The 71,820-nt window shown below is 36.8% G+C and overlaps 6 protein-coding genes, 1 long non-coding RNA gene and 2 pseudogenes across 11 annotated transcripts; 5 read left to right on the top strand and 4 right to left on the bottom strand.

The window, feature by feature from the left end:
• Nucleotides 1-22,567: 22,567 nt before the first annotated feature.
• On the bottom strand, nt 22,568-23,476 carry LOC147493204 (putative pentatricopeptide repeat-containing protein At1g17630). The gene has a single exon (XM_086567779.1). It carries the CDS (start codon nt 23,474-23,476, stop codon nt 22,568-22,570), a length of 909 nt encoding a protein of 302 aa, XP_086423905.1.
• Nucleotides 23,477-23,505: 29 nt separating this feature from the next.
• On the bottom strand, nt 23,506-24,135 carry LOC147493203 (pentatricopeptide repeat-containing protein At2g34400-like). Its single transcript, XM_086567778.1, has 2 exons — nt 23,955-24,135; nt 23,506-23,888 (listed from the first exon to the last, which is right to left on the bottom strand). The coding sequence occupies exons 1-2, from the start codon at nt 24,133-24,135 to the stop codon at nt 23,506-23,508; spliced, it is 564 nt and encodes a 187-aa protein (XP_086423904.1).
• On the top strand, nt 23,587-29,643 carry LOC147493202 (uncharacterized protein At2g39910-like; annotated as a pseudogene). Its single transcript, XR_015199983.1, has 8 exons — nt 23,587-24,709; nt 24,750-24,838; nt 24,933-25,123; nt 26,506-26,701; nt 27,799-27,863; nt 28,608-28,709; nt 28,838-28,937; nt 29,276-29,643. The product of XR_015199983.1 is annotated as an uncharacterized protein At2g39910-like (transcript).
• A 1,252-nt stretch (nt 29,644-30,895) lies between these two features.
• LOC147493201 (uncharacterized) lies at nt 30,896-32,714 on the top strand. The gene is made up of 5 exons (XM_086566544.1): nt 30,896-31,902; nt 31,972-32,067; nt 32,145-32,197; nt 32,369-32,403; nt 32,488-32,714. The coding sequence occupies exons 1-5, from the start codon at nt 31,789-31,791 to the stop codon at nt 32,559-32,561; spliced, it is 372 nt and encodes a 123-aa protein (XP_086422670.1). The 5' UTR covers nt 30,896-31,788; the 3' UTR covers nt 32,562-32,714.
• Nucleotides 32,715-34,212: 1,498 nt separating this feature from the next.
• LOC147493200 (uncharacterized) lies at nt 34,213-37,801 on the top strand (annotated as a pseudogene).
• On the bottom strand, nt 35,165-44,796 carry LOC147493198 (uncharacterized). 4 transcript variants are annotated; one of them, XR_015199763.1, is made up of 3 exons: nt 44,333-44,796; nt 43,955-44,062; nt 35,165-35,780 (listed from the first exon to the last, which is right to left on the bottom strand). XR_015199763.1 is itself a non-coding variant. In XM_086568759.1 (3 exons), the coding sequence occupies exons 1-3, from the start codon at nt 44,382-44,384 to the stop codon at nt 39,178-39,180; spliced, it is 351 nt and encodes a 116-aa protein (XP_086424885.1). In that variant the 5' UTR covers nt 44,385-44,796; the 3' UTR covers nt 38,978-39,177. The 4 variants fall into 4 exon arrangements, 1 of the variants encoding a protein (XP_086424885.1); XR_015199761.1 differs by having other exon boundaries at nt 35,165-35,777; XM_086568759.1 differs by lacking the exon at nt 35,165-35,780 and adding an exon at nt 38,978-39,368.
• On the bottom strand, nt 38,978-40,329 carry LOC147493199 (uncharacterized). Its single transcript, XM_086568758.1, has 2 exons — nt 40,162-40,329; nt 38,978-40,069 (listed from the first exon to the last, which is right to left on the bottom strand). Exons 1-2 carry the CDS (start codon nt 40,241-40,243, stop codon nt 39,591-39,593), a joined length of 561 nt encoding a protein of 186 aa, XP_086424884.1. The 5' UTR covers nt 40,244-40,329; the 3' UTR covers nt 38,978-39,590.
• A 3,875-nt stretch (nt 44,797-48,671) lies between the features above and the next one.
• Nucleotides 48,672-49,211, top strand: LOC147493197 (uncharacterized). Its single transcript, XM_086567777.1, has one exon. The coding sequence runs from the start codon at nt 48,672-48,674 to the stop codon at nt 49,209-49,211; it is 540 nt and encodes a 179-aa protein (XP_086423903.1).
• A 6,419-nt stretch (nt 49,212-55,630) lies between these two features.
• Nucleotides 55,631-56,626, top strand: LOC147493196 (uncharacterized). The gene is made up of 3 exons (XR_015200150.1): nt 55,631-55,933; nt 56,014-56,229; nt 56,531-56,626. It is a non-coding gene; the product is annotated as an uncharacterized LOC147493196 (long non-coding RNA).
• Nucleotides 56,627-71,820: the final 15,194 nt, after the last annotated feature.

Here is a 71,820-nt window from a genome sequence, read left to right as displayed (position 1 = left end):
ACGACCGAAGTCTGAGGTTTTAATATATGTTATGAAAGTATATTATTTGATTTTCAGGTTATGACAGGATTTATGTCTATAAAATGTTGAAAATACAGAGGAGATTATGCCGAAATTTTATGTTTTTCGTCAAGGTGTCTGATAAGGTTATAGGGTTTTGGGGCGGTACATAAATTTTCGTGTCTATACTATGCTTCTATTGCTACTAGTCTGCTACCACTCTCTTTTTTGAATTCTGAAGTTTGAGTGTAAGGAGCTACTACTTAAGAATAAGATATATATAAGTATATATCTATACATATTTGTTTTCTACTGCCTGACTCTCTTTTATTTATTTCTATTGGTGTATACGATGAAAGAAACTTTTTTGATGATACCATCCCAAAGTCATCCCCTGATGCTTGCAACTATTGAAGGTGGGAGTTCTGTACAAATGATGTGAGAGCTTGAGTTTAAGGACAAGTCTCATTGATTTGGAAAACAATGTGTATTTCATTCGTGGCAAGTCTTATTTATGAAAAGACTTTTTTGTGATATTATTTTAATAAAAGATTATGTGATTGGATGTATTTGTGAGATTTCTTGTTTATGTTATGGACGATTGTAGAATACCTAATAAGTGGGTGCATCTTTATGCACGCTCAGTAGTCTCCCAGAAAGGGTGGTTTTGGGGGAAATTATTATTTTTTATATATGAAATAGTTTTGTAACGGTGGAAAACCGTAACTAAGCTTTGTAATATGTAACACTTACGAAGCAACAAAACCGTTACCAAAACGTTACAAATTCTATAAATTAGTAACACAAAAAAAACGTTACTAACTTTATAAAACCGTTACTGTTGTTAGAAAAAAGTAACACAAAAAAGTGTTACTAATTTTATAAAACCGTTACTGTTGTTAGAAAAGAGTAACGGTCAAAAAACGTTACTAACTCTATAAAAACCGTTACTATTGTTAGAAAAGAGTAACACAATTAAGCAAAGAAAACCGTTAGCAAATATTTTTAGTTACAGAAAAAACCGTTACAATAAATAATTATGTAACGGTTTAAAACCGTTACGAATATTAATAACGAATTAGAAACGCCAAAACTGTGTTGCAAATAAACCGTTACAAATTTTTTAGTAACGGTTTCTGACCGTTAAGAATGTCCTGTTTTGGTACGCACTAGCGTTGCATTATTTGTGTTTCACATGTCAAATATCGAACACCCAATGGCGGGCCCGTGGGTCACTCGTATTGATTTGGAGAAGTGCGTGGCCACTCTTAACTCTCAACTCTTGGGCAAATGGGGTGGGTTGACGAGCCTTTAAGTTTTCGGGCTAGGATTCTTAAATATAACCCATGTGGGTCTGCTTTAACCCCAAAAAAAAAAAAAAAAATCATCTTTTAAGGAGAGTTGTCTGTCTCTAATTCTTACATGATGGCTAGATAGCTAGGAGCAAAAAATCCCTATATTTATATATTTTGCACCCGAAATGTTGAAGATACTGTGTTTCTCAAACTACTGCACTAGTAGTGTACGTAGTTGTAGTTTCGGTTTCCAATCGTTCAAATTATGCAAGGTATAGAAAATGTGAAAATTGTTAATAAGTAGTTGATTGTGTTATTAACTAAACCAAGCTTAAAATTAAGTGCAAAACAAGCAACATGCATATATGATCTTAGGCTCTTAGGGGCTTCATAACCTATCATGCATGATTATACAGTCTGTGAGAGCTATAATGAGGTTTTGTTGCTTAATTGTTTAACAGGCAATGAAGTGTCCAAGTAGACTAGCTTATTTGTCTCCACATCCACAAAACTTCAAGAGTACTTACTATACCCGATACCACATTACCAGGCCACTTACCAGCTTGTGGTTAATTAACGACCTTAATACTCTAATGTCACCCGTGATGAAGGTTCATTGTCCACTAAAGAAAAACCAACTCTGGAGAAACCAGGCACGCATAACTGCATAAGGACAATCTTCACCAGCTAGCTAGGTTAGGTTACTTTTTTTCTTTTTCTTTTTCTTTTTTTATCATGCCAGGTTAGGTTACAAAGAATAAGTAGATAATGCGAAATATGTATAGAAAATCCCAAATATATTGTACCATATCTACTACTGTCAAGTTTATCGATACTACTGTCAAGAGTCAACACTCAGCAATAATGATAGAAGTTTTTAGATCGGAGCATATTCCCGGGTTCCTTTTAGAATATTACGTTTAGAAAAACAGTTAGAACAACACCAATTGTTCACCTTCGAAGGCTTCGATGATCAAGACTCTCTCAAGTTGCGCTCTTTTATTACGGCCACCTTCACCACTTCATATTGCTATCATGATGTGTACCAGTTTTAATAAGTGGGCGCTTGAACGACTTCGTTGATGAGATATGTCTACATAGTAGGGGTGGGCAATGGGCTGGGTCGGGCTAGTCCGGCCCTAAATATTTAAAAGCCTTTTAGATATTAAGGCCGGGTTGGCCCGGCTCTAAAGTCAGCATAGAATCGGATCGGGTCGGGCCAGGTCACAAGTCTAAATCTCAAGCCCTGACCCTACCATAAGCCCTCTTTAAAGGCTTTAGGGCCGGGTTTTAGGGCCGGGCCTTTATATTTTATTCGTTTTACAAATGTCATTTTTCAGACAAAGGTTTTTTTTTTGGTTTCCTGTGTTACAAATTTCTGCTCTGTATTTCGCTTTAATGGTGTGGACGGAAACCTTTAGTTCTAGACTTGGCTTGGATAATAAGTTCTAGACTTTGATTTGATGATCAAAGGAATAAAGTCTTATTTTTTTATTAGGCTAGTACTCATTGTTCTTCATGGCTGCTAGATAGGTTGACAAATTTTTGTTATATAAGACAAGTTATTGAAAGTACCTTTGGGTGTAAGTGATAAATTACAAAGGACAATGTTATTTTAATTTAAAATATTTAACAAAGTGTTGGACAATTATGGTACGTGTATTTATAGTGAAAATGTGAAACTATAACTAGGGCTTGGTTAGAAATTTGAATTAAGGTCGGGCCTATGTTTCAGAACATTAGCCCTAGCCCTGCCCTAGAAGACCTTAGGGTTGGGTCGGCCCTGCCCTAAACTCTGTGAGGGCTTTAGTTGTGAGGGTTTTATAGGGCTTAGGGTCGGGTCGGTCAGGGCCGGGTTAGGGTCCTTAGGGCCAAATTCCCACCCCTACTACATAAATTGTACTCACAATAAGATTAATTGTCAAATACTTAACTGATCCCAGGCCCATGTAAATAGGCCTTCCACAGTTCCACATCTAAAATCCATATATTGCCGTGGGTTGACACTTGACACCAAAAACTGGCCCAATTTCCTTTTCTAGTGGCTTCATAGACATGGACCAAGTCCAAACCAGAACCCCAAGAGATATGAGATGTCTCTTTGCAATCTGTGTATTGTGTAGTTTATCGTCATTGCAATCTCCAACAATCTCCAATCCCAAAAGATATGAGTTCAAAGTTCAAACTGGTTGTGCAATCAATTAAACATATGAATTTTGAATTGATTACAAAAAGAGATAATACCTTAAGATCTTGCATTTATCATAATAAAGTTGAACAGATAAAAGTTGGGTGCTAATAATTAATTAATTAATTCACCAACTCCAAAAACAATCAAATAGAATACAAAGTCAATAATAATAATAATGAAAACACCTAAAATGGGTTAGAGCATCTCTAGGTGGTGGTAGCATACTCTTCATATTTGAAGAATGCGACTACAGAAACTGGTCGCAAATTTTGACCAACTCTAGGTGGTCGCAAATTTCGCCCGCAAATTTGATCGTAGGGGCCACCAACCTCGTCATTAGTTATCTTGGCGTGCCAATGCGATGTCCGTCACGCTATTGATCTTGTCGTCGTGCAAGATTACTAATGGCGCGTGCTATCGAAAGTGCCGATTACCGATGTCATCACGCCGCTAGTACTAATAATAGCGTGCTATCGAGTACAAACTCAGGCATTTTAAGAAATTTCTTCATTCTCACCCAACACTCCAAAACTATCTCCACAACTATGGCTTCTTCTTCATCATTGCAAAAAACTAGCCAACACACCGACGTTGCCGAATCAACTCAACAATCATGTTATTTTTATACACTCGATCAAGAGAGGTGCCAAATTTGCACCTCAAGAAAACACCTTGCATTATCATGCAAGTATCTGAACAAAAAGTGTCCTGAAGCACCACATTGTCAAGGTTATTTGCTCATACATAGAAGTTGTAACGAAGATGGAGAAGAAGTAAGATTTTTGAAATGTCCAAATGGTATATGTCCTGGTATGGAATATATATATATATATATATATATATATATATATATATATATATATGGAGACAGTTTGTTGATATGCACGTGTTTTGGCGAGGATGATCATTGGTATAGGTATTGCCCCTATGCGCAGATAGCATGCCCAAATGGTTGTGATGGTGTTAGAGAGCTGAAAAAGTTTGCGAACCTTGAAGGAAAAGGTCTTGATCTATTGAAGTGTTTGGTGTGTGGAAAATGTGAGTGGTTAGGTGTTTGTAATGGAAAAGGTTAAGAGTGGTTAGAGTGTTGTAATATGAGTGGTTAATGTTAATCATTTTATTTTCTATGACTATGTAAAATAACTTTTTTTTAATATGAATAAACTTTAATTTTATATAAATATATATTAGTTTAAATTAAAATAAAATAGAAATTGATTAACATTGTTTATTGATGATTAAAAATAAATATGCATATACGAAATTAAATTACAGCAATCAATGTCGGTCACCCCTAATGATCCATTGATGCTCGACAAGGTCGCTTTTAAGTCTATCATGCATGGTCTTTGATTGAACTCGTCGAGTCCCCTCAATGTAGTGTTCCCGAGTAGGTGGAATCTATGGTTGCCCTTCTGGATCAGGAATGTACCTCCTCATTTCATAATTTTTATTCTTAGCTCTGATTACCATATTGTGCAATATGATACATGCTCTCATAACAGTACCCATTGTCTCCACATGCCATAATTTGCAAGCTTTCTTCAAAATCCCAAATTTAGCTTGCAAAACCCCAAAAGCTCTTTCAATATCTTTTCTTGCAGCTTCTTGCATCGTTGCGAACCACTTCGTCTTTAGAGCATTAGGGTTTGAAATTATTTGTATAAATGCCGCATAGTCAGGATAGATACCATCAGCTAAATAATAACCCATATTATAGTTATGTTGATTTACATCAAAATAAACAGGTGAAGAAGTACCATTGATCACGTGCTCAAATATCGGCGAGTTGTCCAACACGTTGATGCCATTGTGTGACCCTGGCATCCCAAAGAAAGAATGCCATATCCACAGGTCTTCGGTTGCAACAGCTTCGAGAATAACAGATGGTTTTCCAGAACGACCACTGTAAGCACCTTGCCATCCAGTTGGACAATTATGTCATTCCCAATGCATACAATCAATGCTTCCCAACATACCTGGCCATCCACGTGTGGCGCGTTCTATATCTGCAATATTTGGCCTTCGCAAGTAGACTGAACCATACAATTTGATAATTGTATCAGAGAAATGCCTCAACGCCTAGTTTTCACTTTGCTCGGAAATGTATAATTGATCAGACACCGTGCCATAACCAAGAATACGCAAAGCTGCAGCCACCTTGACCAGAGGATCTATACCAGGTTTACCAGCATTGTTAACTTTAGGCTGAAAAAACTTAAAATGAGTCCGAATATCATTGAAGATGTGAAGAAATAAAGATTTTTTCATACGAAAGCGTCATTTGAAATCCTCTTTCGGAAAGACAGGACGATCGACGAAGTAGTTGTTCTTCAAGATTTCCAAAGTCAGAGCATACTTTCTATGTTTAATTTTTCGACCCTTCTTTGAACCACCATGTGGTGCCTTCGGAGCATGGACTTGTGCTTGTGCAAGTACAGCCAAAGTGTGCTTCATAAGGGGCATGACGTTAACAAATTTCATTATCCATTTTTTCCCAATGTGTGTGTTGTTTGTTAAGGATTGATGTGAAATGGTTGAGTTGTTTGATACAAATATTTGAGTTGAGTGTGTGTAAAATGAAGAAGGAGATGAGTGTAGATATAGGATGTAGAAATCCGGCCGTTTTTTTCCCGTTGGAGCACGCGACATTAGATTAGCGCTACGACAAGCACAACCGGGCATAGTGGTCTTTAGTCAAAGTCAAAAAAGATGTGGGGCGAAATTTGCAATGGCGCGCGACAGTACCAATGTCGCTCCGCATCCGCATCCAAATTGCCAAATTTGCGAACAAGAATGCGAACAAACAGGTGATGCGACCACCTAGAGATGGTATTTCGGGAAATTCCGACGCATTCCTTCAAATTTGAAGGATGTGACCATGAATACGTCCACCTAGAGATGTTCTTATCTTACAGTTTTATTCTCAAATTAGGTTATCACTCTCCATTAAGAATCGGAGGTTGCAAACTAAGGGGAAATCAGATAGCAATGGAGATTGAAATGGAGCCAAAGTGGATCCTACCAAAAAGGCTGAAATAGGAAAAATACAAAAGAGAAAATGCTTATTTTACCGAGTTTAACTAGGGGTGTCACTTTTTTCTGAAATTCCGATTTTTCCTAATTCCGATCCGAAATTTTTTTGGATTCGGCATCAATATTACTCGTCCGATTTCCGAAAATCCAATTTAAATTCGGATCGGTTTCAGATAATTTTTAAAATTTCGATTTTCCAATTTTTTCCGATCCGAATCCGCCGATGCATATTCGATCCGATTTTGCCGAATTATTATTTGGAATTACATACAATATATCTAAAATTCTAATGTAATTAAAATTGTTTTAATATAATGCAACTTTTTTTTGCTAATTTATAGTGGATTAACTTGCATTAATCAATATAAAGTATAAACAAACTAAAAACCTTAGAATTAGTATTTATTATACAAGTTATAAAATAGATTTAATATTAAAATATTTGAATTTTCAATAAATTTTTATCTGAATTATCTGATTTTTCATCCGAATTCCATTCGAAAAAATCTGATTGCCAAATTTTCCGAATTTAGTTGAAATTTCTGAATTTCTGATTTTGAAAAAAAATAATAGAATTCCGAAAAAAAATTGGATCGGATCAGCATGGCATAATGACATTCCAAAAAAAATTGGATCGGCAAGGCCTAATCCGATCCGGTCCGGCCGAAACACACCCCTAAGTTTAACTGAAGAGTTGGAAGTTTGCTGGTTTCTTTTACGTCATGCGTTTTATGCGTTTTATTGAGTCCTTTTAATTGAAGCCCATGAAATTTTATTGAAAGTCCAAAGCCCAAGTCACAGTTAAAATGATCTCGACCACTAATTCGGTTTTAGTCGGGTGTTTTCCATGATCCTCTCACTAACGTTTTTTCCCATCAATGATCCTCTCACTGACGTTTTTTCCCATCATTTAAGAGGTTCCAAAGGCGTGGTATTAATTATAATTAATTATTTAATTAATTCAAAATGAATCTAGAGCATACTAATGTCCCCTATTAAACACAAATCACAACCACTCTAGATGCCAATCCACACCGCGCACTAACACCTCTCTCCAAAAACCGTTCTGTCTTATTATATAGACTAGGTATAACCCGTGTCCTTGGCACGGAGGTCATAGTATTATTATTATTATTATTATTATTATTTATGATTTAAATTAACATCTGGAAAAGAAAATTAAAAGTTGAATAACTATGAAGTGGTATGTAGGAAATTGATACTTGATTGCTTTATAAAAAATCAAGTGAAGAAGAAGTTGTAGTAATATGAGTGATTGAAGGTTAATTTAGTAGAAACGGAAATAAAGCAACAAACACAATACATAATTCAAATGGTATAGTAGCAAAATGAGTTACATATATAGGTATAATACAGAAATAAAAATAAAATAAATGAATAGAGATACTGTCTTTATTTCTATTTCTAGACATTCCTCTTTTACATTAGTTCAAAATATGCCCTCATGTTCCATCTTGTATAGGATTTCAGGTCTGCCCTCCCACCATTGTTTTTTTTTTCACCATTGTTTTGTTCCCTTAGCTTGGCCACGGATACTCCCAACTCAAGCACATAAGTTAGCTCAACAATTCGATCACTTCTCTCCATGATGGTATATATATATATATATAGCCAATGATTCATTGCTTATAATATATGTATATTTTGTTTGAAGGGTTTATGTTTTTCTAATTTTTTTTTTGTAGGGTTTTATTTCTAGTTTTGGGTTATTATTGTTCTTGTTGCAATAAGTTGTCAGGTTGCCGATGAAGGAGTATGGGACCTAGCAGCACCTTCTGGTGAATGCTCTAGACCTAAATATTAGGAGTTGCATTGATCCCATCAATTATTGTCCAAATGTTGCTGGTTCTAGCAACATGATATTCTGGCCAGAACCTATTCCAGAGGATTCAACGATAGATACATTTACCAAGTCCACAAATTCACCAAGGTTTAAAGCATTAAGCTCAAAATCAGATGACCATCAAACAATATGCAACATTGGCTAAAAGGTTGAGCTTCAACAACCAAGTTAAGCAAGCTACTCAAGAATCGATAAATCATCTTGAAAGAAAACACAGAAGAAATATGAGACAATGGACTGAACACAATCAATTCAAAGAATATAGGTAAAATAACACTACTGTAAGAATGTTTCTATAACCACCATGGAAATATAGCCAACATATAATATGATATGTTCGTTGAACAACCGACTAAAAGACTCCAGTGAAATTGACTACCAACATATGTTGCATATTGGAAAGACAATTAACAAAGTATGTTTGTTGTAGTAAGTTTCATCACAAATAGTTTAAATGAAAGACAATGACCGAAGAGTTAGTTTAATGTAGGTATATTATCCCTTGGATAACAAAAATATTATAAAAGTAACTTTCAACATATAACTTGAGCATTTTTTTTGTATGTCTACAACGTAAATTTTTTGGCACATTTCGTTGTATATAGCAGGAGTCCATTGATGAGTCAATCTCAATCTGTCCTGCAATAAGAATAATTTTAAGCGCCAATTATTTATTATTTAAATATTTTATTTATGACTATTATTGAATGAGTAAATTACCTGAATTCCTAGACATTATTTCTTGGCATTTGGTTCTTCATCTTCTTGTTTGATTTTAATGCGTTGTTTTTCAAGATAGTAATAGAATATATGAGATGTATACCAAAACGTAACAAAAAGATTTTACAGGCAAAACTAAGATAAACCTATGCAAATGTTCCCTGATAGATACATATATTAATATAAAAGAATAATACTATAATCTTAACACAACAATATCAAGAGGCGAGTACCAATTTAAACTAACTAAAATAAGAATGTTTTCTACTATGTATTTTATTTTTCCCAAGCAATGTGTTAATTCCACTTCTTTCTTTATAGTTGAATGTGTTCCGCAGTTGTTGGCTTGTTGGCTTCAGTATTGCCAAAGAAACTTGAAGTTTCCTTCAATGTCATGCTTGCAGCAATCAGTGGCCAATACCACCCGTATCAGGTTTCAACTTCTCTCCATTTTGAAGGGAAATTGGTCAATTACAGAGTATCTCCAACATGCCAAGTCCTTTGGTGATTCCCACTTCGAACCAACCAACCAAAGCAATTGACTTTGAAAAAAGACAACTACGATAAAATCCCCCACATTAAAATTTTCTTCAAATAACGACTTAGATCATTGACTATAAGATGAGATTGTCGAGCTTACTACATTAATAGTGGATGATCTTATGATTAAGCTAGTTTAGTGCTGTCTGAGCTATATTCAGTTGATTCTGTGCTGCATCTTTAATTGTCATAGCTGCATCTTTAGTTTGCTTTAGTGCATCAAGTTCTCAGATTGGTGATTTCATGAACATTTCATGTTGGGCCTTCACAATAATCAGCACATTGCTTGACTAGGCCACATTGAAATTCACATTTTCAGCGGACATTAAAGACTGCTCCCATTTCCTCCAACAACAATCGAGACCCTACCTACCGATTGGTTCATCTCCACTATTATGCGCAACAACCTCTTCATTCATATGCCTCTCGCAGAATGGATCTACTAAAGTCAATCGGGAAGCCATCAAACCATGTTTCTCCCGAACACGGTTTATATAGTGGCGATACTCTTTGGACACTAAAACCCATCAATCTCAACCTTCTCCTTGTCGGTTGACAAAGGCGTAAGTGCTCAAAAAGTCCTTCTTTCTCCTCAATCGCCCCAAAGATCAACAACTCGGTTGGCAATCCAATATTATCACCTACCTCCATTAAAGGCATTTTATGCCCTGCCTTGTCTCTAACAACCTGTTATTAGCTCTCTGCTAGTTATTCCTGCATCATTCCCACTCGTCGCCTCGCTTATTAGCACCCATATCTTGCTCACCACCAACGGCCGGAGTATTTGTTTAACCTTTGAAGGCTAACAAACTCACATCCTGCATAAATACCATTATACAACGAAGTAATGAGTTTGATACCTCGTAGTTCTACAACCGCAAGCTCTAGTGAGGTATATTAGTTTCTATTATGAGATTAAATAAAAGACGGAGAACTGAACAATGTGAGTGCAATTGCATACTTATATAAGCAAAGAATATGAGCTTAAATAAAATACAAACGCGTTTTTGTGTCTATTTACCCCTTGTCGGAATCTTAAACCTCGCGTGCTCGTTGATATGATTTTTTGTGCCTCTACATCAACATAAAGTTCTTGTTAACTGACATAGCAGTAGATCATAAGAGGACACTACTTCAAGTCTCGGTCAAGTGTTAGGGCTGAAGGAAGTGTTGGCATGTGTATTTCGCCCATGGCTAAACCGATTTTGACTTCGATAAAAATCAATTATCATTGTGACTCATCAGCTTGGGCTATGGGAATACAGTGCTTTTTAAAATAAAGCATCTAAGCAAGAGACCACTTCAGTTAATATTAGTGCTAGTCATCAATACTTACAACTATATCTCAACGTTTATCCTTTGTATATGAGTGAAATTTCGGCATGCACTTTCTATTGGTCACTGGTCACCCTCCCCCTACCTAAACAGGCGATTCTGCAATTAGCATTTTCATCAGTTAAAAAGTGTACCTTACATGAAAGAATTCAGTAAATGTTTCTCCATGTTGGTTTGAGGTTTAGCAAACTTAATCATTGAGAGTATTCTCTGCATCCACAATATTGAGAATGAAACCAGACACAAAGTGTTGAAATAACAGTTCTGGACATGGAATGCAATGAAGATAGTTTTTATCATGTTTTTACTGAGATATTGGCCAGAAATGACACCTTAGTGTAAATCCACGACATGATAAGGAACCAATAAGATGAATAAAGAGAAAATATTGTCTCCCTCAAAGCAGTACTCCATGGTTTTTGAGTCTGATCAATCGATAATGCATACCTTATGCTTACAGTAGAGCCTGCTGCCACACCTCATGTTGTACAGAAAAGAAACTACAGTTTTTTCCCACAGCAACATAAATTTTCTTCTTAACAAAGCCTAAATCCATAAATATGTCGTTCTTTATAATGAAAGGAGTGAGTAGTGCGACTGCAGACAAACTTAGATAATTGTATAGCTCATGTGTAGGTTACCATCTGGCATTACCTTCAATCTAGTGACATGAGACTGGTATTTGAGGTACTACAATGAATCAATCACTTGAAGCAGATCAATCTGCCCTTGTATTTTTTTCATCACCAAAACAAAATTTCCTTAGTTTTTCATTGATTTCCGAATGGGTCAATTGGACCATTGGGATTAACCAAGTCCGCATACTTATTAGGCAACGTTACGTTGGTCTTTCTTTTCTTCTCCTTCTCGAGTTCAAGTTTATCCATCAGGGACTGACTTTAGTATTTGATTTGTCAACTCCTTTGAGACTAACCAATGATCTCCTTACAGAGATACACTAACGTTAGGCATACAAAGAAAAATCTCCTTTCTAAACAATATGCTTGATCCAACATATATGATACCGCCCCTTCTAGAATGGGACATAAGAATAAGTAGTAGAAGAACTGCTAAGTGTAGACTGTGAAAGAGCTCCTTCCACCATTTTAAAGGCACATAGCCTTTTACAACTCAACCCCGCTTCAACCTTTCCCATCCAATCTAAGTAAACTTAATAAACATGGATAAAATATTGACCAATAAATCATTAACAACTTTATAAACCAACACAGTTGGACATTCTCACTCAGTTATTAACCCATAGTTTAAACCTAAGCGTGATTAGGAGATATTTAGGATACCTAAGCCTGCTAAGACACTTGTACCTAAAGCTCGGATACCACTTTGTAACGCCCCAAATCTAAAACAATTATATACCTAAGATACATGACTTTTCTGGAAAAATTTCGACAGAGTCTCCTCTATATTTTCGACATTTCATAAATATAAAACCTGTAATAACCTGAAAATTTAATAAGAATACATCCAAACCAAATATAAAACCTCATACCTTAGTCATAAATTCAACTACTAAAAGATATACTGATTCGTAGAATCAGCTACTTAACCATCTCGACCAATGCCAGTTAAGTCAAGTAACCAATCATCGAATAAAAAGAAAACTATAAATATACAAACCACATTCCAGAAACCCTAATACATGACTTATACAATGCAACTAACATACATACATCTCCTACGTTACCAGAACAACCTCAACAAAACCATCTAACCCTACATATTCATGTAGCAATTGCTCATAGTTCATACATAATATCAAACCAACTGTTTTACCTTTAAGAAGTTAACATCACCGTATATTAAATATGATCTCAATAACAAATAAGAAGTGTTTAACAAAGACCAATCCGCAGCATAAATTTCTTCAACAACCACAATTTAGACTGTTAATATATCGTTCTTTAAAATAAAAGGAGTGAGTAGTGCGACCGCAGATAAACTTAGATAATTGTATAGCTCATGTACGTGTAGGTTACCATCTAGTATTACCTTCAATCTAGTGACATGATGAGATTGTACTTATTGATGGAGTTAGTGCAGCGCAACTACATTTCCCTCTTGAAGTGGAAGAATTTCAACTGAACCTTTTGTTCGTACTTTGTACTTCAACTGACCATACCTACATACTCTCTACCTGGACTTCCAAGTCCTTTGACAATCTCCTTTTCAAGGGTTTGTTTAATAGCTTCATTTTTATGTGTGCCCTGAAACAAAATTTATTTAAAAATATAAGAGACTTTTAAAAAGTTTGAAGCTTGCATTTCAACCATTATCTCACTCATTCTTAAAAAAAAACTACAAAATGCTACTTCCACTTAAACCCAACCTCAGTTAAGTAGTTGTAAGCAAAACTTATAATTACCAACGGAAAAATTCTAACACAGCTTGTTCCGAATTTATTGTTATAGAGTCTCTAGTTGCTAATGTTTTAATAGTGCAAAAACGGTCAAATCAAGTGTGAAACACACTCACTGAAATAATGAAATGATAATAGAAATCAAAAAATAAAAACCATACTAAATTATCGATATGATCAAAATATAACCTAATAATTACATAATTTCAGGTATAAAGTATAAACACATGCATGAACATAACCATACTCTCAACATTCTGATCAAACAACTCCCCACCTTTGCACGATTCCATCACAATATAAACTGCAATATGGTCTCAAACTTTTGGGTGCGTCTCCTGATTTTCAGTTCTCTACACACAATCAATATTCTCAACTTGGTTATCCTGATTTGCAAGCATAGACCTCTCCTCTGAAGATGAAAAGCAAATAACTTCATTAACCGTCACTTACCAAAAAATAATTTATGAGCAAGTACTATCATGCATATGCCAATATTAATAAAGGAGCAATAGCTCATGCCGATACTCATCTCTGCCACTAACTTTGCAAAATATATATTACCTTTGCAACAACTTTGCATTGTTCCATGAGTAGTAATTGAAGACTACATCATTAGTAGATTAATAAAATGGCGCACATGATTTTAAATGTATGATATTGTCATGGACAATGGCAGCTGATTTATCTCTGCATGTTCTCGAATTGCTTGAGAAGATACAATTATGCCTCAAACTCTAATGGACGTCTAATGGTGAGAACCCAATACCTCAAAATATAATGTTTAGAACACAATGCAATGGCAATAGGTTGAACACAACGCCTAAGTTTATTGTGTTTTGGAGGGAATTTTTAATGAACTTAAGTTTAATCAATTGCTAGAATTTTAGTAGTCTATTTTTATAGTTTCGTCTAAATCGACCGTTTCATCTAACTTAGTGCTTCATCGAACCAAAAGGAAATAATCAATAAAAATCTGATCGAGAAGATAAAATTGCCTACATAAAACTGATAATTATAACAAAAAAATATGATAGATCAGTAGAGAATACAAAAGTTTTATTTATTAAAGTACTTGAAAATAATAATATACAACACCAACCGTAAAACCATACAAAAAAATAGGTGCATGAAGCAAGATCATATCACCTTCAAGGTTATCAAATGGTTAATTTGAAGCATCCAATAAAAAAAAAACACTCATCACAATTCTAACATTTTAGCTTGTTTAGGATCAAGTGTCCATAACTCAATATCATGAACACCTAACCGAACTCGACCCATCAACTGAATCGCAATACTCATGTCAAAGCCTTACCATAACCTTCCATTGGCTTCACTACTACACCCAACTTCTTTATATTCACCCAAAAAAAATAACCACTCATTCTTGATGTGCTTGAAAAAATTCATCATAATTTATTGATATGCAAAATTTTGCAAAAATTAATCTTTGTTTGACTGTTTACATTGCCCATTTAAATTGTTTGATAAGAAGCTTCTTATATCTATTTCTTTTCAAACAATTTAAATGCAATATATAATAACAATTCCGAACTGTAAATTTTCATTTGTGCCTCTCCCTTTTATTTTTCACAACTTCAAGGTAATGATTTAAAATAATAACCCCAGAAGCAGATTCCAACTCTTAAAATTGTACATAAATAAAAATCTAAGAATCTTCTAAACAATCAAGAACAATATGTTATAACAGTACCTTAAAAGAAGAAGACGTTTTATGAAGTCTTGAGGAAGATTCACTACTAAAAGAATAGGGAAACAAAAATGTCGTAGATCAAATAAGATGTGGTCGTGGAGACATACTGCTGGTACTTGAATTCAAGAAATTGAAGTTGATGTTGCGTTAGAAGTCTGAAGTTGACGTTGTAGAAGCTTTACACAGCAAGAGCAATATGTTTATAAAAATGCCACTAGTATTCCCATAGGTAAAGGCCAACTCCTATTCAAATAGGCATAAATATTAGGTGTTGGGGGATATGAGGCAGTTTGCCCATCACATTTGGAAGCCAATGACAAAGAAAGATCATAGATAATATTTCTCACATTCTTGCCAAAGGCATGCATCGACACGTTGAGTAAATATTAAGAAGGCATGCACAACTAATATTTCTTAATATTCAAGCAAGACCAATCCCTGATGGCTGGGTAGTTCTTGTTTGTAGTTACATTAATGCTGCAAACTAATTTAATTTCTATTAATTATATATGAAAAGAAATGTGAAGTTATTGCCAGCATGGGGGAAGCCCACAAAGTCACATTCGCTTAGCTACAAAAATACTACGATCTCCTCATTGAAATAGATAAGTTCAAGCTCCCCTTGGGCATCCCTCACTATATGGTACGTATCTTTATTAAGAGTGGTAGGTCCCCTTTCCCTGCTTATCTCTATCTCTCCTTAGCTCTTCGATAGCATCCAAACTGCCTTATTCCAGTCAACTACGATAAGGGATTAAAAAAAATAGTAATGCTTTTACACATCGAGATTGGCTTTTCACTTTTCAATTCCCTAGGGCTACTCATCTTCCTATTTAGATGACTAAGAGTCTCCATCTTATGAGTGAAAAAGCCATTTTAATAAAAAAAAAATCTCGGGTTTTTTACAATTAGTTGTGCATCAGGGTCTTCAGGCAAACAACCACCATTTCCTTCCACCCCGGGAAATTTGGCACTTGGTGATTTCCGCCCGTAGCGCAGGTTGGAAACTAACCTAGAGATTTACCCGTTATTTAATCCAGCATTATATCAAAAGACAAACCTGTTTCCTAGATATGATATGAGGATCGACAGTAAAGTGAATTTCATTCATAAGCCTTCCAAGCTTCAATGATGCTAATGATATGTGAATGTTTAGTCTCGGGATTGATGGTGTTCTGCATTTGTTGCAATACTCCCACACCTTCAATTCCATGTAGCAAACAAAAGAAATTTAGATATGGAATGGAATAATGAATATATAGGCATATATTTATACATCTTTGCTTTTGATTACATCCCGCTAATCTTACCTCAAACTGAAAGCAAAGTTCCAAGGCAGTGTTTTGACAGACCGTAGCCATTCATAGACTTAGAGTCGATTCAATAATCCAAGAGTCGATTCGATAGTCGATTACAGTTGGAACTATAACCTAGAAGAGGGTAGAGAGAGAAGCTTTTGATTTGCTACTTCCCGATTGTTGCCCGGTATCAGTCGCCAGATAAATTGAAATTGAAGACTTTCATTGTACTCTTTGTTCTATTAAAGAGTTTATTTGATTGCGGGGAGAATTCTCAGGGGTGAATCACAATTTGAGCCAACAAAAGCAAACTCATTAAATTTACATAGAAAATCGGTCTTATTTCTGGCATTGATGATGCATTGTGACGACTCCTTGTAACCTTCTAATATATAAAAGTCGGAGTTACGATTTATGAGGAAAATAAGATTGGATGTAGTCTTACCTTGAACTGTTCTAGCAAGATGGATGTCAGCAAAGTGAGAGCAAGAACCCCTCTAGAATCTTTCTCATCCAGCATCGCAATTGTTAAATCAGTCAAAGCCTTCTTAGCCCTGCGAAACTGGCCTTCCCCAAGTGTCCTCTGACTTGAATCCAAAGTAGTAAGAACAATTTCCAAATATCTCTGCCACTATCTAATCAATTCCACCCCATCTCTAATAATATTACAAACATCCAAAGCTTTCGCACTCCTTTCAAAATACTCAGCAATAAATCGATCCATAGGCTGTCTACACAAATGCCCCTTGTTATTAAACAAAATACCCCTAAACTCCTCTTGACAACAAATGAATTCATCAAGAAGATGCCTTATCCGCCCCAACGAAAGCAGATCTTCGTTCGAAACTGCAGAAAGATCATTGAACCGATCAGCTACCTATTTCTGAAATGATTCAAGTTCCGCTTCTTGAGCTGAAGCCTCATTATTTCCATCCATGTTATGAACCTGATCACGCCTTATACTCAAAATTGAACGCCCTAATGATGCAATTGAACCCTGGTATTCCGTAGCAGGCATCTTCACATCAGCGCCTCCCCTAAATTACTAAAAACCCACAAACAATCCTCAATTTTCTTGAAAAATGCCAACAAAAAAAGTTGGGTACTCAATGTAACATAAATTATACCTTAAAAAAGATTAAAGGCTGTTGAAAAAACAAACCATTTCAGTTTGGTAGTGAAATCAAAATTTTAGTTGCACTTTGAGACGTCTTGAGAGATTTGAGAGATGTTAACAGAATGGCAGCCATTGCATTTTTTGGGAGAAAGAGAGAGTTTGGGGAGGATTGGCTTTCTTTTTTCTTTCTTCAGTTTTTTTGTTCGTTCGTTTGTTTGTTTATGCGTATAAAAGAGCGTGTATTTCAATTTTTTTCTGTAAATGCTGAGGTTTGGACGCTGAGGTGTCCAAACCTCAGCTTATTTTGCTTGAAGGGTTTATGTTTTTCTAATTTTTTTTGAAGGGTTTTGACAAAAGGTTTTATTTCTATTTTTGGGTTATTATTGTCCTAGATAACAATTCTTATCATCCTCACCTATATAAATTATATCAAAATATAACGCAACAATCAAAGAATATAACACGTACTTAAAATATACTATATGTTTAAGTGATAACCAAATTATATTTCATCTCCTTCAATTAAAGTTGCAACTTCATTGCCAGTTAGCAGGTTGTATTGTCTTCCATCACTCTGCCGAGAATTAATAAGTCTTAGACGGACATCAATCATTTCATCTTCTTTAAATTTGTCTTTAGCCATCTTAAAAGACTGTACAACTTTACTGTGTTGATCAAACATTTTGATCAATCCATCAACAATTACAAGATCGGCAACTTCATTATCTTCTTCATTAATTATTTGCATCCTATTCTTCAGTTCATTTTGAGTATCGTATACATATAACTAGGCAAATTGAGGAGGCTTATTTTCAAATGGAAAAAGAGACCCGATTTTATGATGATTTTGCCCACTTATTCTGAAAACGAAAGGACCTCCTCTATTATTGATAGTCTTATCTATCTTGCCTCCTGCAGAAATAAATTGAAACATGGAGTTGTATGTCCGTATACATCTTCTAAATTTAGTAGATCTTGTTCCTCCTTTCAAGTCCAAGAGTTATTAAGAAACTCAGGAGCATCCTCAAATAGTGGAAGTTGAACTTTTCCTTCTCCACATACACTCTTCAGTTAGTGGTCCAAAGTCATGAACGCCTAAAATATAAAAATTATTAGTGAACTTGGCAAACATTATGAATAAAATATTATAACTGAAGAAAAAAACACATACCATCAATGTTAGTATATTTGCTTTCACTGATATTTGAGATTTGAAATATTGAAGTCATTAAACGACGCATAGCATCTGTAAGTTTCAAAGTACCTGTTTGGTCTGCGAAATAAAAATTATCAAATTTCGTAAACTTTAATTTTCAAACGACTATAGAATACAATTTTACCTTTGGTTAAATGATTGATCTGTTGCTCATTTAATTCCTGTGTGTGTATCAATTCCTCCATAACAGAATTTGTCTCTGTATTTTCTTCCTCTGTAATAAATGCATAAAGGAAAGTATAAGTATCAGTTTCCTACATCTACAGAATATCTTAAAATCAAATGAGAATAAAAAACAGTATATTTTGATTTGGAAAGTTATCGGAGTTAGGCTGCTTTTCCCCTTTCTGGTTAGGTACTTCCGAACCCGGGCCTTTCAACTCGTACTGCTCACACTCCGAGATCTTCACGGCACCTCCTCCACCATAGTGTGAGCTGGGAGCAGCTCCAAAAGCTAGGCCTACTTAAAAATTAGCTTTCAACAACGTCAACAACACCACGAAAAAAGTAGACTATGGTTGCCCACTGATTTGATCATAGGTGAAATCCCTTCGCTTCGCGCCAGGCTTGGAAGCCGTAAGTCAGGCTCCCTTTGCCTTATCTCTTTGAGTTGATAGAAGTAGCAGCAGCTAACAGGAACACTTTGTTGAAACTTCTCTTCTAACAATAGAATGTAACCGGAAGAACAGCCAGAACTGAAAATGGCCAGCCAAGGATGACACTTGCAGCTGCCACTGAAGTAGCCATAGCAGGTTTCGCAAGAAGAAACAATCCTGATGATAAGGTAACCGCATACATAGAGAATGATCACGCACATTAGTCAACAAACTAACATTTGTAATAATAGCAAAAGAGTAAAGCAAAAATCACAATCTCGCAGCTCATGAAGCTATAGAAAACATAAGGTAATTACTAAACCATGAAACATGAAAAAGATAATTATGTAAAAGTGAGCCAATTACCTGGAATTCCTCAAAAGTAAGTTTGGGAATGACATTTGGATCACCACCACTATCAACCCCATATGTATTGTCTGGGAATAAGGCCTGCAATTAATTGCAACATAAAAGAAAAGAAATAAGGGATATATTCTGACAAACTCCACATTTAAAGTGTCAAAGAGAATCCATCAGGTCAGTCTAGTAGAACCATAGGAATAGAATTATCAGACTAAATCCTAAAAGCTTATTTTCACCGCAAACTTAAGCCAAGTGTAAGAAAATATAGCAAGCCAAGAAAACTTGATTAAATCATGTAGTTGAAGCAAGTTCAAGCATATATTAAGTGAAATCACTTTTCATCTTAGAAACTTTCAGCTGCTGATGGCAGATGCCTAAACTTATTAATTTATTGGTTCAGTATATCAATACACTGATAAAACAATGTCTGCAAGGGCTCACATTGTAAAATAAATAAATTACATTATAGTCACCATGCTGAAATATCTCTGGCTCACATTAGCAGTGTATTTCTCACTTACCTGTTGAGTGGTGTATTTCTGAAGATGACCAAGTTAGCAGTGTATTTCTAGCTTACCTGTTGAGCGGTACAACCCAGTATGTTATCAGGCTGGGAATATACCCCTTTCATTTCATTGAAAACTACACCTAAAATTGACAAAAGAAAAGAGTTTAAAAAGTAAGAAAATGATGAAAGAATAACTGTTTAATCATTCAAAACTCGTGTCACCTGAAAGACAAAATACAAAGTTTTTTTTTTTTTCTAAATCAGTATAAGATTGAAACCTTTAAAAGATATATCTTCTGAAGGATTGTTAAGCTCGTAATGCCAACCCTCTTGTCCTCCACACATTTGGGGAAGAAAACAGCATCAAGGTACACATCGACTAAATTGTAGACATGCTGAAGTAGAAACACAAAATCCTTGAGTTAATACGAAGATACATTTAAGACTAAGCATAAACAGATATAAAATTTTCTTCACCTTAGTGTTTGTGGAAGCAACTGGGTAGCAAGTCCTATTGGGATACGTAAATGCATTCAAAAATGTGTTTAGACTCCCTTTCAATAACTCAACGAACGGTTCCTTCAAAGGATATTTCTTTGACCCACACAACACACTATGTTCTAGTATGTGAGGAATTCCAGTTGAGTCCTTTTTGCATTTAAATTGCTATCACCATTTAATTGGGCCTAATGCACTTACAAAAAAACCAAAGAGATGAATAATTAAATTAAAAACTTACAGAGGAGTGCGAAAAACGATACCAAAGACTTTATTCTCATCATCATTAGAAACGGACATGACTTCACAACCAGTCTTCTTATGTCTAAAGAGAACAGCTTTAGATTTACATTCATTAATAACTTGTTCAGACACTTTCTCAAAACCCAACTTCTCAGCTGCCTCATCTTCAACCCCACCACCAATATCTAAAAAAAACAAACAAATTAGTTTTTTAATATATATAATAAAGAAAAAGAAAATGATGATTGATATATAAAAGAAAATGAACCTGGAGGGATGTTAGGAAAAGTGGAGACAGCATTAATTGAAAGAGAAGAGAAGTTGTGTTTTTTAAAGTGGAAAGAAAGTGACGTGGAGGAGAGAAAAGCGAGCTGCAGCCGCTCTGTAATGGCGGTGAATAAGAAGTGGTAGGTTTTGTTTTGTTTTGTTTGTTTTTTCTGTCTGGTGAAGAGTTTTGTTTTTTTATCTTTGTTTGGGTTACGAAGAATTGAAATCTGCAAAAAAATAAAAAAGGCGTAGATTTACTTTTTTTAAGCCGAATTATGGTAAAATCTGATGTGTCAGTCTCAGAGAAAAAAAGGACACTGACGTAGGGCACTGGAAGCATTTTCCACTACTCAGTATTAATGGTCTTTGATGGTCTTTATATATATATAAAAATTAGGTTTCTGCCATGTCTTCAAAACAGACAGTGTTAACGTTAGGGACATAACCTTCTTCAATCATTACAGCAACCAAATCTAGTACAGTTTTATATATTTCCTCCATGTCCTGTTTTGCCAGATTATTCTCAACTGCAAATCCATGAACTTTGTTCCCAATTTCTACCCAACTTCCACCAGGAGATTTCTTCAGTCCGCAATCAAACATCATTTTCCTCACTCTATCAACGTCATTCCATCTCCCTGCCTTGGCATATATATTCGATAGCACCACATAATTTCCTGGGTTTTCAGGCTGTAGTTCTATGAGATTGTTTGCTGCATACTCCGCCATCTCCGCATTCCCATGAGTCTTGCAGGCAGAAAGAAGAGCGCCCCAGAGACTTGCTGTTGGTTGCAGTGGCATCTGAACTATGAAATCCCTGACATCCTTGAAATGGCCTCTACGGCCAAGGATATCAACCATGCAAGCGTAGTGTTTTCCACTAGGAGTAATCCCATACTTTGACCCCATGCTATTAAATTGTTTCCATCCTTCATTGACCAATCCAGCATGACTGCAAGCATTGAGAACACCTATGAAAGTAATGCTATTAGGTACCGCTCCTTCAGCCACCATCTGATCAAACAAGGCAAGTGCAGCTTCGGCATTTCCATAAATAGCAAAGCCATGAATCATTGTGTTCCATGAGACAACATCTCGTTGAGACAGTCTCCTAAACACCCGCTCAGCATACTGCAAGCATCCACATTTAACAAACATGTCCATGAGGGCATTGGAAACGATTAGGTCTTCATCATCAAGCACACTTCTGATGATGTAACCATGGATGGATCTCCCATGGGATAGGGTAGCTGACTGTGCACAGGCTGGTAGGATGCTGGCAATAGTGATAGAGTTGGGTTTCAATCCTTCCAGTTGAAGTTCGTGGAAATGCTTTAGACATTCGTCCACAAGTCCATTATGTGCATAGCCTGAAATCATAGTAGTTCACGAAATTATGTTGCCTGTTACCCCTGCCCTTCTCATTTCATGGAATGTTTTTGAAGCCTCATCAAGACATCCATTCTTTGCAAGACCTGAAATGATTGCGTTCCATGAGACCAAGTCCTTACTTTCCATTGATTCAAAGATATTAACAGCATAAGCTACATCACCACAGTTGCCATACATATTTATGAAGGCTGTGCTGACAAATTTGCACATCTCAAATTCATTCCTGAGATACATACAATGCAGCTCCTTCCCTATCATTGAACAGGTATTGGATCGAATTAGTGGAAGGATGATATCAAAACTCCTAAGATCTGGATTCTGGTTTGTCCATATCATATCAGTAAACAGCTGCAGAGCAGAGTCATAGTCACCACCATTAACAAATCCAGCAATCACTATGTTCCAGCTGAGTAAGTTGGGTTGAATCCCAGCCTTCCTCATTGAATTAAACAGGTTCAATGCTTTGCTGGTATATTTGTTATAAGCATAGCATGCAATTAAAGCATTCCAACAATCCAATTCTTTCACAGTGATGGAGCTAAAAATTTCTTCTGCAGCTTCAATAACAGCAAATTTTGAATACAACTGTATAAGGGAAGCTGCCACAGAATTGTCAGATATACATCCATCTCTACATAAGTACTGGTGGAGTTCCTTCACCTGTTTGACATCGTCAATATGTTCATAGATCTGATTTAGTAGTGTATTAGATACTCCACTCAGTTTTAAATCCATGCGTTCCAACAGGTGAATCAGTTCAAGAACACCTTTTCCGCCCTGAAGATATAGTGGCATAATGCAATCGAAAGTTGTTTCGTTAGGCTTTATGCCACCTAATACCATTCTTCTGAACAATTCAACAGCCTCATTAAAAAGCTCACCCTGAACATACCCCTTGATCATTGTATTCCAACACACAACATCCTTTCCTTTCACTCTCTCAAAGATGAGCCTACCATAGCCCAATCCCCACAATTCGCATACATATCAATAAGTACAGTACCAAAAATCCATGAATCTGTTTCGCCATTATCACAATTACACCCGTTTACAATAGCCAATCCATGAATCTGTTTCGCCATTTCAAAACAACCTATATCAGAAAATACAGGAATTATACCTACAAAAGTAGCAGATTGAGGTCTAACATCCGAACACATCATTGCTTTGAAAAATTCGAATGCGTCTCGTCCATAACCCATTTGCACATACCCTGAAAGCATCGTTGTCCACGTAAAAATATCTCTAACACAAACTTCATTAAAAACTCTCTCAGCATCCTCCAAACTCTCACACTTAGTATACATATATATAACTGAATTCATCACAACCAAATCCCATTAAAATCCACTACATATAACTCTTCTCCCTCTTCTTAAACCTTTCATCCCACCACAAGCCTTGAAAACTAAAGGATAAAGAAAATTATCCGCTTTAATCCCACTCAAAACCATTTTCCTATAAAACCTAAACCCCTTAACATAATCCCCACTATTACTATTAGAATAGGCCCCAATAACAGCAGTCCTAGTTGGCTCCACATCACCACACTTTGAATACATGATCATTATATTATTCCATAAAACTACTTTCAACTAAATGCTTATGTATCTCTCTACCTTTCCCAAATGTTTTATGTTTAATACAAGCACGTCTCTTTTTATATAATTTTCTGATAATGTACAATAACTTGTGAGCTCCAAGACGGGTGGAGTTTATTTCTACTAGTCGAATATCGGAACCGGTACGAGAATTAATATCGAAAACGAAATATAAAATACCGGAAGGAAACAATGGTAGAATCATTATTACCAAATGAGAATGTAGAAAAAGAGATTAAGACTGAAATAATAGATTTTAGTTTATGTTGTGCTGCATTGGCATCAGTTTTAGATGAAAAGAATGAAACCTTACTTTCAGTTGTTGGAAAACATGCTTTTGAAGACTTGTCTAGAGTTTTAGAAGAAGAAAAGGAGTTATTGCCTCAAGTTGTGAAATTGTTCAAGGAGAGGATTAAAGAGAGTTCAATTGATAATAAAGATGAGGATAATGAGATATCAGCTGCTTCTGCTAGGACTCCAGTTGGTTATGCTATTGTAGCTGCTCATCAGTTTAGATGGTTTGGTGAAGTGAAGTGTATATGTTGATGGGGTTATTGAGTTTTGGAAGGTTTTAGTTTGTTTTTTCTAGGTTGGTTTTCCATTGTTCTCATTGGTGATTCCTTGTGCATTGACTACTCTTGATCACTGGTCCCCTGCAGTTAAAGTAAGTCGACATGACAACACCACATTTTTGGGCTTAGTTTCAGTAGTTAGTAGTTTGTAATAGAATGTTAGTGATGTACATTGTTTTGTTTCAGGGTCAAGGTATGATTAGTTTCATACATCTCGCGAAGAATGTGAATGCTGCTGAACTCGGGTGGTATGAAGATGTAATTCTTGATATATGCTGTCGGAATATTGCTTGTGATGATATGTTATGGCACCATGTGGTTGAGATGTCTGTACTTGTATTGACTTCTACCCAGCAAAAGAATCCTAGGAGCTCCTGGTATGTATCATTCATGTCCAGAGATGTCAGTGTATTTTAGATTAACATATTGTAGGAGTTAACATTTGGTTTTGTAATCAGTATCAGTTAGCGTAGAAATGATTATATTTCTATAAATATATTGATCAGAGTGGAAATTGAAACAATTACTATGTAAATGATGTAGATGTAAAAATGATGGGGAATCGGGGATTCTGAATGGGTTCGCTTACAGTACAGGAAACGAAAAACAAGCACATTAACACAGTATGCTTAGAAGTTTGAGAGTCATTTTAGCCCTTGAGTTAGAATTGAAATACTTTCACGGAGCTGACGAGATGGAAACAAGACGTTAGGATATAGTGTTTCTTAACTTGATATATTTTGTTTTAGTGTAATTTTCCTATTTATTTATGATATTTTGTGTTCCGGTTTACCAAGACTTTCCAAATACCATCCAGAACAAGTATAATTTTCAGCTTGCAACCTGTAATGAGTTCTAAGTTGGTTTTAACATCATCTTTACACTGGCTTCAACCTGAAGTGGTATTTTGTCAAGCTAGTTGCTCTTTGAGAATTACAAGGTTATTCCAGTTGGCTGAAGCTTTGGCCTAGAAGATGTTAAAGATTCTATCGGTTCCTTTAACTTCTGCTGTTTCTAATGGAGGAAGGGATGAAAAGAACTAAAGAAGTATGGGCGATAAGTCAAACTGTACATGCTATTGTTAAAACTTAAAAGTCTGAAAGGTACCCTTGGGTCGTTAAGTATTCAGTGTATGTCATCTGCAAACGGAATGTGTTCCATTGCTATTGCTGTCAAGCAGATAAGTGCTTGTATTAAGTCTCTCTATACGCTCTGATAGAAAGTTCTACTCTTCCTTATCCATCCGTTCAAGCGACTCATTCTCCCTTTGACATCTGCCTTCTCTTGAAAGAGGGTCATGAGATTTTGTAAGTCGAACTAGTATATTTGATTCGGATATCGCTCTTAAGTTCGAAGCGAGACCATTAAAGTAACCATGGGCTTAAGTGGCCGGTTTGATTTACTTTTAGCATATTAAATACAACCAATCTATGTTACTTTTGTCAGCATTTGTTTGTTTATGTTGTGAAACTCGGTCTTCTTTCTAAAACGAATACATCCAGCCTAAGTTACATTGACACGGATAGGTGTGTCCGTATCGGACACGGATAGAAAGTGTTTGACACGGCAATATGTATATCATGTGCAATATGTGTCTGACACGGTCACATGGATACGTATCCGACATGGATTATTTTCAAAATATGGTGTGTCCATGTAACATAGCATCCAGCATATTTGTTATGTTATTCTTAATATTTGTAATTCTGTTGGTCTCATGTCTTCAAAAATTTCTTATGCATCTTTCCCTTTGGTTTAGGTTTGAGAAAATAATGAATGAGATGTTAAGTCACTTGGAGCGCCAACCAAGGGACAAAGAACGCTATATAATATGGCTTGAACTCATTGAGCCAGTTTTTAGTGCAATGGGTCTTGTCTTGCTAGCTCATTTCAGGCATATTTTCCCGCTTCTCTTTCAATGGATGCACAAAGATGATGATAAAACTATTCTGCTGGTAAGAATTCCTTATAGTTTCAGGTATATGAAATGATAAACAATTTTTTAAGTTACAGGTTGTAGAGTGAATTCTGTTTTTTGGAAGGCCACATACGGTCATGCCGCAATAATTCCATGCAAAATGTTCCTATAAATCTATAATCACATGGTTCTTAGCAACTTTAGAAGTTGAGACTTAGCATAAAATGTCTTTATAGTGGTTATCGACCTTCTCGACTAGATTAATATATTGTATGCTGTAACCTTTGTAATATGTTGGCTGTTGTTACACTTGTACCTTCTTTATATTTGCCTTTAAAGTTTACTGCATGAGCTTCTGATGCTGATAAGTAAATACTTATGAAGTAGATGTAACATTATTATATTTAATTGTAATGTAATACCATTTGTTTCCGATATAAATCATAAAGTAGGTAAAGCTAATGGTAAGAAAAGAATGATTTACATATTTGCTAACTGAGGAGATCTTCGCCGTACCAGTATGCCTGCTACAATGGAAACTGTGGCCCAGGGTCCTCCCGTCGACCTAAAAAGAAGAAAAGAGAAAATGCTAACGAATAAGCAATAATGCCTGGTTGTGCTTCTAATTTTCTTTTCCTCCCTTATGCAAGAATGCCTTCATTTTGATCTTGATGCATTGGGAAGATATTGAACATCATGCATGAGTCTGGAAGCATCTGCTATTGTTTTTCCTTTCTTACATGGGCAGGGTCAGTGGTGACATATAGGAAAACCATAATAGTAACAGCTGGTAGCAGTTTGCACATTGTTGGTTAGCCTTTGCGTACATGCGGACACTTTTGTTTGCAGAATGCTAATTCTATAACCTTCTGGCATGCATGTTTGTGAAGAGAGCCAACTTTGTGGCCTACTGATATATTTAGTAATGCATGATTATATAATGAAGCGTTTATTTTATGATGGCTGTACCGCCTGTACGCCTTTGCTAGATTATGGTTCTCATTTGAGTGCCTTAAATTTACCGTATTGAGAATCCCAAAACGCTTTTTTATAAAAGAAAATGCAGGTTCACGCTTGGTGGAGCATACAAAATATTAAGTGTGATGAATTGAATGAATTTCTATGGCTTTTCAGGTTCTTCAGAGAATCCTTACGATCACAAAGTTGACATGGATCAGGAATTCACCTTACATTGAAAGGTCAGCTTCATAATCATTTTCTTTTACATTGAATGTTCAAAAGCTTCAAATATGGATTTGTCTAAATTTACTCCCTATTCTTAATCCTTATTGTGGGATCCATATAAAGTACGCACCATACAATCTGGCTGTACAATAAGCTGTCCATGTGATGACGGAACATCCTCACAAAAAATTAGTCCAATCAGGTACTCATATAGAAAATTTTGCACAAAAATGAATATTCCGGAGCGCTGAAATTAGCTGTTATCCTGATTAGATGTTTGTAATAGAGGTACGAGTTTCTGATTGATTAAAGTTTTTGTGAGGGTTATCTTCTCAACATGGTGTAATCTACGGATCTACGGTTGGATTGATGAATGTGGTTGTACGGGGCTCTAACAAGCGGGAGTTAGAAAAGAGAGTATGTATGGAGTGATAGTCAACTGTCATCATCTAATTTTTGTTCCCGGTCAACTCCTTACCTTCTCATTTGGAAACAAAGAAAGTTAGTTATGTTAAATTGGCACTAGAAAATTGGGTTGTTTGAAGGCCTCATATTCCCCTCGGAATGCTGATTATCCTCTGTAGTTCGTTTGCAGACAATTCTCAATCACGTTGTAATTGCAATCTTTTTGGTGAAAGGATAGTCAAGTTTGTTTGACATTTCGATCATATTTTGGTTGAGTTGGAAGTTTCCAAAACTTGAGTCCCTTTTGGTAGTATCATTTTTATCAATGCTGGACTTTGTACTTGCACCTTCAGATTGGTAGATGAGCTTATCATTACGTACAAGGAAGCTGCAATGAGAAGGGTTCGTGAGGAAATCCGTAAAGATGTCCTTCAGATACTGATCTTACTCCATAAGCCAGTTTTCTTACATAGCTTGCACACACACAAAGCTAGACACATACTAGAATGTGAAGTTGATCTGTAGATGGGAATTATTTGACAGACTGGTCTTTTTATCTTATTTTTCTTTTTTTGTTTCACAGATGCAAGGGACTGCAGTTTGAAGCAACTTGGAACAAGTACAAGGATGATCCAAATTTGTCTGCAATTGCTCCATCCCTCTGTAGTGAGAAAATGGCTATGGTAAAGGCTTTTGTATCTCTTTTATTATAAGACCAAGCTACTTGCATACTGAGTGGTCGCAAATGGCAGAGTGCCACGTGTACAGACTCGTGTATCCATGATTTACTATTCAATGGTTGTCACCTAATAAGTTTCCAAACCCATACTTTGCTTCGTTAGTGGGTTTGTGCCAATGACCACATTCGATTATATTTAATGGCACTGAATGGTGGATCCAGCCCTTTGTATGTGTTCAGAATGTTTGTTACCGTTAGTAACTCAGATAGATTGATCGTTTAACCTTGTGAAAGAAAATTCACCTTTTTCTTCATAATAATTGTTACTCATTTCCAATGCAGGTTGCTGAGTGATATGAATATTTGGGGAAATCAGAGGATCTATACTCAAGCATGAGTCAGAGCTCCACAAGAATCAGGGTTGATGTAAATATCTACAATCAAAAGGCCGGCCTGTTGGTTTATAAATGCAAAATGCCGATCTTTGTACCAATACAACTGTTGATGTTTTCGGATTGATGTTCTCATTTTTTGCTCTTCCTGTAATCTCATCTCTTAAGCATTTTCTTTTCTTGGACCTCGGATCAAAGGTCATTTGTAAATTAGTTGAAATTGGATATTCTGAGGCAGTCAGTACTCAATACCACAATGTACATACTGATCTTTTAAAAGCAAATATCTTGTAAATTTGAGTATCATTTTCCTGTTAATCTCTGTGAAGGCTCTATTCTACTGGGTTGAGAGAAGCTAAAGTGCTCCAATTTCATTTGTTGCAAATGGATTTACAATTTGAAATATACACTTAATGGGAAAACCACAATCCACTGTAGCAAATGCGATGAGATCTCCTGTTAAAAGAAAATCGACGTTGTCTTTTTTGTTTCTTGAGAAAATGTGAGAACACTTTGTTGTAAATATAGTGAAATCACCAGTTACGATTAGACGGTATGGAACAGCTCAATATCCTTTTGGTGTGAAATGTTAAAGGATCATTGCTGTAAAGAGAATGCTTATTTTCTACAATGAAACGAAGAAAGCCGGTGTCTATTTGTTAACTGGTGTATAGGGTCTAAAGATGTTAGCCGTGTAGTGCCTATGGAGCATTCTACCGTATGCAGGAATATGGGCAATATGGGCAATATGGAAGGCGAGGAACCATCATATCTTTCGGAGCACTGAGCTTTCGATTCATAACACTCACTGTGCTGGAGCTTATGGGTTTATGTTGGTTTTGGCTATCTAACATGGAGGATATGGAGGATAGACGTAAGTATGTAACTTCCACTTCAGAGAACTGGTGTTAGACTGGACAAATGTGCTTAGGGGACCGAGGGGGGACTCTTGTAATAGGGAGTTAATCGCTTTTTCTTGTTTTTCTTCTCTGTAATTCACACCATCACAAGTGAGGTACTCACTCATGTACTTGTGTGTTTTTGCACTCCTTTCCAATAAAATCAACTTATCCAAAAAAAAAAAAAATGTTTAGCCGTGTTTGTGTCGTGTTAAAATAAGAAATCACACAGGCGTCCAGGACAACCTTTTCAGCTATGATTATCAACCCACATGATTGATTATGTATATGAAGCTCTAAAATAAAGAAAGACAGCACGATTTTCAGGTTGTTAATGCTTTTCACTGGCTAGAAATCACGTCATAATTCGTGCCAACATTCTCTTAATGCATTTTCATATTGTCTTTTTCAATGTGATCTTGTGGTTGGAAGTGAGTCAATAGTTTCAGTTGAATTGTTCAACGTCTCCATTTCATTGCTTCCTAATGTCTGATTTGGTATAGCAAGTCCATGCTTTTGTCTAGTAAGCAACAAATTTAACCGAGCTTACCTTGAGTCAGAGGTATACTTTTAAAAATATATCTCTTAGTTCCCATAACTTTAGTAACAGCCAAAATGTTAGCTTTTAGTCCCATATCGTTAAGATAATGTCGTGTAGTCAACTATTTAAATTCTTCTGTGAAAGGGAAAGTCACGTGTTCTATAGGGAAATACCTCTCGTTCTAAGCAGCCTTTCGGGCTACTGGGGTGTGATCGTGCGGTTGTTTGACTACAAGCTTCAAAATCTTTTTAGTTTTTATGGGGCCGGCTTTGCCACAAATATTCTTCTACTTTTGGACACGGATGAAATCCTCAAAACAGAGTTTCAGTGTTGCTGAAAATACACGGTAGGTTTTACACAAAATAAAGACTATTTACTTCAGGTTATTGAGGTGGTTGTGTAATTGTGCGACAGGCTCAAAGAGTCAGTATTCTGTGTGTGTGTTATCAGGCAAGTGATTAAGGTGTGGTTACAATGATTGTAATGTTATCAGGGACAGTAGTGCTGACCATGAGCAATCATCAGAATCAAATTTGCACAACCTTCTGTAAAGGTTGCACTGATAGGAACTGATCCTTTACCGAGTCATGAAGTCCAATCATTCTTTGCATTGATTTGCTCAGCCCGAGCCACATCAAACATTCGAAATCATCACAGCTTTTAACATTTTCAGTAAATCGGTAGGAAATATCAGATATCTTCAATCAACCTCTAAAATCTTGGTGTCTACACCATAGTACAAAATATCGCGATATATATCGAGATTTTAGAGATGGATATATAAATATCGCGATATTGATTTGGATAAATACCAGTATAAATATCGCCGATATTTGTAGATATATCGCGATATTTCAACGATATAAATTTTTTTGTTTTAATCACGATATGTTCGGATAAATTGGTGGTGGTGGTGGCGAGGGAAAGAAACTGGAGAGTTTAGCAAACCGACGAACAAACTAAAAAAAGGCTACTCCTACCCTCTCCCACGCGAAATTTTGATGACTATAAAAGCTCAATTTGATGGAAAGGATACAGTTGTTGAGAAGATGGTTGGTTGTTTTGAAAGAAATTGAAAGATTATCTACTGATGAGGCATATAGTGAAGCAAAGGATTCTCCAACAAAACTTACTTTGGTCAGTAAACTTTCTTTTTCTTGTTCCGTTTTTATCTTTGCTTTACTCAATGGCTTTGGTTATAAACAGCTTTTTTATTATGATTCCGATTTGGGAGGAGAACCAATGAACTTCCGCGATGTTTTTCTTCCTAGTCAAGCTTTAGAAGGCATAATAATGTCTATGGTGAGTTACGGATTAATAATTTTGATTTAGCTTGCAACTGTTAGTGTAGATTTTGATTTATCTTTTCCGTGTTTCAGATTCTTGAAGCACCGGATGAGGAAGAGGTTTCTATACTACTGGAGATATTTGGGTGAGTTCTTATAGACCTTGCATTTATTTGAACAACTCTTGCAACATTAAATTGCCTCTTCATTCAAAATCATTTATTAGCTCGAACTTGAACTTTACTATTCTCTTTATGGTTGCATGGGCTCTTTATCTTATATTATTGAACCCTACTCCTACCCTCTGTTGACTGCAGAGTTTGCTTACTCGCCACATCCCAATCATCGAAAGGTACGTACTAGACTTTTCTGTTCAAATGCAATTCTCGTTAAATTCTTAGCTTGATCGAACTAGTTTAATGACTTTTGACCTCAGGGAGGATTAATAGGGACTCGCGGTCGGTTACTGTTGGTTCGAGTGTGGAAGCTGCTCAGCATCTTGGGGTATGAGTTTAAGGGAAACTAAACAATATTTTTAGTAGAAAAGTGAAACTGTGAAACGGTGGTTTCCTTCTTCATTTTTTTGCCCAAGTCTATGCCACCTGAAAAATGGACATTATATATGTAACTGAATTGTGTAATGCCCAGGAATTTTAACTAGCATCCGTATTGTCGCCGCGTTAGTTTTATCAGCTAAGAACTTTATTGGACCAACGTAGAGCCCCCTTAGAGTATCGAATTTGCTCAGAATTTTATTTGACCAGTTGATGGGATTGTACCTGTGGACATTATGCTTCTACAATGCGTGGTTTATCCCAAATCGATGCGGTTTCATTTGGAATGAGCTATCTATATACAATACATGATCACTTGTTGATGCAGTCCGGAGGCTAATCTTAAAGACGACCGAAAGGAATCGGAGTCCTTGTGCAGGTAAGCTTGTTAAAAGATTTTCTTTTAAGAAATCAAGTGGCTGATTTCACCATCTCGCACATGTGAGTCTCTATTTCTCGTATATTCTTTTTATGAAGGTAAAAATTGTGCTTACGAAAATTATAAGAAAATCACTTGGGGCCTAGATTACTTTCTATATATGTCAATGATCATGTCTATAATCTCAAAGAACCATTTAATGTTGTGATATATGCAGAACCTTATTCATAAGTTGAATTTCATCATTAGTATTTTATGTGATCACAGTTTCATGACGGCATCGATGACTAGATTATGAGAACATTAATCTTACAAACCCAACCAACCCACTGATCTAACCCAATCTAACTGGGCTTGCGATCCGTTTATTGGGTTGAGACTTAGGTTGAACGGACATACATCCCTTTAACCCGCCCGAGTATTTTTATCTGGTAAAATATTTTCATTATTAAATGACCAAGTCGATTCACGAGGATTGTTGAGGTAGCCAGTTCAAGTTTTCCCAACAAAGTTTACCAAAAATAAAAATAAAAATCCTGTCTACACCTCGGGCTTTTTAGAGTCACTGAATTGGCATCAATCTTGTAATATGAGATATATTTATTAAGCTTTAAAAACCAAGGAGATCCAAGTACTTTTTAGAAGAGAAGACACGTAAAATGGTTTTGACAAAGTCATGAACTAACTTACTAAACACAATGGAAACACATTTTCTGACTTGACTAATAGAGGTGTATAACCATAATATAAGTGGAAATTATGTATATGTTGTTTTCATTTTAATTTTTGTATATAATTTATAGTATTCTTTTGATTCGAGGATTGGTTACTTGACTTAACCGCATTGGTCGAGATGGTTAAGTAGCTTGTTCTACTTAATCAATATATATTTAAGTAGTTGGGTACTTGGGTTTACGAGGTATGAGGTTTTAATATATGTTATGGAATTATATTATTTGATTTTCAGGTTATGACAGGTTTTAAATTTATGAAATGTTGAAAATACGAAGGAAACTCTGCCGATTTTTTTTTAGAATGTGATATTAAGTGGTGGTTTTATATTTGAGTTATGTATACCATAAGATATTTTGTATTCGTGAAGTCATCTAGAAGAGGATTGTACCCATCTTTGGTCCTTGTCTTTGAGGGTAGAGCAAATTCTTTCATGAACTGATATGTACCAAGCTACATCCAAAGTGGTAGATGTGAACATATTATAGGAATTGAGATGAAAAATTTATTGAAGAATAATGACCTCACATCATTGTACCCAGTCGATAATGACTCAGACTGTCCTATTTTTTATTGGATCGATGACAAAGAGAGAACCCCTGAGGCATTATTAGATGAAAGCGGTCGTCCTAATTCATACATTGCAGAGCAATCTGGTGTGCCAATAGATGGAAATTGGGAACCTGTTCCGAATCCCAATCCTGAGGATTACTTTGAAGTAGCTCAATCTCCTAATGACACTCAACTTGATGGTGAAACATATTATGATCCTGATGCATGGAGAATGCCTAGTTTTATTTATGCTTCCCCTATTGTCCCAAATAACAACCTCTATTGAAGGATGTAAAATCCTGGCTTCTACCAAAGGGCTGCAATATGTTGTAGATTGCCTGATCAAGATGATGATGGATGCGGTTTATGGTAGTGATGGGGAGGATACTAGTGGGAGCATGGTTTTGGCAAGTGATGTAATTGAACACTTCCTATTGACAACTAATGAAGTGGATTGGAGTTGTGTTGGTCGTCTCCTGAAGACGTTAGAGTGTTGGATAGACTCTATATAGCGAGGGCATCTATGGACATCAGGGTTGTAGGCCTTCACGCTCTCATCATGGATTCAATCACAACAGAATATCTAATAGATGCGCTATATGATTGAACGCTCAGTGCAAGTGCAACAAGTATTGTAATATGTAGAAAAAAAATTCAAGATTCATTGTTAAAGAATGAAAAGTCAATGTAATATGTAGGGATTCCGAGGTGTATTTTTTAGTATTAGAGAGTAATTTATATTAAAAGTATGATTGGAGGGAATAATATATTTATATATATTATGCACGTGTCCAACACTTAATCGGGAAAACTCATGGAAGATCGTTACAACATAACACCTTGTCTAGAACGAGGTGATAACCTCTAGGGCTCGTGATGATCGTTACAACATAACACCTCGCCCGAATCGAGGTGACAACCTGGCACATGCACGCAACGGGCGGTAACGCTCAACGTAGCTGTGTTAGTTAAAGTCGTAGCATCAGTCGCGCTTATAAATACACTGTCTAAAAGCTCATTTATTCTCATCAAGATAGGGACTTGAGCTGACGGAGGAAAGGGGGGAAGCATTGGAGAGGAACAACGTCTGACTTGATTCAAGTTCATCACAAAATCTTGATATGTAGGCAGCTCGTTCCAAAGCGAGCTCAGTCAAAACTTGACCCATCACAATCTTCTCCATTATTCACACTTGTAAGGACTAATCAAATTCAACCTTTACAATGACCACATTCAAAGAAAATATAGATATTTATCGATATTTATCGATATTTATCGATATTTGTCGATATATCGTGATATATCCACGATATTTACATTCAGAAATACCCACACATAGTCTGTCGATATTTGTCGATATTTATCGATATATCCACGATATTTACAGATGCCCAAATGTAATATATCCCCACACGGGGGGATATATCCACGATACATATCCATAAATCAGAGGTCGATATTTTGCCATATCCCGATATTTTGTACTATGGTCTACACAATCCGGAAAAGCTGCTAAAAATGGGAATAAGGATCAGAAACTGCACAAAATAATACTACAAATGTGTAGATACTGTGAATAGTGAATGTAATCATCTTTAAATGATGACCTTATCGTGATGGATCACTGGATTAATGAATCTTCCCACTTATCTTCCTGAACATCAAAAACGCCATGACACCAGTATCTATCAGCACCAATAATGTTCTCGTTTTCTAGTGTTCTTTGTGGAGAAGTACGTAGGGGTGTTCATCAAAAACCGGAAACCGGCCCAAACCGACCAATATTTTTGGTTCTTTGTAGACCCGGTTTGGTTCTCGGTTTTTAAAATTGAAAATTGAATGGGTCGGTACGGTTCTCGGTTGCATACCTCGGTTAACCGGTACAAACCGAACCATATTTAGTTCTTTACCCTAAGTTTTATACGTACAACAATTGGATTAGATCTACTATTCTAATCCTTCTCCACCAAAAGAGGCTTCAGCAGTTCAGCTCACCTTCTCCATCTCCACTCTCCATCATCACCTAGTACTTAGCTATATAGATGTTGGTCAAACTTTCGAGACTGCTACACAGTTTCTTCATGCAACTACTAGTTGGAAGCTGAAAGAAGCTATTCAGTTGTTTTATGTGAAGGGAAAGATGGAGGTGAAGTGAGGGCTCCTTTACCAATGAAGCGAGATATTTTATATGATGATCCTATGTTGTATAGAACTGCGAGCCAAGTTCGTTGGTTGCATTTCGAAATTTTAATAAGGAGATGAGATGTCCTGGAGTCTGGGAGACTGGGCAAAGTGCCGAACCTTCAATTGATAATCTTGCATCTTTGTATCGTCCACCTTTTGCCTTAATGCATCACAATATAAAAATGAGAAATACAGACGTAGGTGTGCCTTTGTATGTTTGCAATTCAATTCAATTTGTTTTTTTTTTTAAATAATTTGATGTGAAATTTTGAATTGGTTTTATTTTTTCAGGAATAAAGGTTTGATATAGAGGAAATTGCCAAAGATTTGGATGGGACTAGAAGAAACTTAATGAGATCTGTAAAAGTTGTAGCTGAGGTTGTGTTTAGAATTGAGTTGTGAGGAATTTGAAATTGTAAAATTTTATTGGAATTGTGGATTAATTCTTAAATTGACGTTATAAAATGTGGCCTTTGTTCATTTTTCAATTCTATAAATGTTTTTGAATTGGAATACTAGTTTTGCTATTTGTGGATATTCATGTTACTCTTGAAATCTGATTTACAGTATTGAGTTTTTACATTTGTTCCAATATATCAATTTATCGAATTTTATTGGACTATGTTTTATGTTCATCTGGTTCTTGCTGTTTTTATTTTAACAAATTCATTCTAAGGTGTGATTCTTTAGTGATGGGGCATGTTGGAATGTTGGAGTAGGTAAAAATACTGAACCAAAGGAGTGTAGTACTACGTAATGACAACGGCAGAACGTTAGCTGCTGATCAGTAAGTCATCTTTCATACTATGATGATAGTGTGTGTGTGATCCATATACATGTCTAGACTATTAGGAACTGAGATTTGGTAAGGAGGTTACTATCGCTAGTTATTTAATTAATACTGGATTGTTTCAGGAAGAAGCAACAAGATCTCTTAATGTCATGAGATCAAAGGAAGTTGCTTCTGCACAGGACAAGTGGCTTCTTGTAAACCTGTAGTCTCCTAAAGAGTTCAACTCCCATATGCTGAATCGTGATACATGGGCAAATGAAGCTGTGGCTCAAACTATTAGTACAAATTTCATCTTTTGGCAGGTGTATGAAGAGTCTACTCAAGGCAGGAAGGTATGCACTTACTACAAGTTGGAATCTTTCCCTGTGAGATGCGTTCATGGAGTGGAATGGTTCAGCCAGATAGTTTACTAGAGGACCTACTACCATTCATGGACCGTGCCCCCAAAGACAATCATGCAATTCCTGGTGCACAAAATTGTCTTGATTATGCTAGTAACTTGACTTTTGAGGAGTCTGGCCTGGCAAGCTCAATGATTTCTGTGACGTGGGAATGATGGTGTTTTATAAGTTTGTCTTAAGCAGTTAAACCTGCTAGAGTACATGGGAGAATTGTGTTACATAAATTTTCTTAAAAAAAAAGCTATATAGCCCATTGCCATTTAACCTTTGTTGGTCAAGCGTGTAGACAAGAGGATGAGTATATTATATTGGTCACAATTCACATTTACTAAAACAAAGCTCAAAGTTCTAGCTTCTAAGCTAGTTGAACTATTGAAGAGTTAAACAAAGTGTATTAGCACAAAAGTTTATACTACGTCAATTGTACAAGCATATGAGCATAAAAGTCTTGAGCTGGTAAATGTATAGTTCCACATCGCCCATACTAGAAACAATAATAACATTACAAGTTGGGGATGGTTATATGAACTCCACTTAAAGTTACTCCAAACAAACTCCACCACTAAATACAATGAATTAGAAGCTAATTTTTGGTGGAGATGTTCTCTACATAATAGAGATTATCCTTACAAAAAATCAATTCATTTGAAGATGTACAACCTCGTCAAATATCATTTATAATGTTTTGAAATTATCCAACTACCATATTTGTTTAATTTCGGTATAACTTTTGACAAGGTTAAACATATTCAATTAAGTTGATTTTTTGTGGGGGCGTTCTTCATCATATTATGTATATCTCCACAAAAAATTAGCTCTCAATTCATCTTATAAGTCCACTATTAGAAGTGGAGTAACTTTGGAGTCACTATAAGGTGGAGTTAGTATAACCATCCCCTTACAAGTTTATAAATATATGGGCTTGGTTAGTTATCCAAATAGTGGGCTTGGGCTTGGTGCAAATCAAGCTTTATGTCAGTAAATAAATTTTGGAAAAGGGGTAAGCACGGTTTTTTAACCGAACCGAACAGAATTTACGGTTCGGTCTGCACCCGGTTTTTGTGATCTATCGGTTTGTTCACGGTTTTAGTTTTTAGGAACCGAGTATTACCGGTTTGGCTCAAGATTTTATCTAAAACCGGACCGAACTGAACCGTAAACACCCCTAGAAGTACGACTCCAACAACACTAAGGGCCTATTTGTTTTTTGGGTTTAAGTTATAAGAGGGTCTTATAAGACATGGTCTTATAAGAGGGTCTTATAAGTGGGTCTTATAAACTGGTTTGTTTTTTATTTTAAGTTCCTCTTATAAGCACTTACAAAAAAAGAAAAAACAAACACACAACATTTTATAGATGGTTATTTGACAAATATAACCCTGTTTTACATACCATTACATAACTTGTACTTCCAATCATTATTCAACAAAATGATCTTCTTTCGCGCCTAGTTTTATAACATCAATTCACATACAAGCAACGTTTCAAAATAGAAATCATCTTAAACATTACGTTTAAATCATCTTAAACATTACGTTCCCTCATTACAAGGACACATTTTCACCTCATCCACCCATTGCCAAAGTCCACACCTTTTAGCACCATTTGGACATATAATGAATGCTCTCCTAGGGTTCTCTGAGGTCTTCGATACCTTAGTTTTACATGTACCCCCACCACAGATACAAAGAACATCTTTATCTCCTTTTGATGCCATCTTACCTGCTTATAAATATCAACAATAATTTCAAAGTCATATATATCTCATGTTAATCAACCTATTTACATGTCACAATATAATAAACTCAAACGCCAAGCAAAAAAGTCTAAACATTCTCATATCAACGATATGTCAGAAAAATAAAGTTTACAAGTCATAAATATAGCAAATCAAACAAGAGTTTACAAGAAGTTAAACATCATAAAACACGACTAACAAGAATATCACTCGAGATTATTAGGCCTAGCCATAAGGATATCTGCAACTTGAGATCGTAAATTAATCATATAAGCTTGATCTTGTGGCCTGAAAACTTGCTCAACACCATCATTTATTTCTGGGTCTACCGGAATCTGATTATTCACAAGAAGTTCCTCATTACCATATGCTTGGAATAACACATCGTTGAGGGCAACTCTACGAAGGAAGTTATGAAGAGCCATACAAGCAATGACTATGTTCCTCTGAATTGGAAACTTATACCCTAGCATCTTGCTCAAAATAGAGAACCTAGCTTTCAAAACTCCAAAGCTCCTCTCAATCACATTCCTTAGTTTTGAATGGCTATGGTTAAACTTCTCCTCCTTAGTCCTAGCACGAGTCCCATGACGTCTGTAGTCAGCAAGCCAATATCGTACACCACGATATGGAGCCATAAAGCCCCTGGTATGCGTGTAAGCCGCGTCACATAGATAATACTTATCTATACAATAGAAATAGATGACAATTTAGTACGCATATATAAGTAATAATTTTGTAGATAACATTACAATAAAACAAAGACTACACATTTACCTCGAGGAGGTAATGGAAACCTGAAAGCTGGATTCCGCACTGAAGTAGTTAACACCCTAGCATCATGGGCAGTCCCTCCCATCCAAACCCACAAAGATATATGAATTTCATGTCGAAGTCACAAATTGCCAACACATTTTGCCAACAATCTTTTCCACCTCTTCCTCCTCGTAAAGGGTCCGCTTTTACTAGGAGGAATAACTGCATGAATGAGAGTGCCATCTAATGCTCCAAAGCCCCTTTGAATGCTCCTTCTCTAAGTTCCTTATAACTTCTAAGTTCTCCAACCGGGGCATCCCAAGATGGTGGTACAATCATCTCTTTGGAAAACAAAATCATAGCTTTCAACACTTCATGAAAGAACTTGTGAATTGTTTCTCCGTAATGTTGGAATAACCAACTTACATGTGTCATAATGAGTGTTATGACTAAGTGTTAACAAGAACATCATCATCTTCTCTTCCAAAAGTAGGTGTTTACTATTGGCCAAGTACCCTCTCTCTCGAAAATGACTACACAATGCTTGAAAAGATTCTTTTTCCATCCTAAAAGATTGAAAAATTTGTTTTGATAGACCATTCAAAGTCTCCCTAACTAAATCTTCTCCACTACATTTGGAAATGCACATCTTTTGACGGACTCTCCTTGGGAGTGTATTTCTTCTTGCACGTTTGAGCAATATTACTAATGCAATAAGACTCACCAACAATGATAACTTAAAAGAATCCATATAGACCTACATATAAAAAAGATAACCATTTCAATGTATCCATCACATAAAACTATACAAGTCATTTCCTTAACACTATGCTTTTCCACAACAAAACCAACAATGAAATATTACACAGACACTCAATTTTTATTGATATTTCATGTATTTGAAGAATTTGAAGCGTATCGCTCGATACGGAATGTATCGTGTATCATTTCAGATCCTATGATACGCTCCCTATATCATGTGATACGTATCGTGTATCATACGATATTGATAACTATGTATATAAGGTTGAAGAGTTAAAACAGTTCTTGGTGCTTTAAATAGTTTTCTCTAAATTTTCTACGATGTGAAGAAACATGTATGTGCCTGTGTGTGCATCTTTATATTATCACAAGTAAATTCTACCGTCTTATAAATGTTTGATTTAACAGGGCAGAGCAGGCGGTTCCAACCATGAAAACCTGCAACTAAAGCACAAGCTGCAGTAGCGACAAGTGGTCGGTTGGCTAAAGCGATTCGTATGGAACTATCAAGATTAGAGACCGAAATGCAGTAAAAGCTTATGGGCAAGTGATTGGAACAAGAGAAAACTGTTTGTGATATTAACCTCAAAATGGAACTCTGAAGGAGAGAGCCGCTGTAGATTGTCAGAGGAAATTACTTGTCAATCTTCAAGGAACAACCAACAAATGGTGTATATGTGTGATAAAAAAACAAATGTGTTTGTTGTGTATAATTTTATCAGAACTCACACTACATTAGAACATGATCTTAGGTTCAAAGAAAGATTACTATGTCCCTGATGTAGCGAACATTGAAAGTAATATTGTTATCCTTGTATAGATACCACAATTGTCGTAACCCAAAATTCGGATTATATTGTTATCTACCTATAATAGATTTAGCCGCTGTTGACTCCATTCAAGGGCAAATTTTCCAAATTTCGACCTTCAGGGAGCTGACGTTTCTACTAGTATTGATATTCTTTCGAAAATGCAAGTGTATGCCCCAGCAAGAAACTTAATTCTTTATTATTGTAGTGACAGAGAAAATAAAAGTCAAGACTATAATAGTGTTCAGAAGCGTTTCCTTACGAACTGAAAGTCCCGTTAAAGCTTGCTCCAATGCAATTCATGCATTTTTGCAACCTGTGAACTTCAAGGCCTCATGTAAAGTCTTGGAATGTCCAAGGTTTCATCTATTTTGAGTCGTGTAGCCTCTTAAATCATCAGTTCTCAATATTTGAGAAGTGTTCAGAGACTTGAAACTTGAGTTGGTATATGCGTGATTCTCAATATGTAATATGTCTCGATCAATCAAACCAACAAAGTATAATAATTATCACAATTCAAGAACCAAATTAAACAAACAAAGTGAACCAATTTCCACAATTCAAGAACTCATATTCTAACCAAGAAAAGATTTGTCATCGTCGTTACCTGTTTTCTTCAGATTGGAAGTTGGAGCAAGCAGAAAGAAGGAGAGGGAGTCGAAAGTGGAGCGGCGATAGCAGCAAGCGAACAAAGCAAAGTCGACAGCGGCAAAAGCAGAGCCTTTTGGGGTAGTGTTGTGCGCAGCTTGAAGAAAATGGAGGCAAAAGAAATGAGAAAGAGAAGGCAGAAGAGAGAAGAGAGAACGAGGGCAAAGGGTAGTGTGCTTGGGGCGTTTGCGTCTTTTTCCAGTTTATAAGACTTACAAAATTGTAGTAGATCCAATTTTGGTACTTACAGAAATCATGCCTCTTATAAGACATTTCTAGTAGAATGCCTCTTATAAGAAGCAAAAAACAAACCAAAAAAATGCCAAAAATCCCTCTGAGCCACATCTTATAAGAGGTTATAAGACATCAATGTCTTATAAGAGGCAAAAACAAATGGCCCCTAACACACAAAACACCCAACTGGGAGAAAAGAAGTAAATATAACTTGAGCTCCACAACATATACCATTCTCCAACCACATCAAGTCCTCAATTCTAACTTAATCCTCCCCATTTCTAACTTTCCCTCCCTGAAAAGTCCTCATAACAGAAGGGAAGCGCTGGAAAGTTTAAAAGTTGAATTTTGAAGATCAAGATCAAGAAGATAGCAGACCATAGGTGAAAGAATTAACTTCGTATTGAACCAATGACGCACTATTATTCCAAATTCTTCCTAAGAGCTCTTTACTAGATAATTCCTTTAAAGCAACAAAGAATGCTTCTGAAAAAAGTCACTTTCTTAAACTACTGTATATACAACATTATAAAAAGCTACTTAACCTATTAAAACTCAAAAGCTGGGCTTCTATTCCTTAGGACAAAAATGCTATTTAAATAGAAAATATGTTATGTTGGACAGAATTGACTCGAGTATGATGACCTGGTCAAACCGAGTTGACTCAATCAAGCTGAGTTGACTTTGGCAAAGTTGTGAGCAGTAATGACTTTCTTTTATCAAGCTTCTCCATGTACATTAAAGCTAGATGATCTACCAAAATCGAAACTAATCAACTTAGACACAAGATAGAATCTTCTAAACACACTAGGACATAAATTACTCAAGTGAAAATATTTTATGTTGGACTGAGTTAAGGGTGTGCTGTAGGTTTGACATTGTTATAGACTATAGGTGTGCACAAGTTCTTTTGTGGGTGTATGGTTTAACATGCGTAAAAATGGTCTTTTAGTGTGCTTTGGGCTGTGGTAAAAATGTTGGAGGTAATATGGGAGCCATTGAGTGGGTTTTTTGCAGAAACACATGAGTGTGAGGAGATGAGATGGTTCAGCAGTTATGGGTGAGGGATATGGTTTGACAAGTACTGGGGGTACCGCTCCTACCTCCAAGAAGTCTAGACCTAAATCTATACTGTAAACACAAGTCACATCAAGCCAACATTCAAGCATATCTTGCGGAAAAATATCCACCAATATACCTAAAAGAGGCGTTGACTTCACAGTTTTATGTAATACATGCAATTGCTAAATATGAAAAAATCACCATAACAGCAAAGAAATTGATAAACTTCATTTCTAAGACCAATGATAAACATGTCATGCCAAAAACAGAACAGTAATAATAGAAATAAGAAAACTCACTAGTATGTCTTCCGTGTTGCTTTCTGATGTGTTGCCTTCTGATGCCTGTCATCATTTCCTTCAAGATGAGTAAAATCCCCTTGAACTTGTTGGAAGGTAGATTGTCACCTGTAAGGTTTATGAAGGTCTTAAATAAACAAAATCGAATTAAGAATTAAGGGTCTCTGTTATATAACATCAAATCGAAAACAAATATGATGGAACTAGTTACGCAAAAAGTACAGTTGTGACACAAACACAAAACGTATCTGCCACACAAGGAGAATCGAGGTTGTAAATGAAATGTCAAAAGAGAGCTTGAGAATCTTTCCAAGAAAATAGGAAAAAACTCTTTGACCTTCATTAATTATGGAAATGGACAAAAAGAGAAATAATTACCTGCTGCCTGCTGCATCTCTGGCAAGTGTTGTCCTTGGATCTCTGGGAGCATCGTGCTTAATATTGAGCATGTGCGTAATATTGAGCGGGGTGTTCTGAATACAATTTATTGTCATTTCTTCAAGTTTGTTCATGCAATAAGGAACATTTATATGGTCATACATCGTCATGTTCTGCACCTGCACCGAAGACATAAGCTTATAGTTATGTCCGACAATGATCTTCGCTTCTTTTACACACTGTTTACGAGGAAATCCAATATTAGGGGATATGCTGCAAGGATAGAATTGAAAAATTAGATGAGCAATGAAAAAGGTTGTTAAAATGCCACGTGAAGCAAGACAAGCACATAAATGTATATTTAGAAACGAAATTTCAATATGGCAAGGTTAAATAAAAACATGTCAATTTCAATTCCGAAGTTCAAATAACCTGTTCTCTACTTGAAAGTTGAAACAAGTTAAGGATATATTAAGCTAAGTTATAACATAAACATACATACTCAGAAGTTTATGAAGTCAAATCAACGGTATACTTGATGCATGGATAGGGATACAGTTACTGATACGGGGACAGGGTTATGGGGTACGACACAGTATTTTAAAAAATTCAGAATATGGGTACGGCAGTTGGGTATGGGCCGTATGGCTATTATATTTATCAATATTGTTTTGTTACAGGAAAAAAACACTTATATGCTCATTTTTCATTCTAGGCCATCAAGTTGTTGCAAGGATACATATATCAGATATTTGGAATGGGCCTGAAAGTCAGTATCAATGAGGCGATAAGTATCTGCCGTATCCATGTCATATCTTGTACCCATATCCGCATTGTACCCGGTGGATATAGGTGCAAAAGGAAAAGTGCTGTATCGTGCATCATAGACGGTATATATATGTGCAAACCCAAATTAAAATGCTTTGGGTACGAACGATAAAGTGTAAATACGACATGTTTTCAACTACTAAGACCCTCTAATCATCCAAATATATAAAAATACTATGTTAAGAAAAGTTAGACTTCATTTTGAATAAGCAAAAGACTGATAATTTTAAGGGCTATAGGACTTGATAATTCACCTTGAGCCTCTCCCCATTTTTTTTGGCAAAATTATATTTCAATTCTGAAAAAATGTTTCAAGAAATAAGTTGAAACTAAGACACTGCAATTACATACCCTATGAAACTAATAGAAAAATTCACTTCAAGTCACTTGGTATCCCAGTTGTAAACACACTCATAAAATCTCAAGTCCCTATGTGACGCAACGCCCCTTGACCACCAGCTGTGCTCTTTTCAAACCACCAACACTATAGTCTTTGGAAGATGCTCTGCTATGCACTTCGACCATGACGAGAGGGCATGACATGACAAATGATGTCCCTCCAAGGGAAGGTTCCACGGTTTGCTCAATGAAAAAAAAAAGTAACTCCCATACTCATTTAGCGATTGAACACTGGACAAAGAGGTAATCCATATCCTCTATACTTTAATACAAAGAGGCACTCAGTAGTTATGATGCATACAAATTCCTTTTCTTCAATTCAGTATCCAGAGACCAGAGAACATAAAGTTATATCCAGAAGTTCATGGTAACAAAATTTTCCAATGGTTGTTTAGGGGACTAGACCTATACGCGGAAAGAAATTCGGGAAATGCAAGATACTAAAGCCGTATTGGAAAGAATCAGAATTGTAGTTAACTTGACTACCAGCATACACGGCTTTCTACACAATGTTCCTGGAAAAAACCAGTGGAGGGGGTGCTCAAGCTTAACACAAATGGGGCAGTGAGCATTACAAAAGCTAGGCATCTGAGTGATGGTCAGGAACTCAGGATCAGTAATGATGTCACCATCATTGCATTAGCTAATAGCAATTGGACTAACTGAGCGATGTTTGAAGAACTAAATGGTAACGACTAGTTTGTATCAAGATGCTTCAGAAGACAGTCTTAGTCGCTTCAGACTCCCAAAACGCTATCTCTGCTATCGAACATCCACCATGGCAATATCTAGACTTAGTTGTAATTCAACAATTAGGTTAATTTTGACCATCTTCAGTTTGTCTACTTAGAGATATTAAAAGGGAGCTGTAGACCACCTGGTAACCTTAGACATACACCTACCTAGGGAACACCCTGATGAGGGTCATGTTGTTAACTTTAGTCCACATTTTTATGTAATTTGCAAAATATTGGAAGGGAGGATGCTGAGGGGAGGGGCATATTTACGGTCACCATAGCGGGGTCGGCCATATCCCAGCTTAATGTTCAAAGTAGAAACTATAAATAACACTTACTTATCCGGAAAAAAAATAAAAAAATAAATAATGATGCATGGGCATGGAATACTTAGTACTTGATTTATTTAATTAGTTCTATTTAGTTAGTTTCTATTTTTATTTATTATGTTAGTAGTAGTTTCCTATTAAGACTCTAAATAGAATTAGGAATAAGGTTTATTATATAAAGGCATCTAGACCTTCATTGTTAGGTTGGTTGTTTTCGTATACATCAAATTGGTATCAGATTTTTAGGTTTTTTCCTGGTTTGCTCGTCATGGACACTCAACAAAGAGGACGCGGACGACCACCGTGTAGAAGAAGAACTATAAGGTAGCAAGATGGAATTGCGAGAGATTAAGGAGATGTTGTCGAAACTCGTACCTAATTATCGACGTACCGTAACTATTGAAGAGCAACTCGTGCCAAGAGATGAAGACGATGCCCCTAGTGATCACAGTTTGCATAGTTCCAGTTCCGATGTCGATGTACGCGACCCTCCAGCACCTCGCCAACGTAGCCACGCACCTTCTAGACCACATTCACCTACAGTTTCTAGCGATACGGAACATCGTATTGCTCAATGGGTGGCTGCTGCAGACCCCCACAATCGCAGCATATCAAACCCACCATCTCCAATTCGTGGAATTCAAACTCCCTACCACACCCACGGAGTTAGAGAGAGAAATCACAGCACTTACAGCAACAAAAAACTTAATTTTGAAGGAGAAGATCTAAGAACTCGCCACCACCAAGTTCCGAATTTGGTTCCTCCAAATCAAGTTGGCAACCACCACCATCAGCGCAATCAAGGAAGTCGCCAAGAAAATCAGCAAGCTTACCTCATATATCAAACTTTTGCTCCCCTGGCAGATCGTCCTCCACAGCTAGTTCGTCGGGGAAGAAGACCTCTTCCTTCTTTAATATCTGTTCGTGAGATTGAAACCCACTAAATTGGGCTTCTACTGACCAAGCCCAATATGCTACTAGCACTGGACCAGGTTCTAATTTTGCACCTAATTGCCAACTGTGGGCTTATCCAGACCAGGTCCAAGGTCGAGCACAACATGCTTTCAGGCCCAATCCTAATGGTCACGCCCACCAGAATTTTAGACGCCACCAGGGTGCTACCATAGCCCATGGTCGATGAGCTTCACCACCAAGTTCTCCACGACGAAATCGACGACAGCCCCACCACATTGCTCCTGATTTTGATCCACCTGATCCTTCTGACTTCTCATCTAGTCCATCACCACCTCGTCGCAATGGGAGAAATCAGAGAAATCCAAGGCATCAAAATTTTCAGCACCCACAGGTAATTTTGATATTAATCGTTTATTGCGCATTTTAGAGAAGAATCAGATGGGTGATATTAAATTGGATGTGCTTGAATTTGATGGAAAATTACAACCTGATGCTTTTGTTGACTGGTTAAATAAGATTGAAAAGGTTTTTTATTATAAAAATTTGGAGGATCCTAAGTGTGTTAAATTAGTTGCGACTAAATTAACAGGCTATGCACTAGCTTGTTTGGTATGATGAATTTCAATTGACTCGTGCTAAATTGGGATACAATAAAATTACCACTTGGGATAAGATGCGCCGAGAGCTGAAAAGAGAATTTATTCCTCATGATTATGAGATGGATTTATTTATGTGCCTCCAAAATTTAAAACAAAAGCTTACAAGTGTGACTGAGTATACCGAGGTGTTTCTTTTATTGGCCACCAGGGCTGATTTTTCTGAGACTATGGCACAGAAGGTAGAAAGATATTTGAATGGTTTGAACCAATCAATATAGAAAGATTTGGCATTTAAAGATATTTTTGATATGTCTGACGCTATCAAATATGCTCTTAAAGCTGAAGAATTGCATAAATCTTCTGTTTCTATTGCTACACCACATCCAATTTCTGTTCCTAGAAGCACTTTTGAGGCTACATGTTTTGAGTGCGGCAAAGTTGGACATAAGAAAAGTGATTGTCCACAGTTAAAAAGAGTGGTGTTAGTCCATGATGATTATAGTGAGATGGGTGCTAACAATTGCCACATAGTATGACTCAGTCTGTGGTTGTTACAACTCCTGATTCTAGTGTTCCTGCTTTGATGATCCGTCGATCCTTGGTTACATCTTCTACTAATAAACCTTCATGGCGTCGTTTTGCCATTTTTGAAACTCGTTCTATTGCTGGAGGCAAACTTTGCAATGTAATTATTGATAGTGGTTCTAGTGATAATCTTGTCTCACAAGAAATGGTTGATAAGCTCCAATTGAAGACTGAACCGCTTCCAGAACCATACAAAATACAAGGTTTGAGCATGGGTAGTGCAATTGAGGTTACTCGTCGTTGCTTGGTTCCTTTCTCCATTGGCTCCCTTTACAAAGATGAAGTTTGGTGCACTGTGATTCCTATGACTAATGTTTGCCATCTATTATTGGGGAAACCATGGCAATATGACAGAGATACAACTTATGATGGTGCTGCCAGCACCTATTCTTTCATTTTTCAGGGCCAACATGTTGTATTGTCTCCACTTCCTCCTACATCTATTGTTCAAAGTCTGCCACAACGTTCTCTCTTTTCTTCTTCTTAAACTCGAGGACGAGTTTGCTTTTAAGCCGGGGAGTCTAATGCATGGGCATGGAATACTTAGTACTTGGTTTATTTAATTAGATCTATTTAGTTAGTTTCTATTTTTATTTATTATGTTAGTAGTAGTTTCCTATTAGGACTCTAAATAGAATTAGGATCAAGGTTTTTTATATAAAGGCATCTAGGCCTTCATTGTTAGGTTGGTTGTTTTTGGATTGTTTAATCAAGAGATTGAATTAAGGAAATTCGTTTTCCCTTTGAAACCCTAGTTTTTGGGTGTTTATCAATTTTATTCATTGGTGTTATTGATTCGAAGTTGCTTTCGCCTTCGTATACATCAAAACAACTATAAACAACACCTACAGATAAAACAACTATGCAAAAACACAACACATACAAAGAAACATATTTAACAAACCTGAGTGAGGAGGATGAGGAGTGACCATCAGCGACACTTTCTAAGGCTTCTTCTTCACCTTGAGAACCAACAGAAACTTGTCTTTCCTTTGACAAGAGACCCATATTGCTTCTTTCATCTTTACCAATAGCCTCTGTCAAAGCTTTGAAGAGGTTTGCCCTTTTCAAAGATTCTTTGGGATCACGAGCTAGTTCAAAAGCCTTAAGGAAGATTGGAACGAATCCTGCTTCCCCAATATAGATTGCTTCTCGATTCTCTGTAATGTCTTTAACAAATCCAATAACTTCTTTCTCTCTTTCTAAGGATTCCTTAGGATTTGAAGCTACTTCGAAAAGCATTTTCAAGACTCTCTCATAAACCTGGATATTGTCAGATATGTCACGGAGCCTCAACAAAGTGTATGCAAGCTGAAATAGGACACTCCTACAAAATATCATCTTTTAAAAACTCGGCCACCTTGTGGTCAGTGGCTTTTCTGACTGGATGATACGCTCCAGCGATGATCCAACAAGTAAGTACAAACCTTTCTTTATCGATTCTACTCTCAAGTGGAAGTCGATCGAAGAAAACGGTGTTTCCTCTCAAGTGCACGCCAGGACTCCACCCTTAACTTGGACCTGTCATCTTTCACTCCAAACGCTCTTACCACACGATCTGGGAGATTCAGTTGTTGGTGATTTTTACCCGTTGTTGTTGTGGTGCCCAAATATCGTACATACCATTATTCGACATTATTTCAATAAGTTTCTAATACAATATCGGCATGAGGGCGATATATTCATTATAAAAGGGTTAACTAGTATTACCCCCCACTAGATGAGCCAATTAGGATCCCCCCCCCCCCCCCCAACTAGATGGGAAATTAGGGTCTCCCCCCTAAACACACGGTCAACTTCCCCCCCACTAGATGGGAAATTAGGGTCTCCCCTCTAAACACACGGTCAACTCCCCCCCACACTAGATGGGAAATTAGGGTCTCCCCCCTAAACACACGGTCAACTTGGTTTGACTGTTAACTTGCAAGTCAAACAATTGAAAATTACACAAAGGCCCTCATTGTTTTCAAAAAGAAAATGTTCAATTTTAATTAGGTGGGGGCATTTATGTCATTTTCAGTTGTTTGACTTGAAAGTTAACAGTCAAACCAAGTTGACCGTGTGTTTAGGGGGGAGACCCTAATTTCCTGGGGGGAATCCTAATTGGCTCATCTAGTGGGAGGTAACACTAGTTCACCGAAACTCGTACCTAATTATCGACGTACCGCAACTTTAAAGAAAAGCTTCGATATCAGCAAAGATTCTGAACTTTAGTTAATAGTCATCAAGATTGGAAACAATAATGAATTCCATATTTGGAAATAGAGATGGGTACTGTGTTGGTAAAAATGAAGAGGATGCCGATACTGACATCTAAAGATCATAATATCGAGATAAGTTTCTTGATCTTAATACTTATTTCTTGTTATTTCTATTTATAAAAAAGAAATTGCTTCTCTAATTATTTTAATTAAGTTTCAGAACATTTAGAAATTCAATTCATTTTTTTTTTTCATTTTAATTTCTGATTTAGGATCAAAACATATTACAATAATAGAGAATAAGAAAACAAACTGCTAAAAATTTACTTCGGATCTTCAGATGCACGCTCTTGTTATAGCTATTTGCTTCTGTTGATTGGAAGTTGGATTGGATTCAAAAAATCAGATATGAATTGGAAGTTAAATTATGTGTTGCTTCTCTGGAAAGAAGGAAGAGGAAATGAGCATCGACAAAGTCTAAGAAAGAGGACAGCCGAGGTAGCGTTGATTGGTTGTTGTTGTTGTTTTCCATTGCCGATGTTCAAGATGTTGTTCCGATATGAGTGTAGTACCAATCCAGTTTCGATAACGAGGTCGATACTGGGGGAGACTTCGATACCGAGGTCGAGGTCGAGGTCGATATCATAACCCAATCTCGATACCATACCCATAACCAAATACCCGATACCCAGTCAAATACACAGAACAAAATTCAGTACCAATACCCAATCTCGAAACCGAAGCAAACACAAATCGAGATTCAGACCTGAATTTTCCAGATCGAGACTAGAAAAATTCAATACCGAGACCATAATCAAAATACGATACTCGAGACCAGAAAAGTTCAATACCAACCTCAGCAACCAAGTTCAATACTGATACCCAACACTTCAACTTCAATACCAATACCTACAACCACATAACCGATACCCACAACAATGTCGATATCAATACTGGGGTGACTTTCCATTGTCGAGGTACAGAAAGACCAAGAAGGATATCGATACCCACAATCAAATACCCAATCCCGAACAAAAACACCAACAATTTCGATATTGGTACAAGCTTCATCGTATAGTGAAAAGAGATCAAAAGGAAATCGATATCGACATCGGCTTCAGGGATGAGGACTTGCTACCAACACCCAAGGGTTCGATACTGAATCACCAACAGACCAACTTCGATACCCAACTCCACCAATAGCTTCATCAAACGAACTATCGAGATAAGTTTTCTCTATCTCATTCTTCATTTATTGTTATTTATATTATATGAAAGAGAAACCATTGCTTCTAAAACTAATTTGTTGAGTTTTTCGTTCGTATACAAATTTTGATTTTGGTTCTGACGGGTATTGAAAAATTCGAGTTTGAGTTGAACGTCTTGATCTTTACATCAATGGGGGGAAACAGATAAGTCTTTATGGATATAAAAGGAAAGGGAAGCTTAAGAAACGATACAGATATAAAAGGAAATATAAAAAGTGTAATTGGCATAGTATACAACGTACTATACATGTTTTTGCACTTTGGATACTATACAATTTTCTAGGCACTAAACTACATTGTACTATCAAAAAAAATTCAGATTGCGACACAGGCAAATATTACGGCCAAAAATCTCGACGCGGGCCAAATTTGGAGGTTTTATAATCTTACGTGGAGACATGTCATTTTATTTATCATAAAAAACATGTGTTGACATTTGCCACACAAGCTGAATAGCCAACAAGTTGAATGTCATTTCCCGCATTTTTCCTTTCCAACTTTTCCCTCTCTTTTGATTAGCGCCCAAAAATTGGGGATTTCATCAGAAACCCTAATTGACCAAAATTTGTTGTCTTTAAGATTAAATTGCCTAATTCACACAAACCCTAACCTATATAAAACACTAATCCACAGGAATCTGGTCCAAATTAAAGTAAGTTAATGTTTTTTTTATTCTTAAGTTAATATTTTTTATATTGTTTTTTGTCATATTGTTGTCAGCTATTATACATGAATATTATACTATGATTGTTGTTATATTATTGATATATTGTTGCTAAATTACTGCAGTGGAAACAGTTGTAATTAATCTCCATCATGGGGGTTCATTTGTTACTAGTCCAGACCTTCATTACCTTGGTAGTAGGATAGAGTGCTTGGGCAATATTGATCCAGATAGGTTTGGGTATTTTGATTTAAAATCAATGGTGGAGGAGTTGGGGTATTATAATGTGAGTAAAATGCACTATGGTCAAGCCAGCAGTAAGGGTTATATGTTAATTTTTGATGATACTAGTATTATAAAAATGCTACAAGAAGTTAGGGCTGGGAATAGAATTGAGGTATACATTGAACATGATGTTGAGGTGGATTCAAGTGAACAAAATGTTGTGCATGATATTGAAGTAGTTGAGTTAGAGAATGGAGAAGACATTGAGATACAAACTCGATTCTGAGTGATAAGGTTTGTATTTCCGGATGATAATGAGTCGATGAGGAAGATTTTAGGTTTGAGGATTTGCCTCGAATTGTCCGATAATGATGAGGAACTTATTTGAAGTTAGGAAAATGATAGAAGAAAGGAAAAAACGAAAAAGACTTGAAAGAATGAAATCAATTTGGGATGATGGTGATCATGAACCTGAAGTGAATGGTACTGGAGCTGAGCAAGCAATAAATGCTGAAGGTGATGATGATGTTGAAGCAATGAACGCTAGTATTGGTGCTGTAGCAGTGGATGGGCTTTATGTTGATGAAGGCAACAATGTGTTTATTAGTGATGATGAAGTTGACCATGGGGATGTTGATAGTGACTATATAGATTCAAGTGATTATGAAAGTAAAGATACTGATGAGGATGATGGTATTAGAAAAACCAAGAAGTTTAGGTACCCTAGTTTTGATCCCAAGACTGATGTATTTCATGTGCAACAAAGACTAGGGATGGTGTTTGCATCCCCTAATCAGCTCAAGGATTGTTTGAAGGATTTTGCAGTTGCTCATGGGTACCAACTTTGGTTGAAGTTAAACAACCAGAAAAGAATCCTTGCATTATGTGCTGAGGATTGCCCATTTAGACTATATGCTAGTTGGATGACAAGCAAGAGAAGCTTCCAGATAAAGTCTTATATAGAAGAACATAAGTGTTCAAGGATATTTGATGTCCATATTGCTAACTGTAAATGGATTGCTAGGATATATGGAGAGAAGACACTGAAGTATCCTAAAATGAAATTGAATAATTTGAAAGAGCATATTATGCACAAGTTTAAGCTTGATGTGACATTGTGTCAGTGTAGCAGAGCTAAGCGCAAAGTTCTAGATGCAGTGGAAAATAGGTTGGCTGGTGTATATGCAAAGTTGTGGGACTACCAATTTGAACTAAGAAGGAGTAATCGTGGGAGTACTATTGAGATAGAATTATTTCATCCTACACCTAATGAACCCGCAGGTGTTCAAAGCCGCATGTATATAGGGTTTGCTGCACTTATAAATGCATGGAAGAGTGGTTCTGCGCACCAATTATTGGAGTTGATGGATGTTTCTTGAAGGGTACTACAAGGGGGAGAGCTCTTGGCAGCATTGGTAGAGATACAAACAATCAAATGTTCCCAATAGCATGGGCAGTTGTAGAAGTGGAAAACTTCGATATAGTTGGATGTGGTTTTGGATTTCTTGATGCAAGACTTGGGTTATAGTGAGGGGTCGGGTCTTGGGTTGACTATTATTAGTGACCAGCAAAAGGGTCTTGTACAAGTGATAAAAGACTATTTGCCTTTTGCTGAGCACAGAAATTGTGCCAGACATGTATATGCCAATTTAAAGAAGACATTCCTTGGTTTACAGTATAAGTTTCTGTTTTGGAAGGCTAGCAAATGTGGGACTCCTCAAGAGTTTGAACAAAACATGGATGAAATGAAAAAGTATTCTGAGGATGCATATCACCACTGCATGGTGAAGCAAAACCCCAAGACAGTGGTCAAGAGCTTTTTTTAGCATTTTTCCTTGTTCGGATTCTGTTGATAACAACATATGCGAGACATTTAACTCAACAATAGTGGAAGCAAGGGAAAAGAACATCATAGAAATGCTTGAGGATATCAGATTGCAAGTAATGGCTAGAATGCAAAAGAAGATTGCAGCAATGGCTAATTGGAAGACTGCCTTTTGTCCTATTATAATGCAAAAGTTAGAAAAAAATAAAGAAGATCATAGGTTTTGGGCTGCACATTACAATGGAAGCAACTCATTTGAGGCCAAGAAGAACAAATATGAGGCCTTTACTGTGGATGCAACTGCTATGAGATGTAGCTGTAGAATGTGGGAAATGAATGGCATCCCATGTCCACATGCCATTTCAGTTATGTATTATCTCAACATTGATCCATTGCAGCATGTATCTAGTTGGTATAGTGTGGCAGAGTACAAGAAGATATATAGTCATGTGTTACAGCCTTTGAATGGTCAAAACATGTGGCATAGGACAAAAAGAGGCTGCTATTTTGCCTCCCATAGCAAGGAGGATGCCCGCGACCCAAGAAGAATAGAAGGAAGGAAGGAGTAGCGAACCGGAAGAGTGACACAAGAAGAAGAGTGATAGAAGACAAGGCTTCTCACCAACTATGCAGGAAGGGTAGGAAAATGCATTGTTCTAGATGCAATAGTGAGGAACACAACATAAGGTCATGCAAGTCTACTGACCACCACTTAGAAAGAAACAAGTGAGTATGCATTTGTCTTTTACTTTTATAAGTTATTTTTACAAGTGGTTTTGATTGTATTTAAATATGTTAATATAACATTAGGTGAGGAAGAAGAAAGGAGAAGTGAATAATGTCCCAGCTGAGGATGCAACTAATGAAGGGCCAACTAATGTAACAGCTGAGAATGCCAGTAATGAAGGTAGGTGTACAAGAGGCAGAGGTACAAGGGGTAGAGGTCAAAGAGGGAGAGGAAGAAGGGAACTAGTCCCTATAGGCTTTGGAGTATACACTAGTCATGAAGGAGAAACTTACATCAATGTGAGTCTTCTAATATATTTAATGTATTTTTCATTTATTATATTTTGTGCATTATCTTATTCATAGTGCATTATGTGTAGACTGCTTCAAGATTGACACCTTTGAATTCAAATGAACCATCTCCAAGTAATGAAGGGCCAAGTACTTTAACAGATGAGAGTGCAACTAATCAGCAACCAAGTACAAGGGGTAGAGGTACAAGGGCTAGGGGTGAAAGAGGAAGAGGAAGCAGTGAGCCAATTACTATTCCACTTGGTGTAAACACTAATACTATTGAAAGAGAAGCTGAGATCAATGTGAGTGTTTTAGTTTAGTTTTTTCAATAAATTAGTTTGAGTGCATTGGCTTATTCATTGTGCATGACTGTGTAGACTGCTTCTAGATTAGCTGTTCCACTTGCACCAAGAGTAACTGTGTCAATGGGTGATGGATTACACATATTACCTCCAACTGGAAGAAAATATTTTCATATAAGTTATTACTTTAAGTTTTTTATTCATTTAAGTGTCTGCAATTTAAAATTTAGTTTAGTTTATGTCTTTATTCTTTAGTTTAGTTTGGTAAGTTTTTATTAATTATGCTTTATTTCTTATATAGCCACCACAAGAAAGGAGAGTTGTACAAAGGAAGACTTCAAGTGCAAGTGATCAAGTTGGAAGTAGTCAAGGGTCAAATAATACACCACTTGGAACTTCGGAATCAAAAATGCAAAAGAGTACAGTAAGGGCATCCCATGAATTATTTGGTAAAATTGTATTAATTTTGGTGTTTTAAGAGTGTATTAATGGTTTCAAACTTGTTGCTTTAATGAACAAGTGTCACGTTTTGTATGTTTCTCTTAAACATGGTCATGCAAAGAACAAGTGTCATATTTTGAATGTAAGAAAACAGTTTTTTTTTTTTGTCAAAGAGAATGCTTTAATGAACATATTGAAAACTTATTTGACTAATGTCTTGTAAATAGTGTTATAGTTTTAATTTTGGACTTTATAGTTGGTGATAATTAATGGTGTTTGGTATGCAATCTATAAAACCATCCTAGAGGGGTAGAGGTTGTATGCAATAGGTTTAGATTCGAAAAAACAATGCCCAAGGGTCAGATGATCCATGTTAAGGGTAAGGGAGAACCCAAAACTTTTGAAAGAGCATTGGTTGCAGTTTGGGACCTCATCAAAACAAAGGAGGGGAAGAGAGTGTTCATGGAGGTTGTTTATGAGAATGATGCCATTAATTTGAAGCCTTGTGATGACTGTGGAAGGGTGTGCATCATTGAGCTGTTGGAAGAGGGAGAGTCAAGTCGACCTAGAGAACCAAGTCCAGAAGTTCCACCTGGATTCGAACATAAGCTCAGGAAATCTCCAAGGTTACCAGCCCGAAAATGAAGCAAATGAAATGAAGAAATGAGCAGGAATGGGAATCAAGACTCAACACCATCCAAGCAGCAAGTTCAAGAGGTTATCCTGGGTCTTGATGCTGCTGCAGCTTATCATGGGTTTTGTATGAAGTCCAAGAAGTCTAAGAAGTCTAAGTCTAAGAAGTGAACTGATGTTTGATGTGTTGAAGTGAACTGATGTTAGGTTTATCTAGGCAGTGTCTTGTGTCTTGTGTCTTGTTTCTATGTTTTGATGTTTTTTTAGCTTGGTTGTCTTGTTCTATGTTAAATTATCAAGTCATGATGTAGTGTAGTGATGTCTAATGTTTGCTTTTTCTATGTTAAATTATCAAATGCATTTTTCATTACATACAGTGACAGAAACACAGAAACCAGAGAACTCTACAATTTCATTCCATTTTCATTTTCATTCAACTCATTACATTACAAAAACCATGTTACAGAACATTACAGAAACACAGAAACCAGATAACTCTACAATTTCATTCCATTTTCATTTTCATTCAACTCATTATATTACAAAAAAACCATGTTCTGAGAACATTACGAAAACACGTAAACCCGGAGATTCAACTCATTACATTACAAAACCATGTTCTGAGAACATTACGAAACACGTAAAACCGAGAGAACTCTACAATTTCATTCCATTTTCATTCAACTCATTACATTACAAAAACCATGTTACAGAACATTACAGAAACACAATGCACTTCACTTATTAACCAAACAAATACTTGTAAAGCAAGAATACAACGACCAAAATCAAACAAGTTTTCTTCATCTTATAATTCTGGCATTCCAAAGTTGTCACCTTTTTCTTCAACTCTGTTCTCTTCTTCTTCTCAGAGTGAACAATTACATTCAATTTTCCTTGCAACTCCACCTTTTTCATGTTAGCTTCCTCCAAATTTTCTTTCAATCCGTCAACCTCTTTGTACAAATCAATGAACCTTTGCTTTGTTGATTTTGGAACTTTGTCCTCCCAATCAAAGTAGCCACAATCGTGAGTTTTGTAATTTGTACAACCAAAAAATCTTCTTCCCAAATTTCCAACAGTCTTTGACATTACCAAAGGAGATGGCTCTCCACAAAAGCATGAATGATTCGAATTGATAAAGGTGGACGACATTTTGAACTATTCAAATTGAGAGTTAGGGTTTCAAATTGAGAGTTATGGTTTTCAAATTGAGGAAGAAGGTTAAACTCGCAATTGAGGTACCAGGTCACGTGTATTTCAAGTTTCAAGTTGCAATTGAGGAAGAAGGTTAAACTCGCAATTGAGGTACCAAGTCGTGTGGGTTTCTTTTTAGTGTTTCAAGTTTTCAAATTGAGGTACCAGGTCACGTGTATTTCAAAAAATGCCACATGTCTAGATGGTCGAACACGTGGCATAGGCCGGTGGCCACATCAGCAAAAATTGATCGGAAATACTTCCAAGTCGCAAAGTGATAATTTTTTGATAGTACAATGCATTGTCACCAAGTACGGTACGGGTTTAAAATGGTGTATTTGAAAAAAAACTTAGTCCGTGTTTTAAACGGAACGTCTCGGGGAAAAAAAAAAAAAAAAACCGTAAAAAAACGTGGGGCATAAAAAATGGGTTTAAAATGGTAAAACGGGTAATATAAATGAAAGAAAATTCAAATACATGAAAGTATCAAATTATCATTACTCATCCAAATACTAGAAGTTTTAGATTCAGTACCAAAACACGACTCTAAATAATATACTACTAATTACCAACCATAATGGCATAATCAAGTTCTACAAATAAGTTAATAACTTTAAATTTTATAATTAATTATTAATAGTCCAAAACAAAATAAAACTGTCTCAATAAGTCAATCTAACGCCCATTCTTCAAAAAAGTAAACTCCAAAACCCCTTTTTCTTCTTCGTGTTTTCTGGTGGAGCAGAAGCGATTTTGCACGCTGTCAACCGTATAGTTTATGCTAACAGGGACAGTACTTCTCTTTCAATGCTACTTGTAGATTTTCATAATGCTTTTAACATGGTTGATCGGACTACCATGTTAAGAGAGGTTCGTATCCATTGCCCAGCTATTGCCCCTTAGGTCGAGTACTTGTATTGTCAACCTGCGAGGTTATATTTAGGGGACGGCTACATATGGTCTGCTACTGGGGTCCAACAAGGCGATCCTTTGGGTCCCCTTCTCTTTGCACTAGTGTTGCATCCCCTGATTCTACGGATCCAGTCCAGTTGTCAGTTATTACTACAGGCTTGGTACCTAGATGATTCGGACTCGATCGGAGATACTGAATCGGCGGCGGCTTTAGGTATTATTCGGGGAAGAAGGACCTTCTTACGGGTTGGTTCTTAATGTGGCTAAAACGAGATATTTTGGCCATCACGGATCTACGCCGCTTCACTCCCCGGTCTCTTTCCTTCAGATTTGTCACCGGCCTCGGCCGAGGGCTCAAGTTGCTTTTGAGGTGCGGTCGATCGATTCATCCTTTGTCATGGGCCTTGCTTTCATGGCGTGTTGAAAAGGCTATGAGTTTGATGGACCGTTTAGCTATTTTGGAAGATCCACGGTGTGAGTTAAGCTCTTACGAGCTTGTCTTTGGGCTTTCTAAGTTGGTCTTTGCGATTCGTACTTGTCCACCGGCTCTTTTCAGAGGCAAATTTAAGACTTTTGATCTCGGCATCTCCGCGGTGTTCTCCGTGGTATTGTGGTTTCTGGCCCCGGCCCGGTGATTTGCGCTGGCATCTATCGACACTCCCATTACGTCAGGTGGGTTAGGTATTTATTGTTGCCATCGATGTCTCTACTTTTGCTTTTGTGACCTCTCGTTGTCGGACTTCCTCGAGCTTCATAACCACATTCTTAGGAGTTGTACGCCTGCGTGGGGATGAGATTCTTGATGTTGCTAGCGGTCGTTGAGTCTCTCTCTACCCGATTTTGATGTTAACTCTCTTGCTTTGTCGCGAATGCTTACCGTCCCCTCAAAACCACAAAAGTTTTGGCGGAAGCGTTTTCTGAAAAGATGGTTCTTGGTCTTGAGAGGGAGTTTGTGTTATCTACTCGTCGAAAGCGGTTATTGGATGCTTGCGGTCGAGAACATGCAAAGGATTTTCTCGGCTATTCCGATGGAGGGACTTGGGCCGGCGTATGTCGCCGGTGGAGTATCGTTCTATTCTTCTTGGTACCGCCTCATGATTCCTTTGTACTCGATGGTGGTCTATGCCCCGCTTTGCAAAAAGAGTAGACTAGATGCTTTTCGGGGACCATCGCGGCACATTGTAGGTATTTCCTGTGTTTCAAATACCGACATGATCATGTCGAGATATTTTATGTGATGCATTTTGGAGGTCAGGGGTACAAGTGAAGAAGGAAGCTCCTGTAAATTTTCTCAATCGATCCCAATGAGGGAAGATCGACACTTCCGCCTGCGATGTATTGGTCTACAAATAGTCCGAGAGAAGGCATCGTGTGTTGATGTAATCGGAGCCTCCGCCGGTAGGGCTTGGGAATGGAGTCTTTGAGGTGGGAGAAGCGGCTAATAGAAACGGGCGGGGAAAATTGAGAAACACGAGGAGGCTTGTCGAGCTAACCAAAGATTGTTTCATTCCTTTCGGTTTTGACACTTTTGTTTTCTTGGCCAACAAATCATTGAGTTCCTTAAGAGATTGCGCAAAAGTTATGGACCGCAATGTAATGACAAATTGGTTCCAACGAGTTTGTATTTAGGAGAATAGGATTTGCCATCCGTAAAGGACTTGTATGCTTTGTTGCAGACGCTTGTCCTAACTATTTGTAAAACTTCGTTATCTTTATTAATAAAATTTCCACTTAAAAAAAAAAAAAAAACTTGCGGTAGCGGCTTGTTTTTGTTGCACGTTTGTTCTAATTATTTGTAAAACTCGTTATCTTTATCAATAAAATTTTCACTTAAAAAAAAAAAAAAAAAAAGTTTTAAACGGGAGATTTCAAAATCTCGGGTTTTAAACGTTTTTTAAGTTTAAAACGTTTAAAACGGGTTTTTTTTTTAAAAAAACCCGGGTTTTAAACTGGAACCAGACGCCTTGCCAATATCTTGGGTTTTAAACGCATTTTTTTCAAAAAAAATGCCGAACTTAGTGACAATGGTACAATATAGTTTAGTGCCTAGAAAATTGTATAATATCCAAAATGCAAAAACATGTATAGTACATTGTATACTATGCCAATAAAGTGAAAAGTTTAAGGGCATATATTGATACTGTGATGATTGTGGTAGCCAAATATCGTATATACCGATATTTGCTATTATTTCATTAATTTCTGATACAATATCGGTATAAGGGCCGATATATTCATTATAAATTTTAGATCTGAAAAAGAAAGAGAAAAATAGACCACGTCAAAAGCTATTTGATAGACATATGTGGAGCAACTATAAAAGGAGTGGAGACAAAAGAAATAAAAAATGACCAGATTTTTTATTTCTCACGTGTAAACACCATTAATGAATAAGAAAGAGCTTTGTTAATTTTATCTTTCTCTTATTGAATCTTACATTTGCGCTGTATGTGGGGTCAAAGATCAGGAAAGAATTCTAAATTTGTCTTCTTTTCTTCTCTTTGATCGAATCTGATGATGAAAGAAGAGATTGGTTTGTCATTGATAGTGATGAAGAGTGGAAACGAGAATGAATTCAATATTTGGAAATAGAGATGGATACTGTGTTGGAAAATGAAGAGGATGCCGATCCTGACATCCAAAGATCATAATTCTTATAAAAGAGAAATGGCTTCTCTAATTACTTTAATTAAAATTTCAGATAATGGAACACCGATAAAGTCAGTTCATTTCTATTTTCATCTTAATTTCTGATTCAGGATAAAAAAACCGATTGCTAAAGAACTGCTGAGTATTGGAAATTTCGATTACAATCACCAAGAATGGACAGAGGATATGGGCAATTAGCGGAAGCAGAGGATCATGATACAGTTAAAATACTTTGATGAAGACCGACACTGGTACAAGCTTCATTCATATAGAAAATTTCGATACAGATACGGCAATACCCACAGCCAAATACTCGATGCCCACAACCCGATACCCGATACTGATGCTGGAGGCGACATGAGAAAAGTCGATACCGAGACCAGAAAATCTCGATACCCAACCTCAGCCTAGCTTTGATACCCGACTTCAACGTCAAGATCGATACCAAACTTCAATACCGATACCAAACCAAATTCAACCAAATTCGATACCGAACAAACACAACAACTCATTTTTGATACCGATGCCCACAACCAAAAACAAGTAATGACTCAAACTGATCAGAATACACTGGGGGCGACTTCCATGGTCGATATTCAAAAAGACCAACAAGAATACTCCATCGATATCAGAACACAGAGGAAACCAGAAAGGTGCCATGTTCGATTGGTCTGAGATGATAAGAATGCTTGAAGGTGATGGGTTTGCTGAGAGATGGGACGAAACCAAATACAAAGATCGAGTTGCATCAATGACCTAAGATCGAGCTGTACACATAAGTTTTCTTGAACCACTTAAATTATGTTTTCTTAAATTGATTTCTATAAATTTCAATTTCGGTTTATGCTACGGTGGTGTTGATGATTTATGGATTGTGTTATTGATGTGTTTGATTGAGGAGATGAATAAGCTTGTGAGTTGTGATGTCGGATGGGTTGTTATAGTTGGTTTGAAGAAATAAGATAAGGATAACCTATATTGGGGCGACATCTTAACAACTGATATAGAATGAATGTTAAATTCTGTTTAATGGCGAAGAGTAAGAGATGGGTATTGCTTTCTGGAACCATTTTCATCTTGTTGTGGACATAGAGTTGCAACAGTTGGATAGCCGATACAGAATAATACTTGGAATTTCAAATTCGATGCATAAGTTAAAGGTGGAGATGACGAGTTTCAGCTAAAAGAGGAAGAGGGATTCCTTCTTTTATTTGGAGTTTGGGCATTCCAGTTTAGAAATCAATTGTTGAGGTTGCTTCAGAAGAGGGATCACGTGGCCACATGGGGTCATGGGATGATGACATATTAATGCCGATACCAATCAATTGAGGCAAATATTAGATATTCCGATACTGGGTATCGAAATTGGTCACTTGGAGATATACCGATATGAAATATCGCTTGGGGGCGGCGACTGTTTAATGGTAATATGGATCGATAATTTTAATTGTCAAAATCCATTTCGGATTCAAAAATTCATTTTATGAAAATCAAATTCTATTTCGAATTCAAAAAATTTTAATTTTCAAAATCCATTTCGGATTCAAAAATTCATTTTATGAAAATCAAATTCTATTTCGAATTCAAAATATTTTAATTGTTAAAATCCTATTTCGGATTTAAAAATTCATTTTATGAAAACCAAATTCTATTTCGAATTCAAAAAAAAAAAAAATTAATATCAAAATCCTATTTCGGATTCAAAAAGTTCATTATATGAAAATTCTACTTCAAATTAAAAAAGTTGTGGAGAATCCTTGTGAGTGCTCTACGCATCGTCTCTTATGTTTTTCGGGAGCGGTGTATGGCCAAAGGCAAAATCCTAGCTAAAGTTCAATGAATTTCGAGTTATGGAGAATCTTTGTGAGTGCTCTACGCATCGTCTCTTATGTTTTTCGAGAGCGATGTATGGCCAAAGGCAAAATCCTAACTCAAAAATCATATTTTGGAATTTCAAAAGATTAATTGCAAAAAAAAAAAAAAAAAAAAAAAAAAAAATGCTATCTCCAATTTCAAAAAGTTGTCATCTCATATTTCAAAAAATTAATTGCAAAAATTGCAATATCGGATTTCGAAAAATTATTTACGAAAATGTCATCTCGAATTTCGAAAAATTGCTTTTAAAGATTTCCATCTCGGATGAATAGTGTATCGGATGAATAATGTATATGAAAAGTGAAGATGCACACTATCGGATAAAAGAATAGTGTATATGAAAAATGCGGATATACAGTATCGGATTAAACGATATATTGGATGAATAGTGTATCAGATGTACAGTATCGATGAACAGTGTGGGGATATACACTACCGGATAAAATGATGTATCGGATTAAACGATGTATCGGATGAATATATCGGATGTACAATATCGATGAACAGTGTTGGGATATACACTATCAGATAAAACGATATATCGGATGAATAGTGTATATGAAAAGTGATGATGTACAGTATCGGATTAAACGATATATCGGATGAATAGTGTATCGGATGAATAGTGTATATGAAGAGTGCGGAAGCACACTATTGGATAAAAGAATAGTGTATATGAAAAATACGGATGTACAGTATCGGATTAAACGATATATCGGATGAATAGTGTATATGAAGAAGAGTGCGGATGCATACTATCGGATAAAAGAATAGTGTATATGAAAAATGCGGATGTACAGTATCGGATGAATAGTGTATCGGATGAAAAATAAAAAAACGCGGCCAGGTCTTTCAAACAACCTCGCCACCACCCACCGCCTCTCAAAACCCCTCTCACATCCACGGACACCAAAGACCTCCAAAATTCCATCCACGCCCTCTGCGCTTCTCTCGCGCCTTCTTCTCCCCTTCTTCTCGCCGCGCCCGCAGTGCTGCACCACCCACCTCTCTCAAAATCCCGACCCTCCACCTTCTCTCTCCTCGCACCCTCCACCAAAGCCCCAAAAAATTCCATCCACCGCACGTGATCTGCCTGCACCACTCAGCGGGCACCACCACCACCGTCCACCCCTAATTTCTCCGTCAACACACCCCAATCGCCTAATCGCCACCGTAATCCAACACCACCTCGTCCCACCACACACGGCACCACCACTACACCACCACCATCCTTTATCTTTTCCCCAATCCCACCACCGCCATTTTTCTTCACCCATTGTTATTTGGCACACCACCATCTCTAATTCCTTAATCTATTCTCACATCCCACCACCACCATCTCTTTACCTTCGTCTTCGCCTATATAAAACCCGCGACCCGCTCTCCGCCATAAGGCCCAACCACTACCTCCCTTGGAGTTTGGGAGTAGGAAATGACTTGTATTAGGTTCGTTAGGTTTGGGTTGGTTTGGTGAACTCATTTGTTTGGTTTTGTGGTTGTGGAGATAAACTTTTTTAGGTTGGTACCTTGGTCCAGCTGGAAGGGTTTTGGTTTAGGTTTTGTTTGTTGGTTAAATGAGGTTTGGGGTTTGTAGTCTTCTTAAAACGAGGATTTGGGATTTGCTTATTTTGGGTTTTGTGTGATTGGATTTGGGTTTTCTTGACTTATCGAATATGAGAAAGAAGAATGTTTTTCTTCTAGTTCTATTGCCACCGCCTCTTAAGAAACGTGTTCATTGCCCTTTCCGAGATCGTCATGGATGCACTAATGGGGTAAGCGGTAATGGTTTTACTATTCCCTACTTTCTCCGCGCATTTTGATAAACAACACGTAGGTTGTCGGTTGAAGTATTGATAAGTGCGGGATGAACTTAAGGATGATTGTAATTTGTATTTGTTATTGGAGAATTCTTTAAAGTCTATTGACAAATGGATGTGTGGTCGTTGTCTTGGTATCCACGCGCTTGGTATACCGATGTCGTCATCCGTGATGTTATCATATCACCACCTGTTTTGATGGAGAACGGGGAATCCCCATGTTTCATTGTGGGCATACCACAGTAGCCTCTAAGCGATAGATCTTGCATCCACGACCGCGAGGGTGGTGGTGATACCCGACCAAATGAGAAATTACCGGATGATGCATTTCAATACCTTTCGAACCGTGAAAAGTATACCACGTGCTTGTCGATTGGCTTTTACGGTGCACTTTGAAATCGGCTCTCGGGATATTACAACCGATCCTAGTTCGGTTATGCCTTGGGTTAATCTCCTCTCTTTTGCCACGTTGCACCCCGCAAGTTTTTCGACCACCGAATCGTCCAGAACGTCGTTACGGCACTAGGAAAAACTTTCAAAAAAACAATTCTCCATGCTTTGACGATATGGAATGAGCCTAAGCGGGATGTTTAGTCTTTTTTAGTCTGTCATAGAGCCTCCTTCATTCCAACCAACTCGAAATCTGCCTCCCTTTCGGAGATGTGCGTCGATGCCTACAAAAAGTTCTTTGATGGACATTTTCTTTCATTGATTAAAGTGTTATCATCATCGGGAGTTGCATCTAATCTGCGGAGACTATATGTGCATTAGAGGAGAAGCACCCAATCGCGACAACCACACCGTAAGACCGACTATTCCCCTTTGGCGAGCCCCCTTTAGTGGTAAGAGAGAGACTATTGTTGTCATGTATTAGGTCATTTCGAAAGGTACTTCTTGTGGTCGGGATGGTCTTCGAGCTCGGCATTTGTTGGATGCCATGAGTGGGGCTGCGCCGACTATATCGTCGATTTGCTAGATGCATTGACCCACAATGGTGAATCTTTGGTTCTGGTCGATGTCCATAGCCGATAGCGAGAATTCATTCGCGAGTGCTCCGGCTTCTCGGCTTCTCGGCGGATAATAGTATTAGATCCCATAGCCGGTAAAGGGGATGGTTTGGCGTCGTTTGGTCTCAAGATTGCGATGAGAGGAGTTTCCAAAGATGTGGTAGGATACTTACAAGATTTTCAATATGGGGTTGGTGTTTTACGGTGGAGCGAAGCGATTTTTACCTTATTTGAAGTGTATGCTAACGATGATAGTACCTCTCTTTTCGATCTTTGCTTGTAGATTTTCGAAATGCTTTTAACATGGTTGATCGGACTACCATGTTGAGAGAGGTTCGTTATCCGTTGCCCCACTATTGCCCCTTGTGTGGAGTACTTGTATTGTCAACTGCGAGGTTATATATGGGGATGGCTACATATGGTCGAATCGGGTCCGGCAAAGGCGACCGCTTTGGGTCCCCTTCTTCTCTTTGCGGGTGTTGCATCCCCCGATTCTCGGATCGATCCGGTTGTCGATTGATGCTCTGAGCTTGGTATCTAGATGATGGGACTCGATCGGAGAAACGCGAGCAAAGTGGCGGCGCTTTGGGTATGATACGGGAAGAAGGACCTTCTACGGTACGGTTCTTAATGTGGCTAAAACCGAGATATTTTGGCCATCATCGATCCACGACGCCCAATTTCCTTCAGATTTATCTCGTCCCCTCGCCAGGAGTCGATTGCTTGGAGGTGCGGTCGGCGACCGATTCATCCTTTGTCATGGGCCTTGCTGCATGGCGTGTTGAAAAGGTTGTGACTTTGATGGACCGTTTAGCTAGTTTGGAAGATCCACGGTGTGAGTTAGCTCTCTTACGTGCTTGTCTTTGGGCTCTCTAAGTTGGTCTTTATGATTAAAATCCACCATCCCTTTTTAGAGGCGACCAAGACTTTTTGATCGGCATCTCCGCAGTTGTTCTGCAGGGTATTGTGGTTTCGATGGTCCTTGCCCGGTGATTTGCGATTGGCGTTTATCGACACTCCCAATGCGCCTTGGTGGGCTAGGTATTTATTGTGCCACCGATGTCTCTACTTTTGCTTTTGTGGCCTCTCGTTGTCGGACCGAGCTTGAACCACATTCTTCGGAGTTGTGGGCGGTGCCTTTGGATGAGATTCTTGATGTTGCTAGCGGTTGCATTGAGTATGTGTCCGCCCGATTTTGACCTCGGTTTATGGTGGAATGCTACCGTCCCCTCAAAACCACAAAAGTTTTGGCGGAAGCATTCTATGGTAAGATTGTTCTTTGGTCTTGAGAGGGAGCTTGTGTTATCCTTTCGTCGAAGCGATCGTTGGATGCTTGCAAAACCGAACACGCAAAGGATTTTCTACTTGCTATTCGATGGAGGGACTTGGGCGGATATGTCGCCCGGTGGAGTATCGTTCTATTCTCCGCGCCCTCATGATTCCTTTGTACTCGATGGTGGTCTATGCCCCGTTTGCAAAAAGAGTATACTAGATGCTTTGGGGACCATGCGGCATTATTCGCGGACATTTTCCAGGTTTCAAATACCGACATGATCATGTCGAGATATTTTATGTGATGCATTACGGAGAGGGGGTACAAGTGAAAAAGGAGGCTCCCGTTAATTTTCTCAATCCGAATGAGGGAAGATCTACAACTTCGCCTGCGGATGTATTGATCTACAAATAGTTCGTGTGTTGATGTAACTGGAGCCTCTCCGTTGGTAGGGCTTGGGAATGGAGTCTTTGAGGTGGGAGAAGCAGCTAAGAGAGCAGCGGCAGGGAAGATAGAGAAGCATGAGGAAGCTTGTATAGCTAACCAACATTGTTTCATTCCGTTTAGTTTTGACACTTTCGGTTTCTTGGAACAACAGTCGGTTGAGCTTCTCAAGAGACTTCAGAAGGTTATGGACAGTAACGTTATGACAGCTGGTTCCAACGAGTTTGTGTTTAGAAGGATAGGATTTGCTATTGAGAAAGGACTTTACAAAAGCACTTGTTGCACGCTTTGTCCTAATTATTTGTAATCCTCGTTATCATTATCAATAAAATTTCCACTTAAAAAAAAAAAAAAAAAAAAAAAAAAAAACTTTTTATATTGTTTCTCGAAATCTTCAAATTTTCACTTATAAAATTTGAAAATTTCGAAGGGCGATAATGGTAGCCAAATATCATTATACCGATATTCGCCATTATTTCATTAATTTCTGATACAATATCGGCATAAGGGCCGATATATTCATTATAAATTTCAGGTACAAAGGAAAGAGACAAAGATGGACACATGTCAAAAAACTATTGGATGGACATATATGGAGCAACTACAAAAGGAGTGGAGACAAAAGAAATAAAGGAGGACCAGATTCATTTCTCCCACTGGACTTTTTTTTATTTCTCACATGTAAACAGAGAGAGAAAGAGTGAACAGTGTAAACACCATTAATGAATAAGAAAGAGTTTTGTTAATTTTATCTTTCTCTTCTTGAATCTTACAATGATAAATTTTGATTGAGAAGATGGGTAAACAGAAGATGAGATTGGGGTGAGAAGATGGGTAATATCGATACAGGTAAATATTTAAATCATTTGAAGTAGATCTGAAAGATAGGGTTTTGTACGAGGTCCAAATCCGATAAATAGAGAATAGAAAAGGATTTAGGCCCAAAAATACTTGAGGCCAATATAATCATTTGGGCTATGACTTTTTCATTACCGAAGTAGAGATGGTCACTTGAGGGAAATTGATACGGAGAATTAACCAATGCCGAGATACAAATTACACTTGGGTCGACATTCAGAATATTTCGATACTGGACATGGAAATTAATCACTTGGGGGCAAGATGCCATGTTGGTTAACCACGACCCCGATGCAGAAAATTCCAGTGCCGATATAGATATAAGATACTGATATTTGGTGTCGAAATTGATTACTTGGAGGTACAATATATCATTTGGGCTGACATTTCATTGTCAGATTAGAGATAATCACCTGGGGTCAAAACTGATATACTAATCACTTTAGAGCTAGCATTTCATTAATGTTTTAAGGTGAAGAAAATACCGATATTAATGCTTGGGACGACTTTTTAATGACTATAGATCGATCAGTTGAGATGGGATGAAGAGCTCAAAAATTTTCTTTTATCAAAAAATTTCATTTATCAAATCCTATTTCGAATTCAAAATTTTCAACTTATCAAATTTTATTCTAAATTCAAAATTTTATATTGTCAAAATTCAGATTCAAAAATTCCTTATATCAAAATTCTACTTCAAATTCCAAATTTTCAATTTCAATTCAAATCCTGGTATTTGTAGAATTTTATCGATATTCAGGTCAATATAATAAAAATCCTGGTATTTGTAGCCCATTGTCTCGATACCAAGTCAATATAAAAAAAAAATCATGATGTCTGTAGAATTATATTAATATCAAGCCAATATCGAAAAATAAAATTGTCATCTCGAATTTTTTGAGTTATGGAGATTCCTTGTGAGTGCTCTATGCATCGTCTCTTATGTTTTTCGGGAGCGATGTATTGCCAAAGGTTAAATCCTAGCTCAAAAATCATATTTTGAATTTCGAAAAATTAATTGCAAAAATTGCCATCTCAAATTTCGAAAAGTGCCATCTTGATTTTCGAAAAATCCTATCTCGGATTTCGAAAAGTGCCATCTCGAATTTTGAAAAATGCTATCTCGGATTTCAAAAAATGCCATCTCGAATTTCAAAAATGCTATCTCGAATTTCAAAAATTTACTTACAAAAATTCCCATCTCGGATGAATAGTGCCGATGAACAGTATCTTATTAATAGCATCGGTGAACAGTATGGATGAACAGTATCGAGAAATAGTGTATCGATGAACAGTGTTGATGCACAGTATCGGATAAAAGAATAGTATCAAATGAATAGTGTCGAAGAACAGTATTGAGGTTGAATAATCAACAGTGTCGATGAACAGTTAAAAAAAAAAGGTGTATTGCTTCTCAAAATCTTCAAATTTTCATTACTAAAATTTGAAAATTTTGAGAGGGGCGATGTGGTGCCCAAATATCATACATACCGATATTCGACATTATTTCAATAAGTTTCTAATACAATATCGGCATGAGGGCTTATATATTCATTATAAATTTCAGGTACAAAGGAAAAATACAAAGATGAACACATGTCAAAAAGCTATTGGATGGACACATGTGGAGTAGCTATAAAAAGAGTGGAGACAAAAGAAAGAGGGGACCAGATTCATTTTAGCCAACACTTTCATTTTCTATTTGTCTCGCATGTAAAGAGAGAGAGAGAGAATAGTATAACCACCATTAATGGAATAAAGAAGAAACTTAGTTGATTAGATTCTCTTCTTGCATCTTACAGTTGTTTCATCAAAAACATCAAGCACTCGGCGTTGATGGCGTACACACTTTATATCACCCTAACCAAAGTATAAATTTAAAGAACAATTATATAAGGCACAGAAAATAGGAGATGTTAACATGACTTGACCACCATTAGTACACCATAACACGGTGTTACAAAAAAAAATAAAAAATAAAAAATAAATAAAATAAATAAATAAATATATATATATATATATATATCAAAAAACAAATTCCAACCAATATATATATCTATATCTATATCTTAATATTAAAACTCGGGGAATTTTTCGAGCTCTATTAAAATTCCACGTCATCTCCTATTAAAACGGAAATTTCTCTTCTATTTGAAAAACGAGAATCTTTTTTTTTTACTATGGGAATTCATCTCCTATTATAACGGGAATTTCTCTCATATTAAAACAAATTCTAACACTTCTAATTAAAGCGAAATCATTCTCTTATTAAAATGGGAATTCCTCCCCTATTGAAAAGAGAAAATATAGCATATCTAATTAAAATGAGAATTATTCTCCTATTAAAACAGGGTCTCTCTCCCAATTGAAAAAACGGGTTTTTAAAATTTAATTAAAACTTCATTTAAAACAATTTATTAGAAAATTAAAACGGGTTAGCAACTAAAATGGTAGTCCCAATTTTCTAAAAAAAAATCTAAATATT

This window comes from Coptis chinensis, chromosome 6 (genome assembly GCF_015680905.1).
Source record: "Coptis chinensis isolate HL-2020 chromosome 6, ASM1568090v1, whole genome shotgun sequence".
Lineage (NCBI taxonomy): Eukaryota > Viridiplantae > Streptophyta > Magnoliopsida > Ranunculales > Ranunculaceae > Coptis > Coptis chinensis.
The sequence above is the reverse complement of the archived record's forward strand: the minus strand, read 5'-3'. Positions and strand labels throughout refer to the sequence as shown.

Bases quoted from the DNA above. Each gene is read 5' to 3' on its own strand.
- LOC147493204 (XM_086567779.1), bottom strand. From the start codon at position 23,476: ATGATCAAGGGGTATGTTCAGGGTGAGCTTTTTAATGAGGCTGTTGAA.
- LOC147493203 (XM_086567778.1), bottom strand. From the start codon at position 24,135: ATGTATTCAAAGTGTGGTGATGTGGAGCCAACTAGGACTGCTGTTATT. The intron at 23,889-23,954 runs GTTTAAGAAGAG...TGATGAATTCAG, and splicing joins GGCTTGTGGTGGGATGAAAG to TTATATATATGTATACTAAG.
- LOC147493201 (XM_086566544.1), top strand. From the start codon at position 31,789: ATGGAAAGGATACAGTTGTTGAGAAGATGGTTGGTTGTTTTGAAAGAA. The intron at 32,068-32,144 runs GTGAGTTACGGA...TCCGTGTTTCAG, and splicing joins AAGGCATAATAATGTCTATG to ATTCTTGAAGCACCGGATGA. The intron at 32,404-32,487 runs GTACGTACTAGA...TTTTGACCTCAG, and splicing joins CACATCCCAATCATCGAAAG to GGAGGATTAATAGGGACTCG.
- LOC147493199 (XM_086568758.1), bottom strand. From the start codon at position 40,243: ATGGGAGGGACTGCCCATGATGCTAGGGTGTTAACTACTTCAGTGCGG. The intron at 40,070-40,161 runs GTAAATGTGTAG...TCTATTGTATAG, and splicing joins GTTTCCATTACCTCCTCGAG to ATAAGTATTATCTATGTGAC.
- LOC147493198 (XM_086568759.1), bottom strand. From the start codon at position 44,384: ATGCTCCCAGAGATCCAAGGACAACACTTGCCAGAGATGCAGCAGGCA. The intron at 44,063-44,332 runs GTAATTATTTCT...TAAACCTTACAG, and splicing joins AGAGATGCAGCAGGCAGCAG to GTGACAATCTACCTTCCAAC. The intron at 39,369-43,954 runs GTGAGTTTTCTT...ATTTATAAGCAG, and splicing joins GCAACACGGAAGACATACTA to GTAAGATGGCATCAAAAGGA.
- LOC147493197 (XM_086567777.1), top strand. From the start codon at position 48,672: ATGACTCAGTCTGTGGTTGTTACAACTCCTGATTCTAGTGTTCCTGCT.